This window comes from Adiantum capillus-veneris, chromosome 18 (assembly GCF_014529385.1).
Source record: "Adiantum capillus-veneris isolate H3 chromosome 18, ASM1452938v2, whole genome shotgun sequence".
In the NCBI taxonomy this organism is placed as follows: Eukaryota; Viridiplantae; Streptophyta; class Polypodiopsida; order Polypodiales; family Pteridaceae; genus Adiantum; species Adiantum capillus-veneris.
Genome location: NC_140948.1, coordinates 16,275,437 through 16,347,525, shown reverse-complemented (window position 1 = coordinate 16,347,525; position 72,089 = coordinate 16,275,437). Strand labels below are relative to the sequence as shown.

Genomic DNA, 72,089 nt, shown 5'->3' with positions numbered 1-72,089 from the left:
TATTACATGACAGCAAGGGCTGAACAGAATCTTCCACAAGCACTACATCTCGTGAAACCAAAATACGCTTTGTTTGCGGATGATACAACATGTAACCTTTGCTTTCAGCACTATAACCAACAAAAATACATTTGACACTCTTATCATCCAATTTTTTGCGTTGTGTTTATGGCACCAAAGCATATGCCAAACAGCCAAAAACATGCATCTGCTCAATAGAAAGCTTTCTATCATGCCATGTTTTCATATGGAGTAATAGACTGCAAAGCTTTTGTAGGACACCTGTTAAGTACATAAGTGACACACATGATGGCCTCAAGCCAAAAAGAATGCGGCAAAGCTTGAGTTTTGACCATACATCGTGCCATTTCCGTAAGTGACCTGTTTTTCCTCTCAGCAACACCATTTTGCTGAGGTGTATAAGGCACTGTACATTAGTGTTTTATCCCACGTCTAGCCAGAAATGCATTAAATTCATGAGATGTATACTCCCCCCCTCGATCGGAATGGAGGGTACCCATAGTACATTTCAATACATTTCCAGCCATAGCCAGAAATTGTTTGAAGCACATAAAAACTTCGGACTTCGCTTTAAGCGGAAATACCCATGCATGCCTAGAGTAATCATCAATGAAAGTCACAAAGTAAAGTTAATTGCCCAAGGACGGAGTTTGCATGGGCCCACAAACATCACTATGCACAAGCTGCAACCTCCATGTGGCCCTAACTGAACCATCCTTTGGAAACTTTGAACACTGCATCTTACCCAAAATATAGCCTTCACAAACATGTTTGACAGGTGCTTCAAGAGGTGGCAAAGAAGCAACCATATCAGATTTCTACAAACGCGGCAAACTGGCAAAATTCAGATGCCCAAAACGTGCATGCCACAGTTTTGCATCTGAAACAGCCCTTGAATTTGCAACTACATTTGCAAAATTTTGTCCATACTTGTCATACAAAGTGAGCTTATATAACCCACGGCACAAAAGGCCAGATGCAACAATTTCATCACCAAAACTGAGATCATAAACTGTACATCTGTCATCCACAAATTTGACTACAAGTTCAAGTCAGCAAATGCAGATACAGACAAAAGATTATTCTTGATCCCAAGTACATAAAGTGCATCAACAAGTGTGAAAGAAGTGCCATTTGCAGCAGTAAGCACAATCTTACCAACCCCTTGAACCGGATAAGAGGCATTGTTGGCACAAGTGACTGAATTCCCATGAGGGACAGACTCGAGAGAGGTGAATAATTCATGATGTGAGGTATTGTGCTTTGTAGCACCACTGTCAAAATACCACACATGTGAATCAGCAACAACTGACATGCATGCATCATGGACATCAGAATTGTAAGTACACTCTACACTAAAAGCCCATTCTGCATCAACATCAGCATCACAATCTCCTTTGACAGAAGACTCAACAATGGCTGCGTTTGTAGTGGAACCAGCATTTGCAGTGGAACCACCCTCTTTCTTCTTAGCCTCTTTCGCCTTCAACTTAGGACACTGCTTGATCAAGTGATCATTAGCTTTACAATAATGGAAACGCATCTTCTTTTTGCCCTTATCACCAGAATTTCCAGACGAATTGCTGCCAGCAGAAGCATTAGGAACAGAAGTTTTGCCACTTGCAGCAGAACCATAAGAAGTGGCTGCATTGCTGTTACCACCCTTTCTTGAGAAGCAATAAAAGCCTGCGCAACTGCATGCTGCCTAGTCCTGTTTTTTCTGGAAAGTGACTCTTGCAACAACATTGTACATAATGCATCAAACTTGACAACTTCAGGATTTCCTCGAGTCATCAGTCTCCAAGTACTAGCAAAAGTCTGGTATGAATCTGGTAAGGCATCAAGAACAGTCTGCACAAGGGAACTGTTTGAAATGACTTCACCTGCAGAAATAAGTTGCTCATTGATAACCTTAACACCAGCAAGGAAAGTGTCCATATCATCTTCCTCATGCATAGTCTTCAATTCCATCTCTTTACGTAGCAAGGCAATTTTTAGCCTCATTGCGGCTTGCATAAAGACCTACTAAAATATCCCAAGCCTGTTTTGCACATTTCGCTGAACGAATGTGAGGAGTAATGATGCGCTTTATAGACAATGTAATCAATGCATGAGTCTGCGCATCCTTTACATCCCAACGAGCTTGTTCTGCCGTAGTCAAAACAACTCTAACAGCAGCAATCCTTGTAGTAAGACCTGCAACATCCTCAAAACCAGGACGTACATCAACACCCTGCACAATATTCCAAACACCCTTTGACACAAAAACATGTTGCATCATGTAAACCCACATAGGGTAATTGTCCCCATCCAACCTGTCCTCGACAGCAAACATCTTAAACACATCTATGTTGTTGTCAGCCATGGAAAATGATCGCACTTGATGTGAAATCTGCTCAAAATGAGGAGAAACTGAGTGAGACAAGCACGTGCTATATAGCACAACCTGCAGTAGACTGTATGGGACGTGTTATGCAGCAGAAAAATGGCATTGACAAAAATTCTACACTAAATGACGAAATTGCCTATGCAAACCTGCCTATAGTGGAAACAGAGGCCGAAATGAACCCGCATGTGAAATTGGAGAAAGTAAGCAGGCGTGTGTTGGAACTGTTGGCGACTAAGCCCGGGAGGATGCAACCTGCTCTGATACCAATTGTTGGAATTAGGGTTGCAGAGAAATACACACAGCTTGGAGAAGACGAAGGAAGCTCAAGACACACAACTGAGAGTGTGTTACTTAGTGTCCAATGGAAAGATCGATAGCCCTAGAATGAATGGGTGTATTTACAATGCACGAGGGGAAAAACCTCCTAAAGAGGGAAAAAATGCCCCGGCGATCCTAATGTGTTCACACACATCACTACCACATGTATATGGTAACATCATATGCCATCATTTTTTACTGAAAGTAAGTAGAGATTGGAGTACCCTTGTACATATATCTCTCTAGGTCAATTGGATCAACAAGTATATACTCACGTCCATACTATCTACCATCAAAACTTGCATTGCGTGGGCATCTGTATACGTGAACGCATAGAGATTCTTATGGATGATCAATTCTCTAGCATAGGTCTCTACACACTTGTAAAAGATATATGGATCCCCGTTTGTGAATCTATATAAGCCATCGTAAGTGTAATCCGTCAGAACTCTCATGGCTTCATTGGTTCTAATGAATCTCACGTTTGGTTTGTTGATCAGAGGATGCCTCTCCTCTATGTATTCTCCCAATCCCAATGTTGAAGGCATTGTTGTCATAAAATTTAATAGCTAACCAACCCAAATGATTTTCTCATACTAAATTGATCATTTAATGTGGGAGAATAAATGGGAACAAGGGTTAGGATATAGACATGTGCTTATAGATCTATCTCAAAACCGGGCCAATGGTAAAGGGGGCCCATATGAGAGATGGTTTTTCAAAGAGCGCAAGGCTAACCAATGGAGCTTAAAGACCTTAGGGTTAGCTTCATTGAAGACCTCCAAAGGTTAGTGTTAAAATTTCTTTGACCTTAGGTAAGCTAGGGTTGTGCTTGAGGTAGAAACCCGGCCCAAGCTTGAGGTGCTTGTCGTGCATGATGACTGAGATGCTTGATGTGCTCGATGATTGAGATGCTTGAGGTGCTTGTCATGCTTGAGATGCTAGGGTTGTACTTGAGGTGGGAACCTAGCCCAAGCTTGTGGTGAAGAGTGCTGATAAGTGAGTAGCTATTTCTTTCTTCTATAAAATGTTTCTTCTTCCTCTTCCCTACCCTCATTCCCTGCTAGCTCTCTTCACCTTTGAAGGTGTTTGAGGCCTTGGGACTGAGGCTTGGGATAGTTAATGCTTTTTGCAAAGTTTATGTTATGCTCGTGATGCATGAAGCTTTCCATCTTCATTGCATCACCTAGGTCACAAGGAACACAAAGATTGTATTATACCAAGTCTCTCTTGATGGGAGAATCTATAATACAAATGCCTATTTGAGGGGGGACCGGCTCCACATAAATCCGGTCCTTAACTGTTTTCATGTTCTCTAAACTCTCTCTCTTACAAAAGAATGGCGACAACCATCACATTGCTTTTATTGCAGAACCTAGTCTATGACTAGCAACCCATGCAATTAGCTACAACCAAGGACACCTTTTTTGAGTGCCTAGAAGTTACTAAGCCTCCTTAGACTTTAACCACTAATTTTTTTTATAGAGGAGCTCTAAGTCATGACTCCAAAAAACTTACAAGAAGAGATAACTTTAGGTGAGAATTGGATGCAAAAGCATTATTGTGGGCAACGAAATGAAGAGAAGCAACTACCAATGTTTAATAGCCACCTCAATAGCAACAGTTTAGAGAAACAATCAAATGCCAATGGGACATGACCCTCAAAATAGGCATTCTAGTTAAGATAATGTTGTGAAACGAGGAATCCCAAACTTTGAGCGAATTTTTTCGTTCCCAAATACTAATCCCTATTACACCACAATTGATAGAGCAATATATCAATTGCTGACTGGAAGGTTGTATTGCAAAAACAAGGATGGAATCATGCTTTTGTGCCTTAATCCTAAGGAGCAAGACGCCTACTTGAGTCAAGCTCATACCACGGTAGTAGGTCTGCATTTTGCACAAGTTCAAACCTTACGACGGTTGACTTGGTTGGGAGTTTACTAGCCTACTATGAAGGGAGACGTTCATCGTATGTGAATGATGGCTCTCAATGTAAAGAAAGAGCCGCCATACCCCATGCCATGTTATTTAAGATTTTAGTAACACCACAATGGTGTAATGGAAAATGGCCTATGAACTTAGAGAATAGCGGAATTAAGAGAATTAGAGTGAGCAACTTTGAGAGCATAGATGGTGGACTTAATTGGTAGTAGCAACTTAATCATAACACTTAATTAAGTAGGCATGAGCAATACCTTTGCGAGAGAGAGAGAGAGAGAGAGAGATTTTAGAGAATATGACAACAGTTGAGGACCGGATTTACGTGGAGCCGATCCCCCCTCCAAAAGGCATTTGTATTATAGATTCTCTCATTAAGAGAGACTTGGTACAATACAATCTTTGTGTTCCTTGAAACCTCTTTGGCAGTATGGAGATGGAAGCTTCATACACCAAGCTTTTGCATAATATCAACAATCAATCTTAGCTTGAAAATAGTCAAGAACTCATGAACATCATTAGTCTTTGTGTTCCCTAAATCATTTGAGTGCATGAAGATGTATACTTTTATGCATCAACTTGTGCCTAAGGCAACAATTAATCTACATTGCAATACAATTAATCTACTTGCATTAAGTAACTAATCTACTTGCAATAAACCATTAGCCTTCTTGCAATAAGCATAACATGCACTTTGTGGAAAGCATTAACTATCCCAAGCCTCAGTCCCAAGACCTCAAACACCTTCGAAGGTGGAGAGAGCTAGCAGGGAATGAGGGTAGGGAAGAGGAAGAATAAGTATTTTCCATAGGAGAAAGAAATAATTCCTCACTTATCATCACTCTTCTTGCTTAGCATACATAATAGCATAGTAATGAAGATGGAGAAGATGGAAAGCTTAAGCATTGAAGCATAGCTCTTGGTTGGATTTGCATTCCATAGCCAAGAGTGTTGGTGTAGGCTCTCAACTTCTCAAGGAGCTTGGAGAAGGAGATGGAGCTTGCACCTTGCCTAGCACACAATGAGAGTGTTTTTGAGTGTGCGTGGGTGAGTATACCCCCTAAGAAACCCCCTAGCTTGCTTGGGTCAACCCCCCCTTGTAGCTCATGCTTGAAGCTCATTGGACCCCTCTAGGCCTAGCCAATCATAAGCAGGAGGCATTACAAGCAGCAAGGGTAGCCTTGAGACAAGTGTCCCCCCTTTCCCCTTTGAGAGAGAGGGCTAGATAAATGCAAAATCAATTAATTAAATCTCCTAAATTATCATTGGACCCCTTGGGTGGCCAACCAATAGGCTTCAGGCACACAATGAGGGCAACATGAGGAGGAACTTGACAAGTGTCCCTTTTGCTTTCTTTGTACCATGCATGCCTTGTGTGAGTGTGTGGGTGTTCTCTCTCATCTCCCCTCATGTAGGGCTCGCTCCCTCCTTGTAGGGATTGAATCTTTGACTTTTTGACACCTCAACCCCTCATGCATAGGCCCAATTCCCACCACAAGCTTGGCCCTTAAGCACCTTAAGGTTGGGCTAGGTTCTCACCTCAAGTGCAACCCTAACATCTCAAGCATGTCAAGCACCTCAAGCATCTCAATCATTAAGCACATCAAGCATCTCAAGCACCTAAATCATCAAGCACCTCAAGCACCTTAGTCATCAAGCATGACAAGCAGGACAAGCACCTCGAGCTGGGTCGGGTTCCTGTGCCTCAAGCTCAGCCCTAGCTTACCTAAGGTCAAAGGACTTTTACACAAATTATTGGAGGTCTTCAATGAAGCTAACCCTAAGGTCTTATGCTCCATTGGTTAGCCTTGCTCTTTGATAGACCATCTCTCATTTGGGCTCCTTTACCATTGGCCCCGTGTTGAGATAGATCTATAAGCACATGCCTATATCTTAACCCTTGTTCCCGTTTATTCTCCCACATTAAGTGATCAGTTTAATATGAGAAAGTCATTTGGGTTGGTTAGATATTAGTTTTTATGACAATGGAGTAGGTACCTGATGGAATATCTGACTAAAAGAATATTCCCATAAGATATGAGTAAACAAGGACGAAGGGCAATAGAGACTGAAGCGGCCAACTATGGAATGATCAAGGATCACCTCTATCAACGAGGGAAAGACCAACAGCTTAGACTGTGTGCCAATGAAAAAGAATATCTTTCTATTTTAGAGCAAGCACACGCAACTCTAACAGGGGATCACTTCTCTCGTGAAACCATAGCTAAGGCTATATTGATGACATACATCTAGTGGCCAACCCTATTTGCCAATGCCAAAGATTGTTTGACGATACGATTCATGTCAACGAGCAAAGATGCCGACAAGAATTGCTAGTAATTCACTGCGACCTATGATGGAAGCACGAGCATTTCCGAAGCGGGGTATAGACTTTGTGGGTCCGATACAACCACATGCATACAAAAACTAGGCGCAATATATTATTGTGGCCACAGAATACTTAACCAAATGGGCCGAGGCACAAGCCACTAGGAAGAACGATGCTAGAACTATTGTTGCGTTCATGTACGAATACATATTCACTAGGTACAGACTTCCTATTGAGCTTGTGAGTGATTGCGGATCACATTTCCTCAATGAGGTGATAGAACACTTATTAAACGAGTTCATGGTAATCCATAGCAAGTATGCACCCTATCATCCTCAAGCAAACGGTCAAGCTGAACATACAAACAAAATCCTAAGCTATATACTAACTAAAATTGTTAGTTCATACAGAACGGAATGGGAGATGCATCTTCATTTGGTCACAATCATATTTTGTCGAAGAGCCTATGTCCCAAGCCAAATCACAACCATATTTATTTGGAGAAATTAAAATATACAACACATGCTTCAATTGAATTTATTTGCAAGGATTATATTTCTTTAGAGAAATTAGGTTGAAGAAGGCTAAGAGGATGGTATGGAGGATAGTTCATTGTGATAGCATGGATGTGGAGACTCATGAAGAAGTTCATATAATGCCAACAAAATATGCATTTAGGGATCTTATCTAGGGATAGTCCAAGCACTCATGTATATTTGTATGGATTTTACTTCAATACATGAGAAAATTATAATGATGTAGCTTTGGTATTTCTTAATTGGGTACAATTTACAAGAGTTTGAGATATTTCCAACTAATTTTACTAGAGAAATAGGTTGGGTAGAACATTGAAGATGCAATAACTTTGACATTCGGAGTCAAATATACTCATGCAACCAAATCGAAGGGAAAATGCCACTTTAGCACATTTAGAGGGTTCAACTCCTGAAAAATTATGTTATATCGTGTAATAAACGACAATAATATTTGATTGTACATTAGATGGCTTTGAAAGGCTTTGCTATATAAATCCAGGTTTTAATTTATTTTTTTAATCTCCAAGTGATATTAGATCTATTACATATATCATGTGAAACTTACAATATTAAAATGTTACAAAAAGAGATAGAGTTTTCAAATACAATTTCTTTGTGGAATATTGTTTGCTACCTTTGAAATTTTTCAAAAATATGGGGTAAATTATGTATATATATTGACTCCTAGCTCATTAGCTTTTGGGTTTTAGCTTGGAAAACGGCAAGTGCCCCCCCGCCCCCAGGATGTAGACTTAAACTAGTAAGAAAGCATACTCGTTTTTTTAGCAAAATAACCTCTAGACTTTGGGTTTGAGTCATATTCATTTGATTTTAAGGTTATGATTACTTAAGAGTGAAGAATCCTATGCACTCTTGGCTACATTCTAGTAGGGAAACTAGAAAGTTAGCTAGAGTGATGGAAATGGGATTTCAAACACTCTTGGTAGCTAGGGAATAGGGAAACTTGTTGTGGGCCATTAGATAGCTTGTGCCTATATTGTGAATGTTTTTTGTATAAGTTGTACACAAAATCATCACAACATGAACACAAGAAATAAAAATACAAAAAAGCATAAGAGCTTTGTTTTATCTCTTATCTTTTAGTCTTTCAACTAAATTTATTTTCTTTGGTGCCTTAGGATTAGGAGTAAGTGGGAAACATTTGGGGTTTCTCTAAATCACACAACAAAAAATTGATCCAAAAAAGTTCTTATATGTCATCCAAATTTAATTTTGATGTATTTTATGCTTCATCGTGGCCTTTCTCTCTCTAAAAAGTGACTATATAGAGAGAAAGCACAAGAAAGAACATGTCACAGGACAATGAGGCATGCAAGGAAGTGCACTCATGGCTAAGGAAGTGTTGAAATATGCATGCCACTTTATAACTATATGGAAAATTTTCCTGAGATCTCATAAAAATATTACGAGGCTTAAATGAGTTATTAATCAATCCAAAATGGAAAAATACAGCTTACAACGGGTGGAACCGGAGGCAAAGTGGGTAGAAGGACATATGGATGGGCACAAGGTCCTTAGAACATTCATTTATCTCTTTAAAAATTTCACAAGATGTTAAATATCCACTTTCATACACAATTATTTTTAAAATCTTCCAACCTCCTATAAATTTAAAGTCACTATTTTTTAAAAGGGGAAAAAGTGATCTTCACTAAATTGATCTTAACTCGCTCTTACATGGTCGGAATTCCCACGAAAAAAAATAATCTCTTTTGAGCTCTACAAGTTCATAAGATTACAAAGGCCATAGATAGGATTAGTAGAGACCATCATGAATTTCACGAACCTTTACTAGCATTCCATATGTGACTATGCTATGGAGCTTCTTCTTTTCAAGCTCATAACCAAAGCCCCATGGATTCCACTCCTTTTCTCTGCAATATAATTGTATTGATTATACATTAATGGTTTAAAGGAGAGGAGAACGACATATGATAATCAAGGAATCCACTGAGGTGCTTGGGTTCTGGAGATCTTAGCCTCCACGGTCCTATGTATACTCAAGGTTCTTTTTGTTGTAAAGACCTCTGAGAGAATGAGTAATGAAAGGCCTTTTGAGGGAGGGCCTTATGAAATCCGGACCTCAATTTTGCATCATCTCGCGTTAATCTTTCCTTGATTTTGGTTAAAAGCATGCTACTAATATGTGTGTGGAAATGATGCTTGGTTATGCACCCAAAAATGGAATCTATGCCTAACACAAGCTAAAACTAACTAAGGCTTCGTTATAACACTCAAAACCATAACAAAAAAAAGTTTAGTTAGCATTTATGAGTTAATTTTGGAATTTTCCACACCAAAGGGGATATAGCAAGGAACAAGCATGTGCTTATTGGTCATAATCTACCAAGGCACAACTTGAGATTTGGGCCATGGTTGGAAACACAATTTGGGTCATCTATATTGCACTTGCATTTGCATGTATCATCATCATTCATTTCAATCATAAGCACTTTGCATACTGCAAATTTCACCTTGTTTTGAACTCATTTTGCATGTGTGATTGGAGAGTGTAGCCAAAATGGTTGCGAACTCACCAAACCTCTGAGCTAGACTTGATACAATATTTTGGCGTCCATCCATGATTCTCAAGGCCAAAAATAGCACTGTTGAAGCCATAACCTTTGCATTCCCTCTTGAAATAGCCAGTGGAATATCCAAGTCACCCTCATGATTTCCTTGTAGAAAGAGGCTAAAGATAGTGCTGTAGTTCATACACCACAGATCCAAAGCTCTCTCACACACACAATCTGGGAAAGTGCTTAGGGGGTGATAATCTCCACAAATTGTAGAGCTTAGGGGTGCCAATGGAAGCTCTTTTTGTAGGTCTCTCGAGTATAAAAAGCCCACAAGTAGGGGCTTTGAGGGTATGAAGAGTTATGTAAAAACTAGCCAAAAAAATGCTCCTAACCATGCAAATAAAAACTTATTTTTCCTAATCAAGCCTACCTAGCCATGGAGGGTAGTGGCCTCTTGGGTTTGCCAAGAGTGTAACCACACATAGCTAGATTAGAGCTCAATTAATGAGAGATACAATTAGCTAGGGGAAAAACCTATGGACATCAGTGATGATTAGGAGATACTAGTCACCCTAATGACTCTGATACCATATGATAGGTTTAGGGAGGGTAGGTTAGAGAGCCATTCATGGCACTAACATGGTAAATAACTCTTGGGTACACAAATGACATAGAGTAGAGTCTAAACACAAACTTGATTGATTGATTGAACTAAAAGTGCATACAAAGAGGCTCGTTATATAGAGCTAGTGCATGCATCCCATCTAACATCATGATGACATCACATAAAGGCCCCAAAACATTGCAACCAACTTGCAAACTCGTGGGTGACCCCTTAACTATCTCTAGGTGAGTCCACACCCTCTAGTAATGACCCCCATGGGTAACTACACCCATTAGGTGCCTTTTCCAAATGCCACCTCGTGGTTCTATGACACCGAGGCATCCTAGTAGGATAGAGGAGATACACACCAACATAGGACAAAGCCGACAATTCCCAATAGCTACATAAAAAATAAATTCACTTTCTGGTCAAACTTTTGAGATAAAATAACCATTGGGAATAAAAGGAACTAAATGTTAAAGTTATAGCATCTCACGCAAATAGACCAATGCGATCCCAATATTTATTCCGCTTTTAGGTATATATTTTACTTATTTGACAAGATTTTTGTAAGAACTAGGGAGACTAGACTAGAGATCCTCCTCCCAACCTCCCACTATATAGGCGGGCTCCTAGCCCCTTGCCCTAGACGGATCCCCTGACCAGACTGTCTAGCCCGGCCCTTGGCCGTAGTCCATGACCATCCTAGTCCTTAGGTTACAGGACCCTTGTCCTGACATTACTCCCCTCTCAAGAAGAGTTTTCGTCCTCGAAAACAAAAGTGGGAAACTTCTCTTAAAAACACTAATGTTTGCCCAAGTGGCACCTTCTTCAGGTCGGTCTTTCCACTTGATTAAGGCTTGTTGTCGTACGTGATGTCGTGTACACAACTCATGATAATCCAGAACACGTTCAAGTTCATGCGGTAAGGTAAGAGGTTCAATGTAATCAACCAAAACCTGTTGGTCAATGACATTGTCGTCCCCATGTAACCGCTTTCGTAGACGTCTTACATGAAACACCGGATGAATGCGAGAATGTGAAGGTAGTAATAGTTTGTAGGCACGATCATCGACTCGCTTGAGTATTTTGAAAGGCCCACAATATCAGGGAGATAATTTAGGTGTTGATCGAGTTTTCAGACTTTCTGAATGTTCTGGCACACGTAAAAATACTTCCTCCCCTTCTTCGAAGGTAACTTGCCGATGTTTCTCATCAGCGTATTTCTTATACCGATCCTATGCTTGTCGGACATTATGACGAGCAAGTTTCAGCATATTTATGTGGTCTTGGAGAAAATCCTTAACCTGTTGGAGTTTTTTGGTTGCTAACCCCACCGTAACTGGTGACCTAGGTTGAAACCCGTACATGAGCATGAAAGGACTAATACCTGTTGAGACATGCTTAGAACTGTTGTAGGCAAACTCGAGAATAGGTAAGTATTCTTCCCAGTCTGGCTGTTTTTTGCTAACATATGCTCTTAGCATATCCTCTAGCACCTGGTTAACCCGTTCCATTTGACCATCCGTTTCTAGATTATCAGTTGTACTGAGGTTTAGTTGTGTACCCAATCGTTTAAATACAGCTCTCCAAAAGTGGCTGTTAAACTTGGGATCACGGTCACTAACAATGTTACTTGGCAAACATACAATTTGTATAGATTGTCCACAAATAACTTGGCTACTTTCGGTGTCTTAACCGTTGATTTAGTCAGAATAAACTTACATAGTTTAGTCAACCTGTCTACGACCACCCATATTGAGTCATGACATGTATAGTGGTTGGTAAACCTACAATAAAATCCATAGAGATACTTTCCCATTTTCCATTGGGAATCTCCAAAGGATGTAAGTGTCCTCCTGCTTTCAGGCGCTCTGCCTTATTAACTTAACATTTTTGGCAATGCAAGACATAAGCTTGAACAAAGCCATGTAGACCTGGCCAATAAAATTGTCATCGTACGAGAGAATAAGTTTTTCTAATCCCCAGGTGCCCTGCACTTGGACTATCATGACATTCATAAAGAATTTGGCGCCTAATGTCTGTGTCCGTCGGTATACAAACTCTCCCCTTGTGGAGTAGGTACCCATTGTCGATGGTAAAATGCTTCCATCGCTGTAGTTCATCACTTGATAAAGGAGAACTAGGTGTGGAGGTTAACTATACACTACCTGAATTGGAGTGAGAAGGATCCCTCTTTTGAACATGGCTCGACACTTTGGAATATGTTTCGTCTTGCTCATATTTGCCCTTGAGAGAATTTAAAAATTCACTACGAAGTTCCGTGAACAAGAGCGAATTGAGCTATGGCATTCGACTTAGAGCGTCTGCCACTACATTGTATCGGCCTTTGCGATACCTTAATTTGGCGCATATTCCTGAAGGATCTTGGGCCACCTGGCTTTTCGACCCTTTAAATCTGTTTGTTGTGTAAACCATTTGATGCTTTCATGGTCAAACACGATCTCGAACTGAGCACCATACAGATAATGCCGCCATATCTTTAAGGCAGACACTATTGCATAGAGATCGCGTTCGTAAGCAGAATAGTTCTGTTGAGCTGCATCAAGCTTCTTACTTTCAAATGCAATCGGCCATCCATCTTGTAACAAGACTGCTCCAATAGCACGATCACTGGCATTCGTTTCCAAAACAAATGGTTTCAAAGGATCTACAATAGCCAGTATAGGAGTTGTAGCTAATGCATCCTTGAGTGTATCGAAACTGTGCTGTTAAACGGATCCCCACTGAAAAGCTTTACCTTTGCCTTTTAGTTGATCCGTCATAGGAACAACAATGTGAGCATAGTTTTTAACGAACCTTCCGTAAAAACCTGCAAATCCTAAAAATATATGTAATTCTTCCATGTTTTTAAGAGGTGGGCATTTCCTGATGGTATCCACTTTGGATTGATCCATGTATAGGCCTTTAGCTGAAATAACATGCCCTAAATAATGAATTTCATCCTTGAGAAAAGCACATTTAGATTCCTTGGCATATAACTTGTTTGTGCGTAACAACTCAAATACCTGCCTGAGATGTTTTAAGTGTTCTTCTTCAGAATAAACTAGAATGTCATCGAGGAAAACAATGACAAATTTGCCCAAATATGGCTTCAAGACACTATCCTTAAGTGGCATGAATGTTGTGGGCGCATTGGTTAACCCAAAGGGCATCACCAAAAACTCGTAGTGTCCAAACCGTGTTCAGAATGCAATCTTAGGTAGATCGGCAAGCCGAATATGGACTTGGTGATATCCTGACCGCAAGTCAATTTTCGTGAAAATGCGAGCATGAGTTAGCTTATCAAATAACTCATCTACTCTTGGCAATGGGTATTTGTTCTTAACTATAACCGCATTTAAGCCCCGATAGTCTACGCACATGCGCATACTACCGTCCTTTTTCTTCACTAAAAGGATAGGTGAAGCCCATGGTGAAGAACTGGGTCGTATAAACCCTCTACTAAGGTAGTTAGCAAGTTGATGTTCCACCTCAGCAGCTTTGAGTAACTCATACGGTAAGGTGGTTTACTAACAGGTTTACAGCCTGCAGCCACGTCAATGCCGTGTTGTACTGAACGTGTCTACGGTAATCCTGATGGAAAATCATTAGGAAAGACATCTTGAAATTCCTTTAATAATTTTTGTAATTGATTAGCAACGTTTGCTTGTGTAGAATTGGCAATTGGTGGAATAGAGGAGACAGAAGCATGCTGCGTTGAGGAATGTTCAACATACTCAATGCTAGAAAGAAAACGAGACAGTGAGTAACACAAGAAAACCTGTTCTATTTCATTATCAGAAACGAGTTGCATAAGCTCAGCAGTACAAATCAGTCGTGATGAAGGTATATCCTTTTCTCCTAACAACAACACGTGTGCGCCATGGGAATCAAACATCAAGTTGTTGTGCTCATAGATACGCTTCAGTGATGATCCTAAGCTATGCAACCACTCCCTACCAAGAACCACATCAGCCCTTTCCATGTTCATAACCTGAAAATCCAAACAAGTAGAGTACCCTTGTACTTCCAATGGAACAGCTTGGCATTGAGTATCCCATATTTCAATATCATGTCCATTCATCATTGCTACCTTGTAGTGGTGGGTGCTCGAAGTTTGAGGCAGTTTGATGAAATTGAGAGTAGCATCGTCATCTACCAAGATGCGTACCTTGTGCCCTTGCAGATATCCGTGCATACGTACTAACTCATGTGGTCCAAAGGTTTGTTGCCACATGGAAGCTATGAGATAGCATTCATGCACCACCTTAGTGTGTGTTACTTTCACTGTGGAGAATTTTGAGGAAGACTCAAGAGGCAGTAGTTGCACCATGTGTACTACTTTCTCTTTCCCTTGAGCAGCAGATTTCCCTTTGAGACAATCCTTTTTGCCATGGCCTCTTCCTAAACATTGAAAGCATAACTTCTCTTTCTTGGCTTTAGCAAAATCCTCAGGAGAGAGAGGACCCCTAGACCCCTTGGGTTTTTTAGATGCATCTGAATTAGCAACTAGAAAATTTCTTTTATTGTGTCCGTACTGAGTGCGTGTATTACCATGTATACTAGCAGGCACGTTACTATTATGTGTTTTCTTATCATCAGGGTCATCATGAATATGTGCTTTCACTATGGCTTCCTCAAGTGTTTTAAGGTCTTGGGTCTTGACATACTTCTTAAGCTCAGACCTCGTATGAACCCTCGTACTTGTTGAAAGGTATCCAAGCCTTCCAACTTGAGGATAACGTCCCGATAGTGAGAGATATATTCAAGGAGTGATGGGTATTATCGCATGGAACATGTGTTCCAAGCCGTCCAATTCCGATCGGCCTCGTTTGTAGGCAAAAATTCCTTGCTAAACATTGCTTCAAAGGCTGCCCAACTCTGTGGTATGATGTTCTTATCCTTGAGAGACATCCACCATTTGTAGGCCTTGCCTTCCAGAGTTAAGCTTGTTTGCAGAGCTCTGACTGCATCCGGAGTACGCCATAAGGCGTGAATTCCATCCCATTTACTGAGAAAGATGTTCACTGCATCCTTATTGCGGTCTTGGTCTTTACCCTTGAAAACTGGTGGTTTAAAGTTCTTTAATAAGTCATCCACCTCTTTGGCAGTGAGAGTATGCAACGTTTCATTGATTGGGCCTTGCCCTTGTGTTACAACGTGCTCATGCATGTGGGTGTCAAGCAGGACTCTTAGACTACTTATGCATTAATTGAATGACTAATGTGGAAAGTTTAGTAACATTTTCATTTAAAGCTTTAAAATTTTCATCCATGACTCTCATGCGTGTCTGAAGTGCACGAAATTCTTGAATATTGAGCAATTAGTAAGTATCTTCTCCTGCCGTAGCGTCGCGGGTACTCTCCTTGAGAGGATCCGGCCGTGAGCCGTCATTGGTAAGATCAGGAGTACTTTGCTCAAAATCAAATGTCATATTGATATCCGAATCCATGGCTACACAGTGCGGTGAAAGAAGTACTAAGAAAAAAATACATGATGTTGAGAGCACTCGCCAAGTATAGAAGCTTTGCTAACTCCACTTGTGCGTGGTAGCACCTGACCGTCAAAAAAGAAAGAACTTGCACAAGCGGCACAGAAAACGAACTTCGAAAAATCGCCCGTGGCTCACAAGACGACTGAAATCTTGTAGTGGAGATGGTTGAATCGTCACCATTGTGAAGAAGCTTGATTGTTGAAAACTTCCCTAAAATCGGCGAACGATTATGTTGCATGAACTCCAATTGAAACTGTCACAATTGTAAAAATATGTAGAAATCTGGAATTTCTGCAAGGACTGAGCGGAATCGTGAGCCGTCAAGCTTGAGGGAAAGCCGACATGGCTTGATGCTTGCACCGAGTACGGAGGTTCTTGCTTGTGACTCGCCTTGCTTGTGGGAAAGGCCACCAAGAAGGGCAAAGGCTCAAAAAAATTGATGTAATTGGCCATGCCATGTGAAAAGAAAACTGTCGCAGGCAGCGTGAGCAGACGACGTGAGTAGAAGAGAGAGTATGCGGCTTGCACAGCCACAGTTAGGCAAAGTGCTCCTGGAAGCTCCCCATTGAAGCCATGGCGCTCCTGTCAAGCCAAAGCTCGCGCGATTTCATGCACTACACAGTCGCGTCCAAAAAAGGAAATGGTACCCGATTAAGGCAAACCCAACTGCTATTTTTGGAAAAATCCCCCCTAAAAAGACCACGGTTCACACCTTAAAGCCCTCTTTTTAGGAGCCAAAAGTGAAAACGCCTAGAGAGAGAGTGGAAGAGAGACCTCCTAGGCCACCTAAGCTCTGATACCAGTGTAAGAACTAGGGAAACTAGACTAGAGATCCTCCTCTAAACCTCCCATTATATAGGCGGGCTCCTAGCCCCTTGCCCTAGACGGATCCCCTATCCACACTGTCTAGCCCGGCCCGGCCCTTGGCCGTAGTCCATGACCATCCTAGTCCTTAGGTTACAGGACCCTTGTCCTGACAATTTTGGGTAGGGAAATTCTTTGGGGGGGTACTTAAGGTCCCCATGATGATATATAAGTAGCACCTAGCCCCCACTGTATAAATCATTAATTCATTGCCGAGTTGGTTGGTTCAATGCTCTCTCTCTCTCTCTCTCTCTCTCTCTCTCTCTCTCTCTCTCTCTCTCTCTCTCTCTCTCTCTCTCTCTCTCTCTCTCTCTCTCTCTCTCTCGCTCTCATGCATTCTCTCTTGGATCTATGCTTCCATATCGTCAACTTTGACATGGTATCGGAGCATGGTCATTGATCTTGGAAGGAGTTCAATGCGTAGAGAAGAGGAAAAGAAGAAGAAAAAACAGCGAGGAGCAATTGAAGAGGCAATGTTTATTTGGTCGGCATTACGAAGGACTCCCAAGGGTCAACTTTTTAAAACACTAGGTGGATGCCAAAGGCTTGTCTTGCATCTAATCGGTAGTGTTCTAGAATGCAAACGCTAAGAGGCGGGTGTGCTTGCCGACTGGTTCTTGCCTTTAAACATTGCATTTTGATAGGCTGCTTGTAGCTCTACCCAACTGCAGCAGTAGGTTAGGTAGCATTCTTCTCACGTAAAAAGGTTGGTGCCTACATAACCAAGGTGTATCTAGTGGAAGGTACCTCTAGTGGGGTGTCCACGGTAGCTTCTTCATCGACTTGGGGGTCTTCCTACATACGTTCATTGTGGGGTGCAAAGAGGGTGTTGAAGTTATAACATCTTAGTTTGAATATTCCAGTGAGATCCCAATATATTTAGGTATTTATTTTACTTATTTGACAAGATTCTAGGCAAGGAAATCATGTGCACATAGCAGCCATTCTATAAATCATCAATTCATTGCCTAGTTGGTTGGTTCGATACTCTCTCTCTCTCTCTCATTCATTCTCTTGGCTCTACACTTCTGCATCGTCAACTTTGACACTAAAATTACCAAATTGAGCTTTCAAAACCCTCTTGGCACAAACTGAGATTTGGGCCAATGACGGAATCTTGATTTGAACCATGCTTCACACTTGCATATCCAACTTCACCGATGCATTTATCTATATAAGCACATCTTGAATATGAAGTTTTATATCATTTGGATCATAAAAGCTAATCATATCTGACTTCACAAGTGCATCCATCTATGTAAGCACATCTTGCATGTGAAGTTTTATATCATTTGGATCAATAAAATCTAATCATAAGCGCCATTTAGTGTGTTAGAGTGCCTAAATTGCAAAAGAAGTCATAGAACTTGCATTTGGCATACAATTGTGCACAAGCATTGCCAAGAGCATAAGGAATCATTTGGACCGATGAGCCCTTTTAGTAGCCCATATGGATTGAACTATGATTTGGGCCATATGAATGTTTCATAAAACTAAGCATATACCCACATTGTCAATTACTGCATGTGGATGACAATCGTGCCTTTGGATTAGCATTTGAGCATCAAAACCCTATTCAAAGAGCATCACAAAAGAGATTGTAGTGTCGATTAAGTGTGCATTTGCAGATTCCATCATATCCATTTGCCACCAAATTTTGGGGAATAGACTCTAGAAATCATTATCAGTCAAACCATACCAAATTCTTGAGCAAAGCACTAGGTAGCATAAATTGTAATTTGTACCATCCTAGCATCTCTGCAAGCAACTAGAACATGACTAGGTCATCACATTCATATGGTCTTGATGAAGTTTGGAGTTCATTTGTCCACTCAAGGCTCCCTTTGTTCATGTAAATAAGGCTTTGTAAAGGACGACTATATAGAAAAATCTCACTAGATGATAGCATTTAATGAGAGTTAGTGTGCACACACAAGCATACTGGTTTTTGTAGCATTGGCTCTTAGCTTGGGGTGGTCAAACCTTGTGCATTGCAAAAATATCGAGGAACAATCCATGAAAAAGAGTCTTTAATATTATGTAGAAAGACTAATGAACTGTCTTCATGTTGGGTCTTCTTCTTTGGTACCCAATTCTTCTAAACGCTATATTTTGGAGAGTCATGGTAAGTTCTTGAAGTAGAGACGTTGGCATTGGTTCAATGTCTTTGTTGTAAATATTTGGAACCCAAATCACTTTGTGTTGACAAGCTTCCGAGGAGTGGAGATATCTCAATGTTGTTGCTTTCTTGTAGGTTGATGTGACTTTACACCCTTCCTTGGCTGGTGTTCCTTTGATGCCTTGTTTGCCACTGGACTTTCTGCAAAGGGTGTAACATGCGGTTTTGGTACCCACAACCATCTTTGCCTTCATAATAGCCTTGCTCTTGTAAACTATAATGAGAAGCAATCCATCCCATGTGCTTGTCTATACCTGCTATCTTGTTTCAATCTTCTCTTTGTACTAGATCATTGACTCGAACATAACTTTTTAGGACGAACACTTTCTTTATTTTCTCTTTTGAGCTCACAAGGAAGGATATTTTGGTTGATACACCTTGAGTTTCCCATTTTCAGCTTGGGGTAGTGAGCCATTCTTTGAGCCTCATGAGTGAAATTGTGTCCTTTCTAGCTTCTCTGATGCGGAGATGCCTACAATCAACATAGACACATATGGGACTTTGAGGGTCGAAGGCATTGTGAAGCTTCACTTTTTCTTTGCCCCTCTCTTGGTACATTTCCTTGGTAATGCTAGGGGTTAATAGCACCAAATCTCATGACTTTGAGGGTGTTTCATGTGGCTTTGTCTTAACTTGTTCCACAAGCGATACTTGTATTCGAAGCTTTGTACTTGGAGCATTGTAGTTCCTCTGTAGCACTAGCATCGTGTCATCCACCGTTGACCAAGAACTACTTCTTTTGTCATATCTTCTAGAGCCATTGTGGAGTTTCACCGTCTCTGTATTAGTAGTAGCCTAAGAACCATTGTATTGATCTCCTCTTCAAGTAGTTATTTTTCAAGTATGCTCTAAATTTGGTGTGATAGCATGCTAAACTTTGATCCTTGTTCAGGTAGAATTATGCATCGGACGTTAGCACCCTTTTCACAAATTAGCACGAATGCAATCCTTGTTGGTGGCACTATGCTTTCCTTGTTTTGGATTGCATATAGGATCTAGCTCGACACCTTCGGAAATAGCTATTTCCTTTATCGTGGTTCGTTAGAGTATTCAAGAACATAGATCGACACTTCCAAAATTCTTGCAAGGGTTTCTTTTTGCTACAGTATGAATATGACAGTGGAATTGGCTAAGATTATTTCATTTTGTAGTAAGGTAGATGAGTCAATAAGGAGACGAGGGTAGAGGAGCTAGTTAGGAGATAGGCTCTAGTAGTAACCCATGTCACCCCCCAATTTTGAAATTATGGAGCGTGAGTCGTTGGAGTAAAATAGCTGATGTGCATCGTTTTCACTAGTTCAAATTTTGGTATGAACGCAACCGTGGGCAGCTCAGAATTGGTGCGTGAACATCCCAAATCGCTAAAATGGTTGCATTTGTTGTGAGAGTCGTGCTAATCGGTCTGAAAAGGTATGGACAACATTGTTCGAGGAGTTGCCAATTGTGTCAAGGAGCTCTTCTTGCTGCGCTTCTATTGCGCCTCTCACAACTCAAATCCGTCCACCATAGCTCAAGCTTGGCCTCACTTGCTTTCGTCGTTTCTATATTGGGTCTTCTACCCTATTAAAAGAATGCAAATAGATTAGTTCTATGATGCTGAGGGGCATGTGAGGAGTCATTGGGAGACTTTTGAGTAACTTGAGGATGTGAGAATATTAGAATTGAGGTTTTACATACATGTAGGAATGCCTATGTTTACTAGTTTACTGAGTATGTGACCCGCGCATTGCCGCGGCCAAGAAGTAAGGCCTAATAGTCTATACACAAAGTATAGCGATTGAGCACCCTCTAATGCTTGCTTTCCAAATTCCCCTACAATGTATTTGTCTCATGGCAACTGCAAGCTGAATACTTGACTTTTTTCCGCCCACCATCAAGACCAGGTATGAAACTATTCTAACGAATGTACAGAAGTTTCCCGCGGCAGTTTTAACTAAAAACCTAGAAAGAAAGAGAGAATGGATACCACCGCCGCCGCCGAGCTCGCAGCGGGCATGGCTATGGCGGGCGACACCGTAGTTTTGTGGGAAGGAGGCGTCGGTGAAAGTAGGGTAGGCTGGTCGGACGAAGATTATGAAGCCGACGATTCAGATTGGTCGAGCAAAAACCGCAAGTATTCTCATCACAGACATCCTCGGCCTCCAGAGAAGCGAGCTCGCGCTGCTTCCGGTGATTGCTCTCCAGCTTCTTTTTCTGCAAGAGGTGATTCTTCCGGCGATCCTGCTCTCTTACCTACCTCCGTTCATGATGCCCAAGCCTCTGATATGACCGAGTTTCAAGGTTCATCTAGGGCTGCTAATGGTGGCGGCCTTCTCCAGAAGCAGAACAGTGCACGAGGCAGCAATTCTTTCTCAGGAGAACTATCTGAAATGGGCTCTGCTCTTATTGACTCCTCACTTGCGAATGGTAGTATGGGCAAAAGCAAGGGCACAGGTAGCATTTTCTTCAAAACCAAGCTCTGCTGCAAGTTTCGGGCCGGAACATGCCCTTACAACTCAAACTGCAATTTCGCCCATGGTATGGAAGAGCTGAGGAAGCCTCCCCCCGGGTGGGAAGAAATGGTAGCAGCCCAAGAAGCAGAACGAGCTTCACGTGGAAGTACCACTAATCAAATTCAAGTTGTTGCAGAGCCTAATGGAGCAGTGAATCAAGGAGACTCACAAAGATTCCACAAGACTCCACGTCCTTGTAGAAAGTTCTATACTGAAGATGGCTGCCCATATGGAGATAGATGTATTTTCATGCATGATGACCAAGTTTCTCAGGGCAGGATTTTGAGAGAGAGCAATGCTATTAGTTTGGGACCGATGACCAGTCAAGGAAATGGTGGAATGAGTGCTGGTGGCCCAAGCGAGCGGTCATCAACTTGGAAATCTCGAGTTTGCAACAAGTGGGAGACAACGGGTCATTGTCCTTTTGGGCAAAAATGCCACTTTGTTCATGGAAGTTCTGGTATGGTGTACTTGGTTCTTTTGGTGTTTGTGTCTGAATAATTGCATCACGTGCAATCAACATCTGCATAATCTTATTAAAGGTTTATGTGTAGATACATACTTACATTTGTGCACATACAGACGTGTGTATGTATACATATGTACATAAATAGGTCAGCAAAAGTTGCACTTTGCTGATACAAAGCTGAGTGATCACAGATGTTAACAGAGAGATGGGTTAACCAACCAAGCGGTTGAGTGCTTCAAGTTAGAGGGTGTGGAGAGACGATTGCGGCTATGAAAAGGGTGGGTCAAGTGCTCACACGATGAGTACAATACTGCGAGGGGGGACTCTCGTAATAGTGCTTCTTAAACTGCCCCACTCTCCATATCAGCCCATAAATGCATATAAATGGGCATGTAACTAGGAGTCTGTTGACAGGTTGAAATAGTCCCCTCAGTTAAAGAAATGCCAGATTACAATGGAAAAATGCATCAGCCCACCCGCTAGCCCCTCAGCGTTCTTATGCATGGTCTTTATCTTTAGATGAGGCAGCACGCAGCCCCAAAACAGCCCTCATTCCTTACCAAAACTCTTGCGAGATACAAGCGGATGCTACAAGAGAATGCAGGATAGGTTAACATTCCTTCTTAGTGCTTGTATGCGGAATGAGTAGGAGTGATCGCTAGGCAATTGTCTGGAAAGAGGCTTCGTGGAAATGTCATTTTACTGCTGTAGGCCTCTATGCCAAGTGAGTGGTACCATCCAATACCATTTCCCTAACAAGCGGTGCCATCCTAAACCATCGTCTGAAAAATATGCTAATGTATCTCTCATGTGCCGAGGACCATGGTCCTAGATTGACTTGCCGGATCGCGTGCAATAGCAACCAACCTTGGCTGTTTGAGTGGATAACCAAGCTCTGATGTAAAAAGCCTAGCTTGTAAAGTGAATGCCTCAACCAAATGTTTTTATTGATAGCACAACAAGAATTAGTTTTTGATCCTATTGCGAGGATATGTGCAAGAGATCTTAGGATATTTGTTACGACCCCAATTTGTATCACTCCATTCTTGAAGAGTAATAGTTCAATTCTCAAGTGCGGGGTTGGTGCAACTATTGCAAAATTTGAAGATCTTATTGCCAATGTGACATCAAAGGCTTTTACATGAAGAAGCTAAGAATTTCAGCTCAAGAAGTTGGATTCATTTCGATGTCCAAGATCAAAGTAAGGCGTTCGACAAGATGTCATGCTACCTTTTTTGTCTAGGTCCATGGATAAGGATAGGCTGCTAACATTATTCATAGAGAGATGTTGATAGAGACATCATGGTAGAGAGAGATTTACGAACAATTCATATTGTGTTATTTTTTTCTATCTTCAACTGTTTAGGATGCTCTATCAACTATGTTAGAATATCTATTTAATGCTTCTTCTAGTGCAAGGATTCATTATGGCTTGACCCTGCCTTGCATCGTTAGAATTATGGAAGAAACTTAATACGCAGATCATTTTATTGATGTATGCTCTTTTCTCTGTGTTGAATGTGTGTGAGCATATTTATTCACCCTCTATTGGGCATTGATGACTTGAGTAGAGATGTGGTAGTATTTCGTCAACACTATGCATGATGGAGTTGATGGTTATATTGTCTTATTGGTGACTATCACGAGTCTATACCTTGCGCTTTGCTCAATTGGTTAAAAGGTGTATCTTCATTTATTTGGATTTTTAAAAGGTATGTATTGTGAGACTCTCTTGTATTTGGCTTCACTTGCTCAATATGTTGGTCCACATGCTCGATATAATTGAGAATACTCAGTGCCAAGGTTAGGGTGTTACAAGACATTGAGTTGATGGTTTTGGGTAAAACCTACATGGCTTGATCCACGTAGCTATTATGCCACACTTGCTTGTTAAGTGAACTATTGACGTGGTAGGGCTTGATGTGAGTGACATGAGTAGTGGTGATTAGAAATTGTTGAAGTAGGACGTATTCCATGGGAAGTTGACGATTGTCATATTGCTTTTTTTTGGTGTTATCGTGCTCGTTGGAGATTGCGGAGGAGCACACATTGTTGTAAAGGTTGAACTTGTTGCAAATAATGCAATTAATCGATTGCATCAGCCCTATGGGTTGAATCTCTAATGTGTGAAGGACATAGAGTAATTGAGGATATTGTCCATGTAGTGTGCGAAAAGGGTTAAATTTGGTAGAGGATGGGACTGAAGTATTGTATGCATGTACAACATATGAGAGAATTTGGTCTCAATTTTGGTGGAGTGGGTCTTTATGCATCCGTGCAAAAAGGGGGCAAGAGTCAACAGAAAGGAGATGAGAGCAAGAAGATGCTCGCTATCTCCACCTATGTGTGATTCTTTTGGATCATGCTTCACTTGCATAATACGCAAGCCCACATGCTTGATATAGCTGAGAACACTGAGCGCCAAGGTTAAGTTGCCACAATGAATCTTAGCTGATGGTTTTGCTGTAGGTAGATCCTACATGGCTTTATATATGTATACACACACACACATACACATTTTTACATAATACAGAAGCCATGCATTTTCATAAACACAAATATTTCACACATATGCGTACGTGCATATATATGTGTGTGTGTATACACACACACACACACACACACACACATATATATATATATGTATGTATGTATGTGTGTGTGTCTTGGAAGTGCCAGTGGAAGATGGATGAATAGGTGACAACAATAGTTGTGCAACCTCTTGCCTTCGATGATGGACAACCACCACCTTCGGATGTGGAATCTCCAAGAGCAACCGGTCGTGGTGATCGCCTCGATTTGCAAAGATGTGGCAAGAGGAGTGTCGCTTAGTACAAGAGAAGGCACAAAATGAGGGGATCTACAAAATTTGGAAGGCATGAGAGAGAGAGAGAGAGAGAGAGAGAGAGAGAGAGAGAGAGAGAGAGAGAGAGAGAGAGAGAGAGAGAGAGAGAGAGAGAGAGATGGATGGTCTCGAGGGAAGCAACCTCCACGTGGTGGTCTTGGGACGCATTGGATTGATTTTTCATTGTGATGAACGACTCCCCATCTTGAGTAACCACCGTACTTTTAACTACGGTGGTCGCTTAAGGTTTACAGATCCCCTCTCCTCTTCTATCCATAGTTATCAGGAACGAGAAACCGGAATGGGAACGGGGAACGGGAACGTGGAACAAAATGCCATTCCCTGTTACGGGTACTCACGTTTGAAACACGGAACAGGGATTCGGAACGGGAACTTGGAATGGGAACGGGGAACGGAGACTTGAAAACGGCCATTCCCTGTTACTATGCTTCTATCACATTCGTTCTTTTGGATGTGCCGCCTATTATCCATCAACATGAAGCCCATCAAAATCACTGTCTATGCCTCGAGAAGGTTGCTTGCGGGACCTCGCCTTCCACACCAGCTCTCGTCATGGTGTGGCAGGCTCCTTGGCAGTTTCTCCCTGAGTGGATCCAACTGCTTTGTCAATGCCTTGCTTGTTTTGGGTTTGTTTTCTTTTTGCTCCTTTTTTGTTTCTTTCTTGATTGTATCTTTTAGTGTGTGTGCGTGTGCATGCGCACAAGTGTGTGCCCTTTGAGGGCTTTCTTCCGGGGGGGTGTGAGTGCGTGTATGCTTGGATGCATGTCAGTGTTTTTGTTTTTTTCTATGTAATGCTTTTGTTTTTTGTTTTTGCTTGTTTGTTTTCTCTCTCCTCGTTCTTCTAGGACTTTTTGGATGGTTTTCACTTGGACCCAGCTTTTAGAGCCTCTTGCATTGTCTCCCTGGAGATCTCTCTTTAGTTATGGTCTTCAAGAGCCACCTCAGCAAGTAAACTGCTCGCTCTTTTGGATGAAAGCTCCTTGTGTGCTCCTGTGCAGTGCTCTGTTACCCACCTTGTGCCATCCTGTCAAAGTCTCTTGGTGATGTCCGTTACCTTTGTCCCCAACTGCTCTCTCTTGTTCCTCCATTACCTTTTGCTACCAGATTTTACCACCTGGCAGGCTTTGTTTGGCACCGAGCTTCTCGTAGTTGCTCACTGTCATCTTTACCTCTGGTGGCTTTTGGTGGCTCTAGTTCTTGATTTACAGTTGCCGAATGGGCTTTTTGTTGAAGCGCCTATCTTTCATAGGCTATTGCTATCCTCTCTTTATTTAGCTTGCCAGGGCACTTTTTCTTTTTCTCTAGGAGAGGTTTTTAACCTTGGCCTTCAGTCTTTTTCATTTGGCCATATGCCTAGTTTTATCTCGATTCACAACTTTCCGTTTGATGCCTACGGACTTGCTATGTACACAGTGATGTTAGAGTAACAGGGAACGGGCGGAACGGCCCCTCCCACTCCCGGAACGCGTTCCCTAGGGGGTTGGGCACTCGGAACGGAAACCCCGTGTTTTTGGGATGCCTATCGGAACGTCACCGGAACAGACCCTGGAACGAGCGGAACGAACGGCCTGGTGCAACGTTTTTTTCTAAAAAAATCCGTCGGCTGGAAAAAAACAAACGAATGAGTTCTTTTGAAATTTGAACGGGGGATCTTCCCTATATAATAATCCAAGGCCCTAGGCAATGAAGCAAGCCCCTCAACTTACCTTTCCTCTCTCAAGAGTCAAGGGCCAACTTCAACCAAGGCATTGGGCAAGGCACTTTCTCTCTCCCAAGGCACTCTCTCTCCCTCCCTTGGGTCTCAAGGCTTTAAGCCTCAAGGCTCAAGCTTGACGCTTGCAAGTTGCCGCTCCACTTCTCCCTCAAGCTCCACTTCTCCATCTCTCCATCTCTCTCATTCATCACCTCTCTTCTCTCCCTTGGGCCTCAAGGATTTAAGCCTCAAGGCTCAAGCTTGAGATTCAAGAATCAAGACTCCACCTCTCCATCACTCTCTACCGCGCCATCATCCCCCCCCCCCCCCCCCCCCCCCCCCCCCCCCCCCCTCTCTCTCTCTCTCTCTCTCTCTCTCTCTCTCTTGATTCCTTCCTCTTTGGAGTCTCATCACTTATGGTGTAAGCTTTCGCATCAAGTGAACGTGATCCCTTGGGTGCCAAGAAGAAGAAGGACGAAGCATCGTGGTGGGATGAAGTGCATTCTCGAGTGTTGGGAAAGTCCGGTGGTGCATGCGCATGGAAGTGCAAACTATGCGGCTTCGAACGACAATCCTGTACAACCAAAGTCCGTGCTCGCCTCCTTAAGCTTGATGGACAACAAGAAGCAATATGCAAGGCCGTCAATGAGCAACGGTTGAAGGAATTTGAAGCCAAGGATGCCGCCATGAAAGCCAACAAAGAAGAGAAAGAAGCAGCAAGGCCTAAGCGTCCCGCAATCGACCCCAACAACTTGGTTTTTCCCTCTTCTACACCTTCATCGGTTGGTGGTGATAGCAATGCGACAACGACGGAGACGGCGGCGACATCATTTCTATCGGCATTTTTAATGCTTAATACTACTCCGGTCTCCACTCCCAAATCTCAACAACGCACCCTACATACCACTTCGGATCCAAAAAGAAAGGAGGATGTGGATATAAGTGTTGCCCGCTTTTTCTATCACGATCACATGCCCTTCATAAAGGCTCGGTAAGACTTACTATCATTTTCAAATTTTCATACAATCAATCATCTTGATTCTCATTCTCAATTAAATAGTAAATACTAATATCTCTTGTGTGCAATGTCTAGGTCGGAGTACTTCAAGACCATGTGCATGAGGATTGGAGAGTATGGGACATGTTACGTGCCACCCTCTTCCGAGGCCCTCCGTACTAACTCCACTCGATAGAGAGAAGGCCGTTGTGGAGATGTCAACCCTCAACATGAAGAGGCAATGGATGAAGTATGGCGTGACCCTCATTGCGGATGGATGGAGCGACACTAGCAGGAGGTCCATCCATGGCATTGTTGCCTATTCCAAAGGGGAGATGTATTTTGCCCACTCCCATGACGCCATAGAGACAGGAAAATCAGCAGATGTTCTTGCGAGTGAGTGGGCCTCCGCCGTAGAGACCATTGGGTCGGACCTTGTGATAGATTTGGTCATCGATGGGGAGGCATCAAACAGGGCAGTCGGAGCTATTTTGGAAGGCACTTATCCTCACACCATGGTGTCTTTTTGCATGGCACATTGCCTTAACAATCTCTTGAAGGATTTCGGCAAACTACCTTGGATAGAGCCTCTCATTGCATCCACGTCCAAGGTGGTTGGTGTCATCAACAACCACAACATACCTCGAGCTGAGTTCTTAAAGCGGTCGGGGGGCAAAGTGCCTCTAAAGTATTGTGAGACCCGCTTCGCCTACAACTATCTAATGGTGAGCCGCTTTGTAGAGTGTCAAAAGTGCAGTGCGACAGCTCTTCATCAGTACAGTGATTGCTCAAACTACCCATGCAAGTACAGTCGCAGGGATCATTTGTACAAGGAAGGTGGAGGATCCCGAGTTTTGGGAGTCCCTAAAGAGTATTGACAAAATGGTGAAACCTGTGATCCACTTGCTTAGAGTGATGGATGGTATGCAACCTTGCATTGGCAAGGTCTATGAAGCAATGGATCGCATGGTCGAGGCCCTTGAAGAGTATGAGCAGGACCCAGATAGGCTCGAAGAAATCAAAGAGCTTTGCAGTAGCAGGTGGAATGCCTATAGTTCACCTCTTCATGCTGCAGCTTTTGTGTTGGACCTAGAGTTCCAAGGTGCAAGGCAGGAGCATGATTCGGAGGTAAATACACATTGGAACACCATCTTGAAGAAGCTTCACCTTGAACGTGACATGCAATGCAAGATAAAGGATCAACTTGCATTTTACAGGGATATATGAGGATCATTTGGGACAACCGATGCCCAAATTGATCGCACCAAGATTTCCTCTGTCTTGTGGTGGCAAGAAAATGGTTCAGATGGTCCCGATCTTCAACGACTTGCCATCCGCATTCTCAGCCAAGCGGTTAGCTCCTCTTGCTTGGAGCAATTGTGGAGTGGATATAACCACATTGCATCTAGAAAGAGAAACCGACTTGGAGTGGAGAAAGCAAATGACCTTGTTTTTGTCAGTGCAAACTTAAGAATGCTTTGCAAGTCAGCATCCAAAGTGACAGATCCCTTTCTATAGTGGGAGATGGAGGCAGAGGCAGAGGTGCTTGGAGAGGCAGGAGGATCTACGCATGAGGATGAGCTTATGAAGGAGGATTGGGATGATATTCACGACGTCCAGGACTCCACTACAAATTGGGAGGGGGGATGCTCTTTTGCCCCTACCTAGAGGTGAACTTCAGGCATGAGTCATGACTCATTGCTCATTGGTTTTTGATATTTGTTTCCTTTGTGGCCGCCGGCTTTGCCCCCTTTTGCACTACCATATGAGTGATTGAGTCTTGACATGTCACCTATTGACTCTTACACTTGTTATTTAGCACTCTTAGGCTCTACATGTCTTTTTGTAGCGCCTTGGCTGGCCTTGTAAGCCATCTTTATAATCTATGATCTATCATCTTTTTCCTCCGAGCTTTTGTGTAGACTCTAGAGTATGGACTCTAGATTCTATTCTTCAACTTTGAGTTAATGTTCTTTCTATAAAGAATCAAGATTCAAGATGCTTTTGTGAAGGATGATCCCGATTCATGTAGTGTATTGCGCAATCGTGTGTAAGCCTTGGCCCTTAATACTGAAGAATCATTGCAAAGCATGCCTGAATAGGATTCTACTTGGATAGGTGTGTATGGCTCTCTACTAACATATAGGTAATTTAAGCATATTTTAAACTTATCGTTCCAGCCCCCGTTCCCGTTCCGCCTTTTTTTGGGGGGAGGGGGGGGCGTTCCGGAAATGTTCCGAAGGCCCCCGTTCCCGTTCCCGTTCCGGGTAACTTTGGATTGATGTGCTTGCTCTTAGAATAAGCATCATTTTGGGAGTGATAGAATCAACCTAGAGAGAGAGAGAGAGAGAGAGAGAGAGAGAGAGAGAGAGAGAGAGAGAGAGAGAGAGAGAGAGAGAGAGAGAGAGAGAGAGATCCAAAACGATGGTTAACAGTATTGATGCACAAAAATTGATGGCTCAAGGTGGGTTGTAACCAGCAAGTCGTTGGCGAGGCAATGAACTAATAACAAACACATGTTGGATGCTGAAAAGGATTAACACTTGCACTCCAAAAATACTCAAGTCAAGACATGGTAAGATTGTAGCCCTCTATCCAAATGTAGTAGCCTCTAAGTTACGTGCCTATTTCGATACTTCGTTTTATATTATTAAGTTATAGAGTTCAAATTTCACGAGTCGCTCTTAGCAATTAATTGTATAAACATGCTAGAGAGGACGCCCAAGGCACACTATGTAGGTGCTTGGAGCCTTAACGAAATGATACAAAATCTAGACACCCCAAAAGTTTCTCTACTAAAATTGTTGCCTCAAAAGCAAAATGACGTCCCTCAAAGCTTTTAAAGTTGATGCTTTCAAAAATTGCCGCCCAAAAAGCAAGCTTGATTGACAGAATCCCGACCAGCCACGTCATCACTATGGCATACCACCCCTCGAGAGAAGAATTATTGCCCTTGATTACGTCTCCAAAACGGACAGTTTGTAGTGAACCAACTGAGTAGATATGCAATCGGACTACTCAAACCATGCATTAGCTTAAAGAACATTGCTCACTGAACAATCACAATCACATTCGTATCATTATTTTCGTGGAGATCTGAAATACGAATCGTGATCATTATGACTCATTTAGCCATCACATCTAAATTGTGTTGATCTTTAGCAGATGTTTGATGCACTAAAGCTTGTCATTTCAAGATTCCTATCACCTCACTGGTGAATCAAGATAAAATGCTGCAGACATTTCATTTTTCACATAAACCTTGCAAGAGTACATGCATCAATCAATCTTTAGAAATTCCAACCATAACATATACATATCATGGAAATCAATCATAGTAACGTGAAAACCCGTTTCGTTCCCTCAAAACGAAAAGAAATTTGAAATGCCTAAACCATTCCTAAACAAATATGAAATAAGATACTTGAAGGTCTTATAGAATACTCAGGTATAGTTGAAGATTGTCATAGTTGGCCATAATTTCATCAAAAAGCAAGTGTTTCTTCTCTGCTTGTAGGTGAGAGCTACCTCAATAAGACTCTCTTCCCTCTCTCTCAGATTTCCAACGTACACATGCATATACATTTAAGGCTAACAAAGACCAGTGACATCTTACCACTTCTCTCATTGCACGTAAACCGCATGTTAATTATGGTTTGCTGTTGACCTTTATGGTGCACATTTGAGCATGGTTTATGTGTTGCAAATTTGAGCATGATTTATAATGCAATGCCCTTGAATGAATATATCAATGGAGCTTGTGACAAGTCAGCGATGTGGTAGGAGCTATACAGACACCCGCAAATTATGCTGACTGATGATGTGGCAGCTTAGTACGAAAAAGTCCGCGATTTGCGTTGAGGATGACACGTGGCAAGCGGTATGGAAATTCTACGAATTCCGTTGGTGATGATCTGGCAATTGTACAGAATTTTGATTTTTTTGCATTGGCTGGCTGATGATGTGACGGCTCAGTACTGAAAATTTCGCATTTTGCGTTGAGGATGACACGTGGCAAGCGGTACGGAAATTCCTTGATTTGCACTGTTGGTGATGATGCGGCAATTGTACGGATTTTCAAATGTCGCATTGGCTGATTTGGGCCATTTCTAGCGTTAGCTTTTAGGAGCGGGTACTTTTAGGATCAAGTGCTTTAAGCCCAATGCTTTTGGGGCTCTACTTTTAGCATCCCTTGTACTCTTTATAAGTGCCCCAGGGCCACTCTTTCAGGCATTTGGACGTAGAGCTGGAAGATTGGTTCCGACGGGAGTTCATGTGCATCGGAGTTCAAAGCACATTGCATATGGCGAGGAACCAACATGACATAAACAAAATGCTATGTTAGGTGCAGTGGAAGGGTTTAAGGATTGTTAACTCGGATCTAGTACTTAGCACAAACACAAGGTTACTTCACTTCACTTAAGAGAACTGAACACAATGTGAGAGAGAGAGAGAGAGAGAGAGAGAGAGAGAGAGAGAGAGAGAGAGAGAGAGAGAGAGAGAGAGAGAGAGAGATGCATGTGTGGGTTGAGTGTGTTCGTCATGTGCCTACCTTGCAGGGGCTTCACAAACACTATGACAGACCCGTGTTGGAGATATGTCACCAAATTGGCCGGCTACGAAGGAGGAGGGGCCTTAAAAAAAAAAGAGATGCAACTTTTGTGGGATTGAGAAGACAGGGAGTGTAACTCGTGTGAAAGACCATCTTGGACATGTCCTTGGCAAGGATATGGCGCCTTGTGCAAACGTCCCGGTTATTGTTAAAGCTGGTCTTGAAGTATGGAAAGCAAAACGCTTGGATTTGGTCAACATTGAAGAAGAGACTCAAACAAGTCAGAGTGTAGGAGAAGCAAGCCAAGTGAGCTCTAAAAGGAGTAGATTGGAGTCCACAACAGGAAGTGCAGGTGTGTCATTGACTTCTTGTGCAATAAGGACTCCTTTGCCAAATGTTCAAGCAGGGAGAAAGGGGTCACCGTCTCTGCAAGCTACAAGCATTAAAGCTGGCCTTCAAAAGCAAGCTATGAGGTTAGCTACCCGTGAGGTGACACGTTTGTTCATAAGGTGTGCTATTTCTTTCAATGTGGCCAAGACAAAGCAATGGAAGAAGACAATGAGGGCAATGAGTCGCATAGGATGTAAGTGGGAGGGTCCTTCCTCCGAGACCTTGCGCACACGGGAGCTTAAAAAGGAGAAGATATGCGTGGACACACAACTTGACTTCCTCAAGGAAACATGGAAGAAGTATGGATGCACTATACTTTGTGATGGATGGTCAGAAGTGCGGAAGAGAAGTGTCTACAATGTCTTGATTTCTTCATGCAAGGGAACTATGTTTTGGAAGGCCTTAGATGCTTGAGGTGCAGGTGTCACTATCATAGGTGCTTACATTTTTGTAGAAATTGAAAAGGTCATTAATGCAATTGGAAAAGAGAATGTTGTGCAAGTAGTGATTGACAATGGCAGTAATTGTGTGTCTATGGGACACTGTTTGAGGTTGCATTTCCTACCATTGTGTGGACACCTTGTGCTTCTCATTCCTTGGACGTGCGCTCATTGAGGATATTGGCAAGATACCTTGGATACATGAGCTCTTTGCTACTGTTAAGAAGATGGTCAAGTTTGTGGCTAAGAGGCCTAAAGCACTTAGCATGTTTCGGGCCAACAATACTCTTGAGATTTTGAAGCCCTCTTCCACCAGATTTGCTTATATGTTCATTGTGCTTGAGCGTCTCATTAGAGTGCGGCCAAATCTCATACGCATGATTAGCTGTGAGGAATGGCTTGCTTGGGATCAAATTAAAAAGCCACGGTTCACAGAGTTTCGACGCAGTGTTTTCAATGAAACTTGGTGGTTGGAGGCAGAGGCACTAGTAAAATCCCTCAATCCTATCTACACAGTTTTGCGCATCACTGACATGGAGGGGAGCACATTAGGCCTACTCTATGTGAAACCGGCCCGTAGGGCGGTAGGTGTTGGCTTTCACCCGAAATTCTTTACTTTAGACACACACAGAGTACTTTGCAAAGGTAACTTGTAACGGGAATTAACACTTAATCACACACACGGCTCGGAAGCTAGAATGCTCCGAGCAGACACCGACAACCTGTAGGCCCCAAAATTGGCGCCCCTTTCGGTATTTCTTTATTCTTTATCAAAGGGAATAAAACCTGTGATCTCCCACAAGCTGCCCCACACAATCTAGGCTAAGAAACACCTGTTCTGGCCCGATTTCGGCAGCATAACTTTACTAGGACGCTTCACAGTCAATATCCCCACACAATAGGTGACTTTCCCGACACATACGGACACTTTGCAAAACATGGCGAGAATCTGCAGCACGCTGAATTCTCTGTTTTCTGCCCCGAAAATGCGCCAGTTCACCTGTACAGCGGTCCCCTTGCGTCCCCGAACCTCCTGGGGGTATTAGGGTCCGTTTAGGGCCGAAACCCTAAACCTGCAAAAATACACAGCAGGCTGTAATTCCCTGTTTTGGGCTCCGCTTCGCGTGTCGGTCGCATCTGTAGCAAGACCTCGAGCTCCCGCACCTGTAGGGCTACTTGCCCTTTGAATCGGACGAGATTTCTGGCGTGAAACCTCTCCGAATTCACCTGTACCTGCGGGGGATTAGCCGCTAGCTAATCCAGTACCTATGCAAGAGGCTCTTGCCTCGGCAATCCCGCATGAACCCACATAACTGTACATTGGTCAAATGAAAAGCCCACTAGTGGGGCATAACATACTGCTCGTAGGGGAGAGAGAGGGCAGTGCGTAGCGTGCAGGGCATCACTCCTGGCACCGCACTGTACATAAGAGGGAAAGGAAGCATTCCATAGCTCCTAACCTGGGACAGTTTGCCGCTTAAAAATATCCTGACCGGTTGCCCAGTTGACTTCGCGGCAAAGTTGTACAATGTTCCTCTAGTCATACCGGAGGTAATGACGCGAACACATTTCACGGCCCAAAATAGCAGTTCTCTAAATTTTAGGAGATGCTTCCGTTGGGCTCCCATGGGTCTTCTGACCATCTATCCTCATTGGGACCGCATCCAAAAGTGCAACGTGGCCCAAATGTCGGATACTTTTTGTTGGTAGTTACAAAGAATATAAACTTACTTCTCCTCTGCCAAGTATGCATTTCTGTTGAGAGCTTCCCTAATTTTGTCTATGTACTCATAGTGTCACGAGGACGTTGCAGTTATTAACCATGTCACAAAGATGTGGCAACTGCTAACCTTGGTTGTTGGTTTCTTTCCAATGGGGTTTATTTTATTTGTTTTGAGACCCTCTTTTTGAAGTAGCAAACGGTCGGACATTGTATGGCCAATGTGAACGGTAGATTCACCCGCAGACGGGAAGTGGTCGGTACTGGAATTCGTATGGTAAGAGGATGTCTAGGCCCAGAGCAAGATCATATAGGTCCCCCCGTCGCACTTAGCAAGTTCGTGGATACTAGGAAGTGAACTCAATTAAGGCGTAAAGTCAAGGTGGGACTACTTCAAATCTCATGTCATAAATGGCTGAATTTCTTTGCCCCTTTCTTTATGTCATATATATGTCCATGTTGTTCAATGTTAACAGGGTTGGTGAGTTGCGGGAGGTGTGGGGAATTGGTTTCATAAACCCATCCATGGTGTGGCGCATTTGTTACATCCTTTATGGCGTAGTGAAGAACAATTTGGGGAAGAAGAGTTAGACAATGGACTTCAAGAGTATGTGGCAAAGTATACATGTGGTGATGTAACAATGGCAAGTAGGATAGAAAATGATTTGCTGGCCTTTCGAAATGAAACCAGCCATTTTTGTCGAGCCACTGTAAAGACACAACTTCAGCCAGTCTCATGGTGGGAGAAGTATGGGAATTGTGCACCTACTTTGGTAAATACTACTCCCATGTTACACCACATTCTAGGCTCTAGCCCTATGCTTTGCAAATTCTGAATTTTTGTGCAAAACCAAGTTTTAAACTCTTTCCTCTTTATTGTGATATGTTGTTTGCAGAAACGCCTTGCCATTAGAGTCCTCTCACAAGATTGTGCTGTTGGTCCTTGTGAGAGGAATTGGAGTACTTGGTCTCTCTTTCATACAAAGAAGAGAAATAAGCTCACAACCTTACAGCTTGAGAGATTGGTGTTTTGTAATTGCAACCTACAGTTGCTTGAGAAGCTTTCTAATTCCCCTGAGCCTACACAAGTCAATGTCGATAAAATTGACATTGAGAAGGTGCGTGACATTCCAGATAGCCCACAGTACGAGCGCGATTTGTATGCCTTACTCTATGAAGAGGCTATTGCTCCAGTTCATGATACGAGGGGACAGAGGCGGCGAAGGGCAAGAGCTCGAGTTGGTGGCACTAGTGCAGCTGGAGCTTCAACGAGTGCGGAAGAGTCCTCCTCCTCTTCTTCGAGTGAGGAGAGTAAAGAGGATGAGGCGGCGGAGGATGACGCAGAGGAGTCAGATTCTTGAGCATGCTCATTGCTACTTAGTACTTACATTTTGATTTGATCATAGATGACAGTTTAGTATGATCATTGACTCATTTATCATCTATTATTATGGAGTCTGGACCCTATCTTTTTGAGTTAGCAGTGATTTATGTATCCAATTGCCAACGAATCGTGATTTATGAAAGTATGTGATTTCGATTTTGGAAATTACGAGTCACGACTCGTCACTTCAACTTGCTATGTTTTGAGCCTTGACATTGATATTTGGATTAAGCATAGTATGACTCTTGCAGCTTATGCACGGTCATACATTTTGATATGTGAGTCTGTGACATGTCTTGGAAGTTATAAGTTGTCAGTTGTAATTTGTAGGTTTGATGTTTCTGATTTTGAGCATTAAGTTTCAAATTTCGAAGTTTAATATTAGGATTTATGACTTGTGACTTGTCCTCTTCAACTTTCTGAGTATACCCATGGTCTCTCTAGGCTCTTGGGCTGTAAGGTGAAGCGGAATGAATGTTGTATTTTCTCAAGATTAGTGATCTTTATTGCTCAAGGTTCCTTTTAGTTCTTAGGTAAAGAGAGAGCTTTCCCTCTTATGGAGAGTGCTATGATCACGAACAAAGTGAGTGGATATTGTGCGTGCAAGTGAATGAGACTGAGAGAAGGAGAGAGAAGAGATACGACACCCGAGAGTTTGTAAAACCCTCCTCCGAAGGCCCCACTCTCGTCGGCGAGAGTGGTCTACTTTGATTGCACAAAGGCGTACAATGCGAATGCAATGGACTGATGCAATGGGACTATGCCGATGATGACGACGACTTGGGCTGAAACTTTGGATCTTTTATCTGCTGATTTTTGGGACTGTTTTGGTGGCTGAATTTCTCTGTTTTGGTTGCGTTTTTATGGCTGAAAATGGGGGAACATCTGCAACCGTCTTGGGGGGGAATCTGCTACTGTGTCATGGTTGAAAACTGTGAGGATCTGTTATAGGTTAGTGCTGAAAACTAAACACTGGCTGAATCTGTACTTCTTGCCAAAAACGTTGGCTGTTGAGACCAAAAACGCTAGTGGGCTGTTGTGAAAAAACGCTAGCAAATCTGAGTTATCCTGCAATGGTGGAGATCTGCTAACGCTAGAATAGTGAGGCGAGGCAGATGCTGTGGGGAAAACGCCAAGGTGAGGATTTGGTAAAAACGCCAAGGATGGAAGCGGGATCTGCTGGCGATGGTGCTGCAGGGGGGGTACTGTTGAGAAGTTGCCTGTCGAGCGGGAAGCTCTTGTTGACTCTTCTGCCAGAAAGTGTGAACTTTGGTTTGCTTATATATTAACTTAGCAAAATTGCCCTACCTACTTTTGTAGGAAAGTCACTTAAAATTAATAAGTGAAAATTCCAGTAAATCGGAAAATAGGCTAAATGCACTGGAAAATTCCCCTAACTGATGCGAATGGATTTTGATGGGAATTCTGATGATCATGCTGTGTGCAATCGGAGGATATGTATCTATGCTAAGTGACTGGGCATGCACGGCCTACGAATAGACTCACAAAAGTGTCAGATCACTGCTAATCTAACTTGATCGGATTGATTGAACCCTGTTGTGGTGTAGCTTGTCCACGGACACATAGGGTTGGGATGTGTCACGTGACATCCCCTCTTTTTCAAAGTGAGGTGCTGGTACCGAACTGTATGGCGTCGAGGGAGATCGCCAACAGCATTCGGAATCTTGGAAGGGACTCTTCGCCGGCCCACTCTGATGTGTGGGTCATGTGGTACTTGAACTTTATAAAGGTTTGCAACGCTTGCTTCTTTGGGCAGTGCCGAAAGCGACAGTCTTCTGTGGCTCCTTCAATGCTTCAACTTCGTCTAGAGTCCTGCTTCTTCCGTCTTCAAGAATCTCCATGGCTGAAAATTCCTCTCCAACACAAAACCATGAACATACCCATTCCATGTAAAGTGAAGGAAAAAAATCTTGTCTTCTCTAAAGACTGTGTATGCGATGTATATGAACAAATAGATGGAGTGAGAACCCGTTCATCAAACACATGCAAACAATGAGGACGAATCTTTTCGGTTGGATCGAAATCAATCAATTGTGGCAAATCACAATGGAAATGCCTATGCTTGGTGCTCATACTATCATGTGGTCTTTCGGGAACTATGTCACGCCAAGAAAGAGACATGGAATGTGACTTCTTGACATACAGACTTTTCAACTTTTCATGAACAATCCGCATACATTCGTGCTCATCCATGATAGAAACGTGCTCAACATGCAATATGTCATGCCTAGAAAAAGGGATCACATAACGATGCTGACTAAAATACAAGAAACCGTCACGAATGAAACACTCGAACAATGCGTGCGTATCAATCATGCGAACACATAATACTTCCTGTGATGGTTCTTTGGACCAAGGCTCGAGAGCCAAGATCGGTTCGTCCTGAATGATCGAATCGTCCTGTGGGGGTTCTTTGGACCTCGACTCGAAAGCCAAGATCAGATCTTCGTGATTGATCGAATCTACAACGAGGTTAGCTTCGCTAGGAAAAGCATCCACTAACACATCATTCTTGTGAACAATCACATCATCTTCATGCAATTCATCATGCTCGTGAGAAATCACATCTTGATCATGCAAATCATCATGCTTGTCATTGTCATCCAAATCATTATGCAAATCATTGGCATCCAAATCATCATGCTTATCATTGTCATTCAAATCATCATGCAAATCATTATCATTCAATTCATCATGCTTCTCATCATGCAATTCCTGTGTGTCATGCTGTGGAGAAGAAGAGACTGAGAGTCTCCTTTTTCCGATCCTGTTGCATCTGTGCCTGAGGTTGAGAAAAGAGTCGCAATAACTCTTGCATTTGAGCTTTGTTCTCACGATAAAATTCTGCTTCTATGGCTGCCCTTCGTTCTTGGTACTTACGCTCGATGGCTGCCATATCTTCTTCGTAGGCTTTTCTTTCTGCGTCTCTTTCTTGGTCCAACTCCTCCATAGGAGTCAGTGCAATCTTTGTCGTAGATGGGGAAGGGTCAGAAAAACCTCCTGGTGGGGAAAATTCTTCTTCGCCTCTCTCATGCTCATCACCTCCAAGCGAAGTATCCATTCCGCTTCGAGTGATGACCATCCTGCAATCGTGGGTTCTTGTGGGTTCTTAAGTTCACGAGGAACTTGGGTTCTTGCGGGTCTTGGGTTCTTAAGTTCACGAGGAACTTGGGTTCATGAGGGTCTTGAGGTCCTTGATTCGTGAGAATCTTGGGTTCTTGAGGTTCTTGAGGTGTTCTTTCGCTTGCAAATCGCGTTGGAGAAGAATCTTCTCTTCACCCGAGTTTTACCCTTTTCTGCGGGCGCAACCCTTGGCGGCCTTGCGCTCACACCAAGGTTGCTTTTTCCCACCTCACGCCGATTGGCTGGCCGTTAAGTGCACTGTCCGCTCTTAATGAGTGAAAAGAGACACAAGGGGAGGTTGGACAAGCCCTTCTTTCTTGGGATTCCTGTCACTCTTCAACAAAACACGATTAGGAATCGCCACGCCCAAGTAAACTTGGGTTCGTGCGATCGCAACAAGCAAAAAAAATTATTGTGGTTCTTTCCTTGAGTAATGCAGAACACTTCCAAAGCTCTGATACCAATGTAAGGTGCAACGGAATGAATGTTGTATTTTCTCAAGATTAGTGATCTTTATTGCTCAAGGTTCCTTTTAGTTCTTAGGGAAAGAGAGAGCTTTCCGTCTTATGGAGAGTGCTATGAGCACGAACAAAGTGAGTGGATATTGTGCGTGCAAGTGAATGAGATTGAGAGGAGGAGAGAGAAGAGATACGACACCCGAGAGGTTGTAAAACCCTCCTCCGAAGGCCCCACTCTCGTCGGCGAGAGTGGTCTACTTTGATTGCACAAAGGCGTACAATGCGAATGCAATGGATTGATGCAATGGGACTATGCTGATGACGACTTGGGCTGAAACTGTGGATCTTTTATCTGCTGATTTTCGGGACTGTTTTGGTGGCTGAATTTCTCTGTTTTGACTGCGTTTTTATGGCTGAAAATGGGGGAACATCTGCAACCGTCTTGGGGGGGAATCTGCTACTGTGTCATGGCTGAAAACTGCGAGGATCTGCTGTAGGTTAGTGCTGAAAACTAAACGCTGGCTGAATCTGTACTTCTTGCCAAAAACGCTGGCTGCTGAGACCAAAAACGCTAGTGGGCTGTTGTGAGAAAACGCTAGCAAATCTGAGTTATCCTGCGATGGTGGAGATCTGCTAACGCTAGGATAATGAGGCTGATCTGGCGAGGCTGATGCTGTGGGGAAAACGCCAAGGTGAGGATCTGGTAAAAATGCCAAGGATGGAAGCGGGATCTGCTGGCGATGGTGTTGCGGGGGGGGGGGGGGGGGGGGGGGGTACTCGTGAGAAGTTGCCTGTTGAGCGGGAAGCTCCTATTGCCTCTTCTGCCAGAAAGTGTGAACTTTGGTTTGCTTATATATTAACTTAGCAAAATTGCCCTACCTACTTTTGTAGGAAAGTCACTTAAAAATAATAAGTGAAAATCCCAATAATCGAAAAATAGGCTAAATGCACTGGAAAATTCCCCTAACTGATGCGAATGGATTCTGATGGGAATTCTGATGATCATGCTGTGTGCAACCGGAGGATATGCATCTACGCTAAGTGACTAGGCATGCACGGTCTACGAATAGACTCACAAAAGTGTCAGATCACTGCTAATCTAACTTGATCGGACTGACTGAACCCTACTGTGGTGTAGCTTGTCCACGGACACGTAGGGTTGGGATGTGTCACGTGACATGGGCTACTTGTTTTATGAAATTCATTGTTTTTAAATTGGAAAAAAAGTGTCGTTTTTGAACTGTTTTTACCTCGGACGAAACTCCGAAACACCGGTTTTTCCGTTTCTGTTTCTGTCGTTTCCGTTTCCGTTTCGGGTGGTGACTATGTGCCAGAGCAAGTACTTGATTTGATTACTTGCATAAATGCTGATACAAATGTTGGTGTTGAGGATACCGTTGACGAGAGGCGATGCAAAACGCAAGGCTATTGGAAGTCTTACTCATGATGCTGATGGAAATGCCAGGAGATGGGAATGATGGTCAAGTAGAAACGCCAGGGAATGGATACTTGGTATGACTTGCTGATCTCTTGGTGTTCAAGGGATGAAGCCAAGGGTGCCGCATAAAAAAGCCTAGGATGCTACTTGTAAGGGGTTTAAACTTTATTTACTAGTAAATCAACCTTAATGACTTATGCTTAAGGGATTGTATTGTGCAAGTGAGGGTATGCAACTATTGACCTGCTTGATCATGCATGTCCTCTTAGAGGCTCTCAAAATGCGAAACTAGATCATAAGCTATACTAACTAAGACCGATTTTGACGTGTAGCAATAGCTTGTCCACGTGGCTCAAGTGCGATGCGCACGTGCCATATGGAAATGTTGCAGACAATTCATTGTTGTTGGTGAGATTATGTACATAATGTGTTTCTATAACCGAGACGGGCACCATGTGCCAATGGAAAAGAACAGACTGAACAACTTTAAGCACTTCAAATAACACTGAATTGAAAGAGATGCACGGCATAGGAGATGGGGAGTGGTGGTGTTCCACCCCAAGAGAGCATTGGCCCCAAACTTTGGCGCCCTTTCGGTATTTCTTTGTATCGCTTCAACTCAGTCCAAGCTGGTACTCCACGCTTTGCATCTTCACGCAGAAGCGTGCCAAAGAACGAGCACTTGGCATATATGTAAAGGCTCTTGGCCTATGAAAAGCAGTTACATGAAAAGTCTCAAACTCAAAAGCATCTGGTCCCAAAAGCACTAGCGCCAAAAGCTGCCAGCACGTTTTATAGAAATTCTTACAATTGCCACGCCATCATGTCAGCACAAATTGCAAGACATCCGTATAGCTGCCCATCATCAATCTTTACGCAAAAATCTTTTGTGTGTGTGTGTGTGAGAGAGAGTCTTGCTTTATTTTAATATCCTTGTCACTCGGCCCCCATTAGACGCGGGGTCCCATAAGCTGGTAAGCTTATAACGGAGAACTCTTAAATTGCTTGGCCCACATGGCGAGATTTGTAAGTTGGTGAAAACTTCTTCTACTGTTGCTTTTGCTTCTACTGCTTCTTCTTCTTATATTGTTTCTAGGGTTTAGGCCCCTCGGTCGGGATCTGCAGGTTGGCTTCGTTCTTTAGTGGCTTGACACGTCAACAGTCTTATGGTTTCCGTCGAGGGCCTAAATTATTTATAAAGGAAGCAAAAGAAGAAGAAACTATAGTTTACCCACTTATAAAGTTCAGCCGAGGGTGCCGAGTCAAATTTTAAGGACCTAAAAATTTTAAGATGGGCAAAGGCTTCCACGTGGCATAATTGCATGGATCCCCACGATTTATGCTGATTGTAATACGACATTTCTGCGAATTGCGTTGGACTGACACGTGGCATTGATGTACGAAATTCCACGTTTTTTGCAGGCGCTTCTAGGCGCCAATTTTTGGTGCTGATGCTGTTAAGATCAAGTGCTTTTAGAACTACAGCTTTTGGCATCTCTTGTTCTCTTTATAAGTGACCCAAGGGCCATTCCTTGAGAGCATCTGGACACAGAGTCTTGGAGAGAGTCGGACCCCTGGGAGTTGTTTCTTTGCGAATTAATAATAAAGAAATACCGTAAGGGGCGCCGGTCTTTGGGGCTACTACGTCTTGGCTTGGAACTCCACCGAGTCATGTCGTCTCTCTCTCTCTCTCTTTGTCTGTTATTCAAGTTGTTTTGAGGTACTAAAAGTGGTGCCAAGTGTGTAGATTTTGTCGTTTCGTCCAATCATCGTCAGAAGTGATTGCAGCTTTTGATTGGAGTGCACCACACTATAGTTGCTAAGTGAAATCGAAATAAGAAGCTCGTCTAGCATGCATTCGAAAAGACATCAAGGCAATGCACGCCTCCATCAGCTCTTCATTAGAACTCAGTGACACATGGCCCTTGACCTGTGCCACCAAGAGGCACACTACATAACATCGCCAACGGTACAAGGTGGGAAAAACCATGGCTCAACTAGGTCAAAAATGAAAAAACTACCTCACAGAGGCCGTTCATAGTCACAAAATGTCACAAATTGATGACGTGGCTGCCCATTGCAACACACATCCACCCTTTGGCATGGACAGATCCTGCCTTGATGATGTGGCTGCCCTGTGGGAACCCCGGAGAGAAAAATGTTGACGTGTGACTGTCCCAGAAAATGCGGAGGACTTGCCACATGGCAGCAGTACGGACGTTCGTGATTCCTGACGCTTTTTGCGGGCTGATGCAGCGGCAAGTTTTGTTGCTTTTCCTACGCAAGGAGAGAGAGAGACCTTTTGCTTTTCCTACGCAAGGAAAGAGAGAAAGAGTCTGCTTTATTTTTCAAAAAGCTTTTGGATTTTTAGCTTTTGATTTATAGCTTTGGGGCTTTGCTTTTGGCATCCCTTGTACTCATTAAATAAGCAGGCAGGGCCTCATAACTCAGAGCATCTGGACACAGATTAATACAAAAAGAAATACGGAAAGGGGCGCCAATCTATGGGGCCAATATCTCTAGGCACGGAACTCCGTCGGGCCAGTGTCGAATCAATTGTGAATTGTGAATTGTTTTGAAGTGTTTATTTGTGTTGTCGCGGTAGATTCTCGACTTGGAGTATCCAAGTCTGTTACAGTGGTATCAGAGCATGGCCGATTTCTCTTCTACGGGAAATCCGATCCTTAATTTTTTTTTCGTAGTACTTATGGCTTCAAGCAAAGATCAGTCGACTCCCTCTGCATCCGGAGATGGGGGAAGGGATCACAACGAAGATTCACGCAAGTTCTTCGGCCCGCCTCTGCCTACTCAGGCGAAGCGTCGACAATTGATCGGCGACGCAACAAAGATGATGCTCAATTTTGCGAAGGACCCAAAATTCGCAAAATATATGAGCGAGACTTCTTTCGAGGAGGTGCACACGCAGTGGCAGAAAACCAGAAAACCACCTCGAAAACCCGCTCTCAAGAAACCTTCGACTCCCAAGAAGTATACAAAAGAAGAATGAGAAGAGGTGGTTGATGCACGAATTGCTCAGCTTTTTGACGTGCAAAATAAAGGTAAAAAGCACGACAAAAAGCATAAGAAAGGCATTGACTTCTTGGGTTATTTGGGTCGTCAGTCTACATTTGAAAAAGCAAGAAAGCAGAAGAAGCGTGTTCGATTTGAAGGAGTACCCCGTTCTTCTTCTTCTTTTGATAGTTCTTCTAGTTCATCTAACTCGAGCAAAGAAGACAAAAAAGGCAAAAAGCGAAGCAAAAAGCAACGCTTCGTAAAGGGCAAGAAAAAGGCAAAGAAGTCTAAATCTCGCCCCGTGATTGACAATTCTACAGAGGACTGGTCTACAGACAATTCGGACTCTGATGACAACAACTTTATGCAAAGAAGAAGAATTTTTACAAAGCGAACCAGTATGACTTTCTGGAAGACAAAAGCAAGAAACTCCGAGAGCTTAAGGAAGGTGGACAATCAATTAAATTTGACACGTGTTCTGGATATAGAGATGCTTCGAAGGCTTTGTCTTTTGTACAACAGTTTGACATCGCTTTCGCGAGAGGCCGTTACTCAGAGCACTCTTAAGATTCGAAGAGCTGCCTCTTACTTTAAGGGGAATGCTCGAACTTGGTGGTCCACGCTTCTATTAAACAAGACTGCGCTAGTTGAATGATTGAAATTCAAGAGGCTTTTTATTTCTTCTTGGCTGACTCGAGAGTATGAACGTGACATATGAACTGCTTGGAACCATCTTTGGATGACTCAGAAGGATATAGTGGACGCTTATTGCAAGAGATTCTGGAGCTCTTTTCTACCCGCCTCTTCATTTAAGAGGATTTCGTTCAAGGAACAGATTGAGCAGTTTACCTTGGGTCTACCTACAGAGATCCGAGATCACTGCTTGGAACAAAAGTAAGCTTCCATTCAAGAGTTGATGAGTCATGCGAAACGGGGTTTTGCCATTCACTCTGGCAATTTGACCTACCCCACCGATGAGATCATGACACAAAGAGCCGAACAATCTTCAACAAATGAAAGTAGAAAGAGGAAGAGCAACCCAGAAAAGAAAGATGCTCGATCCAAACTCACTCCTCAGGAGAGAGCTCGCTACATCAGGGAAGGGAAGTGCTTTGGATGCGGGAAAACTGGACATATCTCTGCGAAATGCCCTAAAAAGATAGAAAGAACACAATGACAAGGACGACGAAAGGTTTGAGAGTTCGAGAGCAGCTGAGGAACGTCGAAGAAAAGGCAAGATGAAAGCAGGACTGGTTCCAGATTGCATGGATATCGGTCCTAGTACGTTGGACGAGTGTACAGAAATTTGTTGCGCTTGGGGCAAAGTGAAAGACCAAGAAGCCATGATTTTTCTCGATGGAGGAGCCAAGGTTAACTTCATTTCACTGGAATTGGCGGCACGGCTCAAGATCACTCTCGATTGGATGGGACCACTTGCGGAGGCAATTCTAGCGGCACCCGGTTGGGATGTAGCCATTACACCTGTCATTGGCAAACTTCGGTTGCATTGTCAGGGGTATTTGGGGCGTGAGGACTTCCACATAATGCCTTTGGAAGGTTGTGATGTCCTCTTGGGAATTCCTTGGTACCACAAGAACAACGCTGTGGTCGACTATCGGGTGAGGAAAGCGACATTGACCACAGAGAAGGGCAGAACCATTGTACTTGATATTAAACTTAAGGGCGAGTTTGTCCCTATTGTATCGGCTTCTGCCATTTCAAATTTAATGAAATCTAGTCTGTTTGTTTACTCGATCTTTTTGAAAGAGTTAAGTGATGAGGATAGGACAAATATGTCTGAACTTGATAAAGAACGCTCCACTCTCATGCCGATTCCTTCTCAAAGGGCCTGCCAGGTGAGTTACCACCCGCTCGTCCTGAAGATTATACCATTGATATGATACATGGAAGCACACCACTGAACCGGCCGTCTTACCATGTGAGTCGAGTCCAGAACGAAGAGATTATGAACCAAGTGAAAGACCTCTTGGAAAACGGTCTTGTCCAGCTTGTACTTCACCGTATTGCTCTCTTAAGTTGTTGGTTTTGAAGAAAGACGGATCTTGGAGAATGTGCATCGATTATAGAGCTCTCAACAAAATCACTATCAAGAACAGATTTTCAATTCCTAGGATCGATGATACACACGACAGATTACAGGGATCCTCCTGTTTTAGTAGGATTGATTTGAAGAGTGGATATGATGAGATCTGAATCGCGTCAGAAGACGACTATAAGACAACCTTTCGGACGACTTTTGGGTTATTTGAGTTTTTGGTGATGCCTTTTGGCTTAACCAATGCACTTGCGACATTTAACCGGATGATAGACAGGATTTTTCAAGAGTACAGGCTATTTGTTGGCACTTTCTTTGACGATATCATTGTTTTCTCCAAGAATGAGGGAGAACATAGAGATCATATGCTTCAGGTCTTTCAGGCATTACGAGATCACAAGTTAGTGATTAATGCAAAGAATAGTGAATTTTTCCTACCAGAGATACACTTTTTGAGACACATTGTGTCAGCAGCAGGAGTGCAAATGGATCCGGCCAAGATAGAGACTATCCGTGATTGACCCGAGTTGAAGAATGTCCATGAAGTTAGAAGCTTCTTGGAATTGTGTTCGTACTATAGGCGGTTACTCTTTGCATATCTTGACACAAAAAGGAGTCTCTTTCTTGTGGGGACCCACAGAGGTGACTCCCTTTCAGACTTTGAAAGAGAAATTGACTACGAGACCAGTTTTGACTTTGCCGGACTTGCAGAAGTATTTGAAGTATATTGTGATGCTTGTGGTCGTAGTCTGGGTGCGGTCTTAATGTAAGAAGGCCATGTCATTGCTTACGACTGTCGATTGTTCTCAAGGCCAAAATTGACAGCACAGATTTATGAGAAAGAGCTTTTGGCGGTTATCCATGCTCTTACTCAGTGGCGGCACTACCTACTCAGAGCGGATTTTACTGTCTTTACAGACCATCGAGTTTATGCTACTTCTTGTCACAGAAGCAGGTATTGGAAAAGCAGATGTGGTGGGCGAACAACTTGTCACAGTTTCACTTCGAGATTGTCCATGTGCATGGACAAAAAGATTTGGTGGTAGATGCTTTGTGTCGGAAGCGGTTGGTTTTGGCTATTTCTGCGATACATCATAGGAGCTTCGAGGATATGGTCGATCAGTATGCCACGGATATGGATTTTGCAAACGTTTTCACACGGATACGGGATGGGGAGACAGTAGTAGGATATTCCATTCGGGATGGCTACTTGATGAGAAAAACCATGTTGTGCGTTACATATCCGTTAAGGAAAAAGGTTATTGATCAAATGCCACTGTCCGCCTTTTACGGGTCACCTCGGCATTGCTACCACCATGAAAGGGGTAGAGAGATATTTCTTTTGTCGAGACTCAAGAAGGATGTGGACGAGTTTGTGCGCAGGTGCTTGGTATGCCAGAAGGTTAAGTTTGACAGGCATAAAGCACAGGGATTGTTATAGCCTTTGCCCATACCCATCGGCCCCTAGAAAAGTATTAAAATGGATTTCATTTTTGATCTCCCGAGAACACAGAGTGGTCACGATGGTTTCTGGATTGTTATTAACAGAATAGCAAGCAGGCTCATTTCATTTCCGTAAAGAAAATAGTCAAGCTGGAGTACTTAGCGAGACTGTATGTGGCCTAGATTTTCAGATTACATGGCATGCCCGAGACGATTGTCTCCGACAGGGACCCCAGATTCACGAGTTTGTTTTGGAAGACAATTTGGGAGAACATTGGCAAGAGGTTGCAGTTCTCGTCATCTTTCCACCCGCAGACTAAGGGGCAATCTGAAATTGCCAATTCAGTGGTTTTAGATTTATTGAAGTCTTATATCTCGGATCACAAGACTCAATGGGAAAAGTATCTACCTTTGGTGGAATTTGCCTACAATAACTTTATACACTCTTCGACGGGGAAGGCGCCATTTGAGATTCACCCTTCGTGAGCACGAAAGATACGATTTTTGAAGTTGGTGAGTACACGTGCGACCTAGACACAGCTTTTGCCAAGGTCCGCGAGGCTTTGCAAAAATCTCAAGAAAGACAGAAAAAGGCAGTGGATCGCCATCATCGCAATTTGAAATTGAAGGAGGATGATTGGGTGCTCTTACGTTTTGAGAAGGCACGCTGGAGAAAGAAAAAGGGAAAGGAGAGGCTTTTTCCAAAGCTTAGTATGCGATACCACGGACCTTTCCAGATCTCTGAAAAGATAAATGATGTCTCCTTCCGATTGAAACTGCCTGACATGTCACAAAGTGATGACGTGGCGGACATCAAAAACCCTAATTTTTGCCAGAAACCCTAAAATTCCTGCAAACCCTAATTTCTGCCAAAAACCCTAATTTCCGAAAATCGCGGAGGCTGAAATTTAAAAAGTTTTTTTTAAAGGAAAAATGATGAGCGACGCAAATTTCGCTTTTTCTCTACTTAAATGAGAAAGAGAGAGAGAATGCTTTTGCTTTCATGTTTTGACTCTCTGTGAGAGAGAGAGAGAGAGAGCAATTGCTTTTGATTTGAAGCCTGTGGAGCTTTGCTTTTGGGCATCCCTTGTAACCTTTAAATTAGTGGTGAGGGCCTCACTTCTCAGGGCATCTGGACGCAGAGTCTGAGCGTGAAACGCTAACCGCTCTTTTGTACTTTGATGATTGATTAATATAAAAAGAAATACCGAAAGGGGCGCTAGTCTTTGGGGCCAATATCTCTAGGCACGGAACTCCGCCGGGCCAGTGCAAATCTATTGTGATTTGTGAATTGTTTTGAAGTGGTTATTTGGTGCTGTTGCGGTTGATTCTTGACTTGGAGTGTCCAAGTCTGTTACATTGGTATCAGAGCACGGCCGATTTCTCTTCTACGGGAAATCCGATCCCCGAATTTTTTTTCCGCGGCACCTATGGCTTCAGGCAATGATCAGTCGACTCCCTCTGCATCTAGAGATGCGGGCTGGGATCACAACGAAGATTCAGACAGAGAGTATGGCCCGCCTCAGCCTACTCAGGCGGAGCAAAGAGAGATGGAGCTTTGTCAATTGATTGGTGATGCAACAAAGATGATGCTCAATTTTGCCAAGGACCCGAAGATGGCAAAATATATGAACCAGACCTCTTTGAAAGAGGTACAGATGGAGTGGCAGAGAACCACAACACCACTCCCGAAACCCGCTCTCAAGAAACCTTCTGCCTCCAAGAAAATATACGGAGAAGGAATTGGAGAACGTGGTTGATGCACGGATTGCTCAGCTTTTCGACGTGCAAAAGAAAGACAAAAAGCACGGCAAAAAGCAGAAGAAAGGCACTGACTTCCCGGGATATTTGGGTCATCGGTGGACATTTGACAAGGCAAAGAAACGGAAGAAGCGTGTTCGATTTGAAGGAGTACCCAGTTCTTCTTCTTCTTCTTCTTCTTCTTCTGACAGTTCTTCTAGCTCCTCGGATTAGATCGAAGAAGACAGAAAAAGCAAAAAGCGAAGCAAGACACAAAGCTTCGGAAAGGGCAAGAAAAAGGCAAAGAAGGCTACATCTCGCCCAGAGACTGACAGTTCTACTGAGGACTCGTCTACAGACATCTCAGATTCCAATGACGGAAAGTTCTATGCGAACAAGAAGAATTTTTACAAAGCCAACCAGTATGACTTTCTCGAAGATAAAAGCAAGAAAGTCCGAGAGTTTAAGGAAGGTGGCCACTCGATCAAGTTTGATACTTTTTCAGGATACTCGGATGCTTCGAAGGCTGTGTCTTTTTTCAGCAGTTTGACATCGCTTTCGCGGGAGGACGCTATTCAGAGCACTCCAAGATTCAGAGAGCTGCCTCTTACTTTAAGAGGAATGCTCGTACTTGGTGGTCCACGCTTCTTTTAAACAAGACTGCGCCAGTTAAATGGCTGAAATTTAAAAAGCTTTTTATTTCTTCTTGGTTGACGCAAGAATATGAACGAGATGTACGAGTTGCTTGGAACCATCTTCGGATGACCAAGAAAGATACAATCAATGCTTATTGTGAAAGATTCTGGAACTCTTTTCTACCCGCCTCTTCATTCAAGAAGATCTCGTTCAGAGAACAGATTGAGCGGTTTACCTTGGGTCTACCTACAGAGATCGGAGATCACTGCTTGGAACAAAAGTCAGCTTCTATTCAGGAGTTGATGAGTCATGCGAAGCGGGGCTTTGCCATTCACACTGGCAGTCTGACCTACCCCACAGATGAGGCCATGACACAACGAGCCGAACAGACTTCTAGGAATGAAAGTAGAATGAAAAAGAGCAACCAAGAGAAAAAAAAAAGATGCACGACCCAAGCTTACTCCTGAGGAGAGAGCTCGCTTCATCAGAGAGGGGAAGTGCTTTGGATGCGAGGAACATGGACATATTTCCGCGAAGTGCCCTGACAAGGCACAGAAAGAACAGAATGATAAAGACGACGACAGGTCTGAGAGTTCGAAAGCAGCTGAGGAATGTGGCAGAAAAGACAGATAGAAAAGCAGAACTGGTACCACATGGCGTGGGACCTGCATCGAATCTAATGAATGAAAGTACAAACTTTGCCGCTTTTGGGGCAAAGTGAAGGATCAGGAAGCTCTTTTGAAGGAGCCAAGGCCAACTTCTTTTCACTTGGAATTGACGGCTCGATTTGGAACTACGCCCGTCAGACTGACGCCACAGGCGGAGGTAGTTCGAGTGGCACCCGGATGGGATGTTGCCATTACACCGAGCATCGTCAAACTTTGCTTGCAATGACAGGGGTGTTCAGGGCACGCGAGTGACGTTCTACTCGGGATCCCTTGGTACCACAAGAACTACGCCGTGGTTGATTACCGGGCCGAGAAAGCGACTTTGATAAATGAAGGGCTTAGAGATTGTACTTGATGGACTTCAGTTTTCTTACTCATTCTTTTGGGAGAATTGAACGCTGGATAAAGGTTCAATATGTTTTGACCTGATCAAAAGAACGCCATGATTTTTCTCCACACATGCCGATTGCTTTTGAGAGGGTCTGAAGATCATACCATTGATCTGATATCTGGAAGCACGCCACCGAATCGGCCACCTTATCGTGTGAGCCGAGTATAGAATGAAAAGATTATGAACTCAGTGAAAGACCTCTTGGAAAAGGGTTTTGTCCAGCCTAGTACTTCACCATATTACTCTCCAGTGTTGTTGGTTTTGAAGAAAGACGGATCTTGGAGAATGTGCATCGATTATAGCACTCAATGAAATCACCATCAAGAACAGATTTCCGATTCCTAGGATCGATGATATACTCGATAGGTTACAGGGATCCTCGTGCTTTAGCAGGATTGACTTGAAGAGTGGATATCATCAGATTAGGATAGCGCCAAGAGATGTCTACAAGACAGCTTTTCGGACGACTTTTGGGTTATTTGAGTTTTTGGTGATGCCTTTTGGCTTAACCAATGCTCCTGTGACATTTAACCGGATGATGGACAGGATTTTTCGAGAGTACAGGCTATTTGTTGGCACTTTCTCTGACGACATCATTGTTTTCTCCAAGAATGAGACAAAACATAGAGATCATCTGCTTCAAGTCTTTCAGGCATTACGAGATCACACATTAGTGATTAATGCTCAGAAAATTGAATTTTTCCTACCAGAGATACATTTTTTGGGACACATTGTGTCAACAGCAGGAGTGCAAATGAACCCGGCCAAGATAGAGACTATCCGTGATTGGCCCGATTTGAGGAATGTTCATGAAGTTAGAAGCTTCTTGGGTCTGTGTTCGTACTACAGGCGGTTCATACAAAAGTTTGCAGAGGTTGCTTCCCCTTTGCATACCTTGACACAGAAAGGAGTACCTTTTTCGTGGGGACCCACAGAGGTGACTGCCTTTCGGACATTGAAAGAGAAATTCACTATAGGACCAGATTTGACTTTGTCGGACTTGCAAAAGTCATTTGAAGTATTTTGTGATGCTTGTGGTCGTAGTCTGGGTGCGGTCTTGATGCAAGAAGGCCGTGTCAGCTTACGAGAGCCGTTTGTTCTCTAGGTCGGAGATGACAGCACAGATATATGGGAAAGAGCTTTTGGCGGTTATCCACGCTCTTACTCAGTGGCGGCATTACCTACTCGGAGCGGATTTTACTGTCTTTACAGACCATCAGAGTTTGCGCTACTTCTTGTCACAGAAGCAGCTTTCTGAAAAGCAGATGCGGTGGGTGAACATCTTGTCACAGTTCCACTTCCAGATTGTCCATGTGCAGGGACAGAAGAATGTGGTGGCAGATGCTTTGTCTCGAAAACCTTTGGTTCTGGCTATTTCCGCGATACATCATAGGAGCTTCGAGGATATGGTCGATCAGTGTGCCACAGATACAGATTTTGCAGATATTTTCACACGGATACGGGATGGGGAGACAGTAGCTGGATACTCCCTTCGGGAAGGCTACTTGATGAAAAAGACTATGTTGTGCGTTACATAGCTGTTGAGGGAAAAGGTTATGACTGATTGCCACTGTCCACCTTTTACGGGTCACCGCGGCATTGCTACCACCATGAAAGGGTAGAGAGAGATTTCTTTTGGCGGAGACTGAAGAAGGATGTGGAAGAGTTTGTGCGCAGTTGCTTGGTATGCCAGAAGGTCAAGTTTGACAGGCATAAGGCACAGGGATTGTTACAGCCTTTACCCATACCCACCCGCCCTTGGAAAAATATTGAAATGGATTTCATTTTTTTTAATCTCCCGAGAATACAGAATGATCACGATGATTTTCCGATTACATGGCACGCCTGAGACGATTGTCTCCGACAGAGACCCCACATTTATGAGTTTTTTTGGAAGGCAATTTGGGAGAACATTGGCACGCGGTTGCAGTTCTCGTCATCGTTCCACTTGCAGACTGACGGGCAATCTGAGATTGCCAATTAGGTGATTTTAGATTTATTGAAGTCTTGTATCTCGCATCAGAAGACTCAATGGGAAAAGAACTTACCTTTGGTGGAATTTGCCTACAATAACACGATACACTCTTCGACGGGGAAGACGCCATGTGAGATTGTTGAAACTGTTGCGAAGGTTCCATCCTTCCTGAGCACGAAAGATTAGAAATTTGAAGCGGATGAATATTCGGGAGATTTGGATACGGCTTTTGCCAAGGTTCGCGAGACTTTGCAGGAGTCTCAAGAACGACAAAAAAAGGCAGCGGATCGCCATCGTCGTTACTGGAAATTGAAGGAGGATGATTGGGTGCTCTTACGTTTTGAGAAGGCACGCCTAAGAAAGAAAAAAGGAAAGGAGAGGCTTTTTCCAAAGCTTAGTATGTGATACTACGGACCTTTCCAGATTACTGACAAGATAAATGATGTCTCCTTCCGATTGAAACTGCCAGATACTTGGAGGATTCACAATGCATTGCATGTGAGTCTCTTGAAACCTGTTAAGGGTGATGTGCTTGATGATGGGGAGCCTGATGAGCAACCCAAAGTGGAAGAAAACGAGGAGATCCTTGTTCCTGAACAGATTTTGGCACATAATGATAGGAAGAAAGGTAAAGTCCGAAGGCGGTTCTTGGTTAAGTTCAAGAACTTTCCTGCATTTGATGCGAAGTGGATGGAGGAGGAGGACCCAGCAGATACTCCGGATTGTGAAACTTTACCTCGATGTTTTGGTTTAGCATAGTCTACTCCAAACGGAACCCATAAACTCAGCTTGGCCGAAGATCTGGTGCAGTGGGATGCACAAGAGGGGAGTTACTCCGCTCCTTTGTCAACAGATGCCTCGATTTTGATACTAAAGTCACTGATGTCTCTTTGAGCTTCAGGGATACTGAGAGCTGACAGTATTTTGCTGGATGACTTTATGAAATGGAACTGATAGCCGAAATGACTGCAACATTTTGGTCTGATTGATCTCGAATAGACATGGTTGCAATAGGGGTTAGTCAATCGAACATCGATGAGGTCCCGATTGGACCTAGATGTGATTGCTAGCTACATTGTCGATAAATCATGGTCTCAGATCCGAATGAATGTTGAATGTCATGTGATGTCTGGTGATGTCCTGTGATGTCGTGTGATGTGACTGTCGATTTTGTACATGTGCTAGATGTGTGTTCCTAGTACGTAGGTACTAACAATCAGTGTCTGCTAAGACGGTTTATGGCTTTTGTCGATTTTGCAGGCGTAATCGCGGTTGATTACAATGCTTTCAAGAGGGGGGTATGTCACAAAGTGATGATGTGGCGGACAACAGAAACCCTAATTTTTGCCAGAAATCCTAAAATTCCTGCAAACCCTAATTTCTGCCAAAAACCCTAATTTTCGGAAATCGCGGAGGCTGAAATTTTTAAAGTTTTTTTTTTTTTGGAAAAATGATGAGCGACGCAAATTTCGCTTTTTCTCTACTTAAATGAGAAAGAGAGAGAGAATGCTTTTGCTTTCATGTTTTCACTCTCTGTGAGAGAGAGAGAGAGCAATTGATTTTGATTTGAAGCTTTTGGGGCTCTGCTCTTGGGCATCCCTTGTAACCTTTAAATTAGTGGTGAGGGCCTCACTTGTCAGGGCATCTAGACGCAGAGTCTGAGAGTGAAACCCTAACCGCTCTTTTGTACTTTGATGATTGATTAATATAAAACGAAATACCGAAAGGGGCGCCAGTCTTTGGGGCCAATATCTCTAGGCACGGAACTCCGCCGGGCCAATGCAAATCTATTGTGATTCATTCAATTGTTTTGAAGTGGTTATTTGGTGCTGTCGCGATTGATTCTTGACTTGGAGTGTCCAAGTCTGTTACAGACACTTGGAGAATTCACAATTTCATGTGAGTCTCTTGAAACCTTTGAAAGATGATGTGCCTGAAGATGGGGAGCCTGATGAGCAACCTGAAGTGGAAGAAAACGAGGAGATCCTTGTTCTTGAACAGATTTTGGCACCTAAGGACACTAAGAGTAAGGGTAAAGTAAGAAGGCGGTTCTTGGTTAAATTCAAGAACTATCTTGCATTGGATGCGAAGTGGATGGAGGAGGAAGACATAGCAGATACTTTTCAGGTTGTGAAACTTTACCTTGAAGCTTTTTGTTTAGCATAGTCTACTCCAAATGGAACCCCGAATTCAGCTTGGTCGGAGATCTGGTGGAGTGGGTTGCACAAAAGGGAGCTACTCCGCTCCTTTGTCAACAGATGCCTCGATTTTTGAATACTAGAGTCAGTGATGTCTCTTTGAGCTTCAAGGAGACTGAGAGCTGACAGTATTCTGCTGTATGACTTTATGAAATGGAATTTTTAATTATGAAATTGATCTGTTCTTGACTTGTTTTGAAGTGCAAGACTGATAGATGAAATGATTGCAGCATTTTGGTCTGAATGATCTCGAATAGACATGGTTGCAATAGGGGTTAGTCAATCGGGCATCTATGAGGTCCTGAGTGGATCTTGATGCGATTGCTAACTGCATTGCCGATAAATCATGGTCTAGGATTTGAATGAATGTAATGTCATGTGATGTCGTGTGATGTAACTGCCGATTAGTACATGTGCCAGATGTGTGTTTCCTAGTGCGTAGGTACTAACAGTCAGTGTTTGCTAAGACATGTTATGGTTTCTATCTGTTTTGTAGGCGTGATCGAGGGCGATTACAACGTTTTTCAAGAGGGGGTATGTCACAAATTGATGACGTGGCTGCCCAGTGCAACACATATCCACCCTTTGGCATGGACAGATCTTGCCCTGATGATGTGGCTGCCTTGTGGGAACCCAGGAGAGCAAAATGCTGACGTGTCTGACTTTCCCGGAAAATGTGGAGGACTTGTCACGTGGCAGCAGTACGGACGTCCGTGATTCTCGGCACTTTTTGGGGGTTGATGCAGCGGCCGTTTTTGTTGCTTTTCCTACGCAAGGAGAGAGAGAAAGAGTTTATTTTTCTAAAAGCTTTTGGATTTTTACCTTTTGATTTACAGCTTTTGGGGCTCTGCTTTTGGCATCCCTTGTACTCATTAAATAAGCAGGTAGGGCCTCATAACTCAGAGCATCTGGACGCAGAGTCTAAGTGTGAGCGCCTGTCCGCACTTTTGTACTTTGAACACAGATTAATACAAAAAGAAATACCGAAAGGGGCTCTAAAGCTATGTGGAGATAAGGGAGGTGGTCCACAAGCCTCCCAAGCAAAAAATAAGGTGAGGAAGGGGCTCTTAAAAATAGAAAACTGTTTTTTTTCAAAACCTAGGGTGAGTATTTTTGGAATAACTCGATAAAGAAAGCGTTTTCATAAAAAGGGCCCGCGTGGCTTATTGGAAACGGTGAGATGAAGAGTTTTTTCATTTGAGGATCACAAGAGGGAGTTTTCGGTATTTTTTTGCAGGGTTGTGTTGGAGAGAGTAGGGAAACTTGTGTCTTCTTGTCTCATGAAGCTCTATGCAATCCTCAGCCAAAAGAAGCTCTCCATGCTCTCATCATCCTCTCTCTCTCTCTCTCTCTCTCTCTCTCTCTCTCCCCCACACAGTTTCTATAGCTATGGTTGCTCAAGTTCATAGTATTTAACTATGCAGGTTACTACCACTTAATGCTTACTTTCCACCTTGATTCTTGCTTAATCCCCATAGATCCTATCACCCCCGAGGTGTTAAGAGCTTTGGGTTTGACTTCAACGAGGTGTTTTAGGTGAAATTGTAATCACAAACTCTGCCAAATTCTAGAGCTTTCATCTCTTCAATTTGTGCAGGTAAAAGTGCGATCAATCAGTTGGATTGATCAGAAGCTCTTTTGAAGAAGAAGAATTTATTAATACAAAGTCCTTTCAGAGGGGGGGTCGGCTCCAAAACGTTCGGCCCTCAATTGTTGTCAAATTCTTCTCTCTTTTTCTTACAGTTTCAGTACATGTGTGATGTGTGATTGAATCTAAGTTAATGCTTGCTCTGCAATTGTCATGCTTGAATATGCTCAATGTTACACAAATTGATTGATTACTCCAGTTAATCTATAATTTCCGCTTCACTCTAAACCCAATTCTCTGACAATACGGCCTTAAATAAATCATACATCAAATTACGAGACGAAGTCATGTGCCTAACAACACCACTGTCGATGATCCAATTATGAGATTGAGGAAAGTAAACTCCCCCTCCCGCTTCATAGGGATTTGACTTGAGGTATTTCCATCTGCGCAACAAAGGTTGGTGCTAGAGTCATTGTTGAAGACTGCGCTTTTTACGAAGGAAGTTTCCTCCAATAATGACCCTTCTATCCACAATTGTTGCAACGTTTTTGGCCTTTCAAGGCTTCCCACTTTGTATCGTTCTTCGAGGAAGGTGGCTCACTCTGTTCAACCTCTTGTTTTCCTCTGAAATTTCCAGCCAAAGCCTTGGTTTAATCAGAGGATCTCGATCTAACTATGGATATGATTGCTCCTCTTTGTCCAAACCCATCGGCATTAAGTCCTCCCACGCAATAATTTTCATGTGTCCTTTTGTAAACTCGAGTAAGACTATGGTAACTGGGATGAGATAAATGGCATGTCCTGGGGCAATGTTCTTTCCCATTCGAAGTATCCGCAATAATTGCATCTTGTTGATATGAACCCTCATGGAAGAAGCTTGGGCTGCATTCAGATTTATCAAGTGCACTTGCGAAGCAACAGGCTCTTGGCTCTCGTCGTTTCCTTCACATGCTCCAAGATTTGTGGGGTACAATTCAAGATGATAAAGGACCGCACTATAGCATTGACATGCTTCTAAAGTGCACCCCCCTTTGCTGTTGATGGCTTCTCCACCTTATCAATCACCAAGAGTCTCAGTGGGACAAGTATTTGCTATTGGTGGAGTTTGCTTACAACTACACTGCTCACACTTCTATCAAGGCACCATTCCAGATAGTTGAGGGGGGCAAGAAGGTCCGGCCTATCTTGTGCACCAAGCACAAGATCTTTCGGGCAGATCACTTTACTGAGGATCTAGCCACATCTCTTGCCAAGGTTAAGGAGGCTTTGCAGACCTCTTGGACAAGCATAAGAGAACATCAGATAAGCAGTTGAAGGAAGGAGATTAGGTGCCTTTAGTTTGAGAAGGCCAAATTGAGAAAGATTTAGGAGAAGGAGAGGCTTTATCCAAAGTAAGTATGAGACATTATGGACCTTTCAACCGATAGGCGCCAGATGTGCCATGAGATGTAAACAAGACATAGCAAATTTTGTTGACATTTGAAAGCTTTTGGGAGGCCTGTTATTGACAGTACATGATTTTGAGATACAATTTGTACAAGCAGTTGCCTTGTGGGTGTAGTGCCTTATAATATAAGGCTAGGGGTGAGCCATAATCACTCAGTGTTTGCACATACCGGCATTCGTAAGCCTAACTCGAGCAATATAAAAAGAAATACCGCAAGGGGTGCGTAGTTTAGGGGCCAATGTGTCTGAGTGGGAAACTCCGCCCCGGATGTTCTTTTTCGATTTAAGCTTGCTGTTTTCAGTGAGCTTGTGGTGCTGTGGCATTGTATATACTGCCTTGTTAGGTGACTTACTGGTTTTTCTTTCACACTTACATCTGCAAGAGACATAGGAGAGGTGGAGTTTTCCTCAGAGGTTGTAGCAGGATTTCGTTATTGTAATAATGACTACTGTGTACAATTGATATTTCAGCCCACTCACATAATCTGTTCTACTAGTGGCTACTTACTTTTGGAAGCCCAAAAGCAACTTAAAAGCAACTGATATTTAAACTGGTGATTATAAAAAGCAATTTAAATAAAAAAGGCAATTCTTATGGGGTACTTCAAGTGAAAAAATAACTTGTGGTTGCCATGCTGTCACTGCCACATTATCAGGTCTGCACAGTGCCATGTACGCTGCATGCCATTACTTCGTCTTCCTTGGTAGAGTTTAGAGATCCTATCCAGTTGGCTGCAGATTCTGTGGATGGGTGAGGTGAAGGTTGTTTATCTTTGTCTGCCCTGCTAGGATTCCTTTCAACAGAGGCTGCTCTAAAGAACCATCAGATTGAAACTTGTAAATCTCTGAAGCAACAGTTCACTACCTCTTCTTCTGAGTTATGTCCTCGTCTAAAGAACCATCAGATTGAAACTGGACTTTTGTAATCCGTTTGTACCAATGCCCTTCTCGTTCGATGGATGTGGCACAGGCTCTAAGTACGATTGGGCTCAGTAGAAGAAAGTGATCATAGTCTCATGTCAATGAGAATGAGACATGGCCTTCTCGAATTTCTAAATTTTGATGTATGGGAACCATACGGAAGTACATATGTCTTGTACAGATTGTTCTGTTTAGAACCTGTGGAATGAGTACGAATAGATTTATGATATTTTGACTCTGTGAAGGGAACATGATCTTACATCTCAGTGGTTGAACCTAACCTGGTAGGCCTTTATTACCTCAATTAGTTTTCCTAATCTTGTAGGTCTTTTATTGATGCATGTTTATCACTGAGCCAGTAGAAAATCTACTTTTTGCCCGTGTTTGTGTTTGTGTCAGATGTCTTGATGCTGAATTTTTATCTGGATTTTGTTAACTCGCTGTGCTCTTCTCGTCAAGTGACCCAAGTAGTTGTTCTCTAATTGTGCAGAAGGGTCGGCTTCTGTTTTGGCTTCAAGACATGGAGGCAACCATGTACCTCAATCACAGGCACAAAGGCAGGGACCTAAAGCACAGCTGAAGTGGAAGGGTCCAACAGATGAGATATCAACAATCTATGGAGATTGGATTGAAGAGGATGAGTGGGACAGCATAATGGCTGGTTGAAAGCATAGCTATGAATAAAGTCTGTTTTTTTTCCCCCAGAAGGCATATGATAGGTTGGTCTAGCCACTAGAATTAGTTAAAATGTCGCCGATGCGAGAAGATCTAATCTGAGGGTTGGTAGGAGGGATGCTCTCAAGCCTCGGACTTTTAAGCCAAGGTTGGAACTTGGGGTGTAGGGGTGCTCTTTGTACTTGTTGTTGGCTTTTGTCTTTCCTGCTAGTTATGTGGGTCTTCCATTATGGCAGTATTATTCTTTTTGTAAAATTGGTAATGGGATATGAAGTGAAGATGAGAGCACTCCAATTCACCAAGGATGAGTACAGAAAGAAATGTTGTTTGTTGGTGTTGTTGCAGAAGCTTTCAGATGTATGGTCTGGCTGTTTTTAATGGCCCAATGGCCTCAAATCTTGTGGAGTTCTTTTGCTTAAATGCTTCTTGGAATGTGTAGATGTGAATATGCTTATACATACAATTGTGCACTCTTATGCACATGTGCTCTCTCTCTTTCTCTCTCTCTCTCCCTCAACCACATACTTTGTCGCGTTAAGCCGTTTCCATTGAACTTGAAAATCTGCAAACTCCTCAGTTGACAAAGAGCATTGGAGATGAGACAGGATAGAGTGTAGTTTTGTACTTGGATGCTTTTGCATGTGCCCCTAAGTAAGGCGTCCGAACTTCTTTTCATATTGGTGATCATAGATATAGCTATCAGAGAGTCGAGTCTGTAGTCTTGGAATTATGCAAGGATCTGCCTGGAAGCCATGCCACATTATTACAAATGGGTCCCTCTCTTTGGGCTATCGGCAGCGAAAGTGTTTGGGCTATCGGCAGTGAAAGTGTTGACTGGCATTCCAATGGGTGCGTGCCAATTTTATAGGCATAATCGAGGGAGGCTATTCTGCTTTGAAGGAGTATGTCACAAAGTGATGACATGGCATTATCATACCGAATGAATGAGGAGAGCATGCGTGAATCAGCCAGATGATCCAAGGGCGATCAAATTTATACAAAACCATGGTGCATTTTACAAGCTAGATGTCGAGCTGCTCTCACTATTGTAAGGGTTGACTTAGAGTGGGTGTCCTGTTTTCGGAGTGGCATTTTTTTTTCAATACTTTTTGCTTGAACAGCCTTGCCATTACGCTTGCAAACAGTTGATCAACTCAGCAGATAATGATTTTATGCTGACATGCATTGGTCGCTAAAAGTCATTAATTACATTCATTTCCTTATCCCCATCAAGACACAAATTGTTATCATTGTTACTTATTGATCTCATCTACCTCTAGCAGTCGTCTACATCTATTGACTCTAATTGTATTCATCGCCTCACTGTTGAATTGGGAAAAATTGTTAGACATTTCACCTCACATTCTTAAACCAACACACATTTACAAGGAGTTAAGCAATTTGTCAGTTTTATGGAATTCCAACCATCAGATCACATATCATGACAAATATTTTGTATATATATCATGGTAGTAACTAAGCAGAAATACCCCCAAATTTGTCAAAGACAAATCAATTGAGATAAGAGGGCACCAAAAATTGTCAAAGACAAATCAATTGACTCTCTCAATTGTTGCAAATTGTGACAAAGGAGTGGAGTTGAAGTCGAGCATCCCACATGGTATTTCTTTTTATCATATATACAATCAAAGAGTCAAGTTTGCAATCTTGCAACAATGCAATAATTTGTTAGACTAGATTCTCTATATAAAGGCACATGCTCAAAAGCAAAAGCTGCCAAAAATTGGCACTCCCAAAAATAGGTTTTCCGCTGAAACACTTTCAATAATTGGAGTACGAAATGTAGTCCCTCATGACGCAGTTTGGGTTAGAACTCCTCTCTCATTTTGCGAGGGGCGGCTCTTATAAGCTAGTACTCAGGTTATGCAAAGCCCTATCCGACCCTTTCAAACTCATGCAAGGTGAGAACCTTTAGGTTCTACTCTCTATGAAAGGAAAAACTTGATAGGATTCAAAACTAATCCAAAGATAATGTTCACAAAGCCCTCTCCTATGCATGCTTGGTGTGAACTTTTTGGGGTTTTCACAGTTTACGAAACATGCTAGACCTTGTCAATTGCAATTTGTCCATTTTCATGAAGGATAAGATGTTTTCCAAAGGCTTTCTATGTATGAGTTAATGTTCTTTCTTGCTCACAAATTAAGCTATTTTTTTACAATCTTGGTTGGGACTTTATAGCCATTGACATTATTGAAAATATTTTCCACGCAATGAACTCTCTTGATGGATCCCATGGAATGCAAAAGGTGTGTCCTTTATTCCTACCTCTCAACTATAGTTATTTGACAATTACTAGATTTATAGGAATTTGTTCTTTGAATTAGACCTTATTCAAGGCTTGTGGATGTGCATGAACATTGTCCAGTATTCCCAAAGCTCTAGGATCCCATAAGATTTTAAGAGTGATTGTAAGATTTTAATTTTTTTTTGAGTGAAGGTATGCTGATATAGTGAAGGAATGGGAAGTTACAACCCTTCTCTTTTGGTTTGAATGATGTAACCAATGAAAATTCCCTAGTTGACTATATATATTATAGCTCAAATAAGGATATAAGGGTAAGATGTGGCTCTTGGTCAAAGCTTGTGTAGTAAGACCAATGGCTTGTCTACTCGTCCACTAGTAGCGTCTTGCCTACAAGTAGATCAATAGAGATTGCTACTCTGAAAATCATGCTTGGTGGGTTAGAGAAAGGATTCTCAAATACATGCTTCAAGTAAAGAAACCACTACTAGCATGGGGAGAAAGGATGGACTAAAGACTCGAAAGAATACTAGAGAGACATGCACATTAGGGAAAAAGGATGGAAAAACACTCCCAAAGAAGAAGTGGAAGAGGAAAAAGAGGATGAATTAGTGTGTAAAATTTCATCCTATTTCAAGCCAATTCCACCTTGTTTGTGAGAAGTTTAGTTCCTAAGGATGTAGTCTTAGAAGAGATGGCATGGACTATGCTTCACGCCTAGACATGGTGCGATCAAAAAAATTGGAGGGGACTGAATGTGAAAAGATAAACCCAATTGTTGTTGGAAATTGGTGCTAAAATTGTTGGGTTGTATTGAAATGCACGAGAGGTGGAACAACTCAATTAAAAATAGTTTAACTTTTGAAATGAAAGAATTTGAAATAAGAGGCTTTACTTGGTTTATCCTCATTTTTTATAAGAAAAAAATTGCTTTACAAAATGGATATTGCATGAGTTTTACACCAAAATTTATTTTCAAAGGTTTTAGTTTTTTCCTTTTGTCCTAGGGGTCTTTCCATGAGTTTCTTGTGGTTTCCTAAGGCTCTTTTCAGGAGTTGGTGGCTTCTTCTTCCTCTTTCTTCTCCTCTTCTACTCTATAACTTCTTACTTCTCCTCTTGTTAACAAGTCACGAGGAAGAGAAGCCTTCATTCTTGATCATATAATTATTATATCCCTTATGTCCATTTCAGTGAGAAAAATGGCATTGGAGCACTAGGAACACCTATCGATAGATCAACTTTCTTACCATTTAATGAACCAGTAAGAGGTTTCTTTGAATAGTCCCACTGCACAAAAGTGCATACTATAGAAACCAATGACATACTAAAAAATAGAAATTCCTATAATAATGAGTACTTGAAAAAATCATTTGCAGCAAATAAATAAATTTCATTAATATCATGATATTGTTTTTTATAAAAATGCATGTTGTAGGCATTAGATAGTGGACACAAAATGCCTCTTGTAGTCAATAGAGTGTGGGTAGCTTTGGCTTGGGATTAAATCAGCATTCCTCATCGGTACATCTTTGCATACAATGTTATTTTCAATTTTTCTTGGGACCTGCAAGCGATAAGATGACAAGTAAAAAGTACAATCATAACTCACAAAAAGAATTAACATTTGTGTTTTATGCAAGAAACAACCAAAATACAAGTCCAAGAAATGAGGCACTTACATTTTGATTAATACAACAGAAGATTAGCCCTCAAGATAACAATGAAGCTCTTTGTGCATCTATACATGATGCACTAAGACTTCCTTTAAGGGATTGTGAAGAAGATCAAGAGTAGGAAAGAGGGAAAGAGGAAGGGGGAGAAGAGGAAAAATAGAGGGATAAGGAAAAGATGAGGAAAGACAAAAACGAGGGAAGAGGAAGAGGGGACGTGGAAAAGTAGGAACGGGAGGAAAGGGAAAACTCAAAACCACTTTCTAGAGTTGAAATATTTTCTTGAGGTGAAAATATTACATTCACCTTAAGAAAGATACACTACACGAGGTCAACTTAGATTTTTTTTTTTTGAAATCCAAAACAAATTTTGAAAATAAGGATTCCATAATGGAAGCCCTCCTCTCATCGACTTGAATCATGCTCTCTCTCTCTCTCTCTCTCTCTCTCTCTCTCTCTCTCTCTCTCTCTCTCTCTCTCTCTACATGCTAGAAGGCCAAAAAATGACAAATTTCCTCTAATGCGTAAGCTAAATTCTGAGAAGCATATGACCCAAATTATAACGGTAATAAGAATCAAGTAGTTCTAAGTGCTTCTATTTCACTTCATGCATGGTCAAAGGTCAAAGGCAAAGTGCAAGGCACATATTATATCACGATTGTACTTGATGATAGGAGCAGTGATGATTTTATTTTTTCACGTCTACCACATCAACTCTCTCTCTTTTGAATTAAATCTAACTATAAAGTGAGAATTAGCTTCAATAACCAAAAGTACAATTTGTGATTACCAAATAAAAAATTTAATGATTAGGGAAAATAGAGGTTTGTTGCATTCATGGGCTGTTAATCATAATGCTACACTAACCACCACTCAATGGATCAACACAATGACTCAATGTGTGTGCAAAATGAAATAACAATCCATTAAAAACAAACTTGATAATATTGTGCTTCTATATCCATGACCAAATTGCATGGATTCACTGTATGTCTATTATAGTGGCACCTTGCATTAATCCAAGTACTTGCCCAAACTCCAATCCTCAATCAGGAGGTTTATTAATGCTAATATGCAGATGCCAAAAAGGGATTATCTAATCGACCTAGCATAGAATGATGCATGCATTAAGATCTAAGGTAGACTAGGAAATGAAAACTAGTATAAGATAGCCTCTAATACCGCGTGTTTCCATGATGTAGTCTGCTCGGCCATTTCTACTTCCAAACTTAGCCAAGAAAAAATTGTGTGGATTCGCTGTATGCCTAATATAGTGGCTCCTTTTGAGGGCCTAGTCTAGGGTAGAGGCACCTTGCATTAAGACAATCACTTGCCCAAATACCAATCTCAATCAGGAGGTTTATCAATGCTAATACACATATGCAAAATAGGGGTCTTGATTCAATCAAGTAGATGAAAAGGGAGTATCTAGTCCACCTAGCATAGAGTGATAGAAAATAATAGAAGTGCCAAGCCAAAATCCACCTTGAAAGAGAGGCTTAAGAGGGAAGGAATTCGAAACCTCAAAGAAAATGTCTAAGTGAAAAAGAAGATGAAAGATACAAACCCAAATCTAAGAATTTCTAGAGAGGGGACTGATGAGGCTTAGTAGTTTACCATATAGAGCACCCACTCTTCCTGTCAAGAAGAAGAATGGTAGATTTTTTATTTATTTAGTAGACTATAAGATCACAATAAAATATAGATTTTCTATCCCTTGGATAGGTGATTTGTTAATGAACTAAAAGAAGATACTTTTTTTCAACATCTTGACATCAAATAAGGATACCATCAAGTCAAAATTGTAAAGGAAGAAATTTGCAAAACTACATTGAGACATCAAGCATGACACCATGAATTTCTTTGTTTTTCCGTTTGGGTTGACTAATGCACCTACTATTTTACAGATATAATGAACTATATTTTCATTGATCACCAATATTTTGTAATTGTATTCTTTGATGCCATACTTATTTTTAGTAGATCTATGTATGATCACAAAGAGAATCTTACACATGTTTTTGATTTGGTAAAACAAAATCATTCACATTTGAATCGCAAAAAGAGCTCTTTCTGTTAATTTTACATTGGGTTTTTAAAAGATATAGTCTCTAAAGATGGTATTCATGTGAATTCTAAGAAAATTAAGGCTATTAAATCATGACGGAACCCTAAAAATATGCACCAATTGATATCATTTCTTGGTTTATGTACTTATTATAGGGAATTTTTGAATTTTTTTACATACAAGGCACATTATCTCACATTTCCTTCAAAGAAAACCACACCTTATGTTTGGAGTTTTGTGCACGATCAATCTTTTCAAGCACTGAAAGTGTCATTGACCAATGTAGTTATTCTAACACTGGTCAATTTTCTCATCCTTTCTTTGTCATTGTAACAGATGCTAGTGGAAAAGGTATAGGTGTTGCACTTTTGCAATATAATCAGGTAGTAAGTTGAAAGTTTAAACCCTCTGAATCTAAGTAGAACACTTATGACAAGGAACTCACAACTATGGTGCATGCACTTAAAATTTGAAACCATTATTCAACATTTTTAATTTATCATCCAAACGGCTCAACAAAGCATCAAATATTTGATCTATGAACCTTTAATTTTTGACAAAAACATTAAGCGATCTTCTTTTATTGAAATTATCTAGCCTACTATTTTGCATCAACTTGGGAAAGAAATAATTGTGGTGGCTAACGCTCTAAGTAGAAGACCTTTCTTAATAACATCTTTGCCATTGGAAGTACATCATTTGTATCCTTGCCTGATACATATGCACAAGATACAGATTTTAAGAGTACGTGGTTGCACGTGGTTTTAAGACTACATGGTTGCACATGACTAGCATGATACACATTCATTTTTGGAGTACACCATTTATACCAATTTTTGAATTCAAGAAAAATCTTACTGTTACCCCCGTGGGGTGTTATCCACCAGCCATTTTGATCATTGAATAATTGCATAAATTACTATATGTTGGACATCGAGGTTTTCTTGCTACATATCAAAATTTGTGTTATGATTTCTTTTGACCATCAAGGTTTTTCTATTACATATAACAATTTGTGTTATGATTTATTTGGACAAACCAAATAAGTCTCGACATACTTTTTCATTGGTGTAAAAAAGCATGTCAAGACTTATTTGGTTTGCCTAAAGATAAGTCTATCAAAGGTAAACAATTAGGTATTTTGTATACACTATCCATTCTTGAAAGACCTTGGGAACATGTTTCAATAAATTTTATCAATGGTTTTCTACTAACTACACATAAACATGATATGATTTGGATAGTGATTGATCGTTCTAGTGAACAATCATATTTTATTCCATGAAACAAAACTTTCAACCACACATCAAGTTGCACTATCTATTTTTTCACGTCATTGGTTATCTAAAGTTAAGATTTTCAATCAAGATTCAAAGTTCAGTAGTGCATTTTGGACCACTCTTTTTGAGAGTTTGGACACTCTACTAGATTTCATGTCATCTTATTGTCCTAAATCATATGGACATACTAAAGTGACTAATCTCACAATTATTGGTTTGTGAAAGTATGTTGCACTCATAGCAAAAAGAGTGGGATAATTAAACACATATTGCACTTTGGATATACACATCAACAAGCTTCCCTTTCATGCTTTCCAAGTTCAATATAGACCTGGCTAGATACAAACTCACTCTCTTTCTCTCTCTCTCTCTCTCTCACACACACACACACACACACACACACACACACACACACACACACACACACACACACACACACACACACACACACACACACACACACACACACACACACACACACACAATCAACTATGACAACATACTGGATTAAGTATAATAGATTGATGGAGGCAAGCTCAAAAGCATAAAAACATAGAGAAGAGAGTAGAAAAAGGGATTTCCACAATATTGGTCTTATCATAACCCCCAAAGTACATGGTACAAGACTCTTTGCACTTGGGTATTTGAGAATAATATATTAAAAGTAACTTGTGCCAACAAGCATGTCATTCTCATCCACATTTATAAGAAATGTTTCCCATGAGCATTATTATAGTCTAATTTATTCCAAGCCAAGCTATGTACATCTTAATTTATTGGGTGGCGGCCATAACTCCAACTGTAGCAAAATGTAATACTTCTTTGTAAACCTCCTTCAACTCCAATCTACAATTCATTTATTAACATAGTTGTCAAACCACTAACCACAAGGGTAGCAAGCAAGATGATGTTAAACTACACCAGCACACTGATTTCTCAAGTATCCCAATTCAATCACTCGAGAGGGTATAATATCAGCATCCCTTCCTCCAAGAACAACAACTATCCTTAGTTACTCATAAGAGAAAATCAACTGGCCAGTGAATGCTAAAAGGTAGAGAGAAGATCCAAAAAATCCCAAAAGAATTTCTTCGGCATCCAACATGCATCGTCTCCTGGATGTCTTTACATGTCAAGAGATATTTATTGTATCATTTCAAATACTAGTAGGTTCATGATCCATTATAGTGACAAGGACAAGTGCTTCTTTTTGGTCCACTAGTAATGGTGGTTCATAAGACATTGAATGAGATGGTAGGGGTCTTTTAAATGATCTCAATAGACTAAGCTAAAATGCATTGAGTATGTGCCAGTGAGAAGAAAAATAAATACTAAATGAAACGTACTAAGGACATATGAGATATGAAATGGTCTATAAACCGAGAAGCAAATTTAACAAAAGTATCAACAATTTGAATCCAACGTTTTTCAATTTCTCAACATAACATAATATCCTTCTTTAAAAGCATGATTCCTATAGTGTTTTTTTGCATGCTTTGTGTATTGTTCTTGTGTGTTCTATGGCAACATGAACATTTTCATAAATGAAATGAAAATCAATAGTAAAATCATGTGTAGTCGGAATAGATTTAGATGATTGAGAAGCTGTTGTAGGGAGTGAATGAATTGATCACCAAGGGAAGATGTGAGACTATTGCAGATGGAAAAGGTAGTGGGGTGGTGGGATCAAATTGGAAAAATTGATGGTCACCATATTTGGTATATCTTTGGTGGGCTTCTAAGAGGGCTTGCCTTGGTGTCCTTGGACTGCACAGTATGTCTCATACATGAGACAAAGTAAGCAATGGGTAGTGGAACTAGGGAGTGACCAAACGAAGGATAGAGAAAATACCTAGAAGTGGCCAAACCAAGGCTACACAAAAGGCCATGGCTAGGCTAGGCTATACCAAAACCACTACACTAGACCAAGACAAAGGCTAGACTAGGACCAAGACTAGACCAAGCCAAGACCAAGGCTAAAGTAGATTAAGGATGCTGGGTGAGACCAAGACTAGACTATTACAAGGTTATAAAGACCAAGGGTTGACTAGTCCAAGGCTAAACCAAGACCAAGGCTGCACTAGAGAGGAGCCGGACCAAGGAGTGTCTTGGTCCAAAACGAGAGTAGCTAGTGCTATGCTCTAGAAAATGCTATGGAATCTTAAAAAACTTTCACTAAGGCTTCTATTGAGGTCCCATCGAGAGTATAAAAAATGAGAACACTTGTAGAAGGAAAAGTGTAACATGCTCATGCTCTCTATGCTCTCAATGAATGTAGGTGCCTCTCAATGCAGTGTGCACAAAGTCTCTCTCAGTGAACTAGACAAGAAATAACCAAACCACTAGCATAACTAGAAAAGGACAGATGAACAATGAGGACACAATAAAACAAGATGCAAAACTCATTGAGCTCCACTACTCACCATGTAGCAACTACTAGGACTTGGCTAGTATTGGAAATGTCTCAACTTGTGAGTAAGGATTGATAGGGTACAATGCATGGAGTGTGGAGGTGCGACTGTAACACTCATGACAAAGACTGGTAGAATCATATGGAAAGTGACAAATGACTAGCATGAAACATGAACCCTAAGACAACTCCTTCTTTAAACATATACAAAAGTGAAATATCTATGGAAGGGATGCGCTAAGTAGACTATGTGGAGAACCATCCACGCGGAAATGAAGATGGAAAAATGCAATGGATATAACTTCTGAGTCTTCTTCCCCTTTGTTGGTATACATGCAATGCCCAACTCTCTCAGTTTTTCCATCACAATATATGATGCACGATTCGTAAGGCCCCCATATGAGGAGAAGCCAATGGTGCACATATATTTGGTGGATTCCAGCTTTGCACGCTGATGAGATCTCTATTTGTGATCATGGATGGTACGGAGCAAATTCAAGGCCAACTTTGGACATTTTATTCACCAAAATATTTCTTTTGCTGGAATATCTTGGCAGGAAAGTGGCCGAAAGACAAGCGGAAAATGGCCGTCCGGTGGCCGGTTGTCCATGGTCTTTAGCCGGTGGCCGGATTTCCTTGACCGGTCGCCAAGTTCTAGGAGGACTTGTTTACCCAAAAGCGGCTACACATGGGCGCATGGGAGAGTCCTACTTGGACTTGGCTATCTAAGGGCGGCTACACATGGGCATTTAGAGGCTCCCTTACATCTATATAAGGAGTCCTTCAATGACGTGCACACTTGACGCACACATGCACATTCTTGTTGAAGGATTGTTAGTCCCTTGTATTCCTATTATGCTCTAGTTGTCTGAAGACCATCTAAGATCTACCTTGAGAGCACATGGATGGATGACTCCATCAATTTGTAATAGTGTGGTAATCTAAAGTTTTTGATTTGCCACTAATCTACTTTGCATCGTGTCTCTCTCTACTCTCCTTGCTACTAGATCCTTATTGTATTCCGCATTTCTTACACCCTTTCATGGATGCCTTGAGTTATTTCAAGAGAGTTGATATCTCTCAAAGTATTGGCAATATAACAATGAAAAAATGGCCAAGAATTTGTAGATCAATGAGTGTGTATAACTAAGCACATTGTAGCATAACATTTGCAAAGATATGCATAATTTCATCAAAGTTCGATCATGCATGCACACATGAACTGAAAAACACACACACACACACACACACACACACACACACACACACACACACACACACACACACACACACACACACACACAACACACACAGAGTCATAGCATCTGACCTTGATGGCATCGAGGGGCTTTTGATTGTGCCCTGGATCACTGTATCTGACTACAAAATATGACATTTAGCCTTTAACTCTCAAACTTGATTTAAGTTGGTGCCTCGTAGGAGTCTACCTTATGCTTTACATAATAATTACTGATATCTCTTGCTATGGTGAAACACTATGGCTAAGTAAATCTTTCCACTTTGCTGTTTTTTAAGCATGGTACCTCTAATAACCTAACCCCATGGGAATAATCCCTTGTGGAAATAACCCTTGGAATGTAAAACCCCTTGTGGGTCTAACTGTAGAAATCTTTTCCTGTATCCTGGCTTAAACCACTGCGGGGACATCTATGTCGCCACCGATCCCCTTCCCCTTCTTATGATGATGGCGTCCAGGCGAGGCTTGTAGCTCAAACCTTTCACATTATCTCTAGTGCCCGCTCATGATTCCAAAGGGGATTGCACACAACGGAGTACTTGGAGAGGGCGACCATACTGGCATGATGATTGGGTGATGATTGCGGACATACACACAACCATTAACCCTATGTAAAGGTGAGGGGTTCTTCCCTTCACTTAGACTTGGGTTTGTCTGATTATTACCGAGGAGTGCTTGGCTCTGCAGTCTGCTACCACTGTGTTGATGATTAGGATGGATTCCACTTCAAAGGTTTTTTCACTATCCTTAATGTGTACCTTGCTTTTTTACCTCTCTGGCTTTTAACCACTAATCAAGGTGTGATAGAACCTCGTGCTTATGATGTATAAATGATGGTTGATATTTTGATGAAGCTGGTTAAAGGAGTAACTCACTCAAATGGTAAATTTGCAAATTTTATTTGGGTGATAATACTTACAAAAATATTACCATAATGGTTATTTGACTTCTTATTTCTACTGAGGTAAGTTATCTATGGGATGTTTACTACCCAAATGTGTTATAAGGGGAAACTATTCTGACTATGCTGAACACTGGTGGATATTTTGGAATGCTATATGATGGTTCATATTCCTTTAGTAAGTATTCTGGTGGGTTATGTGGTCGTTCTTAATCCGACAGT

The 72,089-nt window shown here is 42.1% G+C and overlaps 1 protein-coding gene and 1 pseudogene across 2 annotated transcripts; both read left to right on the top strand.

Moving 5' to 3' along the window:
• The first annotated feature begins 21,143 nt into the window (after nt 1–21,143).
• LOC147435281 (zinc finger CCCH domain-containing protein 56-like) lies at nt 21,144–60,456 on the top strand. 2 transcript variants are annotated; one of them, XM_086488358.1, is made up of 2 exons: nt 21,144–22,173; nt 59,077–59,539. In XM_086488358.1, exons 1-2 carry the CDS (start codon nt 21,180–21,182, stop codon nt 59,133–59,135), a joined length of 1,053 nt encoding a protein of 350 aa, XP_086344484.1. In that variant the 5' UTR covers nt 21,144–21,179; the 3' UTR covers nt 59,136–59,539. The 2 variants fall into 2 exon arrangements, with proteins under 2 accessions (XP_086344484.1, XP_086344483.1); XM_086488357.1 differs by lacking the exon at nt 59,077–59,539 and adding an exon at nt 59,832–60,456 and having other exon boundaries at nt 21,148–22,173.
• Nucleotides 32,286–36,404, top strand: LOC147435282 (uncharacterized; annotated as a pseudogene).
• Nucleotides 60,457–72,089: the final 11,633 nt, after the last annotated feature.

Excerpts from the sequence above, each read along its gene's own strand:
- LOC147435281 (XM_086488357.1), top strand. The coding sequence starts at position 21,180 with ATGGATACCACCGCCGCCGCCGAGCTCGCAGCGGGCATGGCTATGGCG. Across the intron at positions 22,174-59,831 it reads CTTTGTTCATGGAAGTTCTG|AAGGGTCGGCTTCTGTTTTG; the intron begins GTATGGTGTACT and ends CTAATTGTGCAG.